The sequence below is a fragment of the Dendropsophus ebraccatus genome, chromosome 1 (genome assembly GCF_027789765.1).
Source record: "Dendropsophus ebraccatus isolate aDenEbr1 chromosome 1, aDenEbr1.pat, whole genome shotgun sequence".
Lineage (NCBI taxonomy): Eukaryota > Metazoa > Chordata > Amphibia > Anura > Hylidae > Dendropsophus > Dendropsophus ebraccatus.
In genome coordinates, this window is record NC_091454.1 from 227438403 (window position 1) to 227510491 (window position 72089).

General features: G+C 44.1%; 4 protein-coding genes across 4 annotated transcripts in view; 2 read left to right on the forward strand and 2 right to left on the reverse strand.

The window, feature by feature from the left end:
- Nucleotides 1-1873: 1873 nt before the first annotated feature.
- Nucleotides 1874-2824, forward strand: LOC138785970 (olfactory receptor 5V1-like). The gene has a single exon (XM_069962507.1). The coding sequence runs from the start codon at nt 1874-1876 to the stop codon at nt 2822-2824; it is 951 nt and encodes a 316-aa protein (XP_069818608.1).
- A 14790-nt stretch (nt 2825-17614) lies between these two features.
- On the reverse strand, nt 17615-22540 carry LOC138785975 (olfactory receptor 10A7-like). Its single transcript, XM_069962521.1, has 2 exons — nt 22453-22540; nt 17615-18537 (listed from the first exon to the last, which is right to left on the reverse strand). Exons 1-2 carry the CDS (start codon nt 22538-22540, stop codon nt 17615-17617), a joined length of 1011 nt encoding a protein of 336 aa, XP_069818622.1.
- Nucleotides 22541-29188: 6648 nt separating this feature from the next.
- Nucleotides 29189-36724, reverse strand: LOC138785983 (putative protein FAM47C). Its single transcript, XM_069962536.1, has 4 exons — nt 36573-36724; nt 36086-36185; nt 35864-36005; nt 29189-30408 (listed from the first exon to the last, which is right to left on the reverse strand). Exons 1-4 carry the CDS (start codon nt 36722-36724, stop codon nt 29189-29191), a joined length of 1614 nt encoding a protein of 537 aa, XP_069818637.1.
- A 24891-nt stretch (nt 36725-61615) lies between these two features.
- The window catches only part of LOC138785986 (olfactory receptor 10C1-like), a 17260-nt gene continuing 6786 nt past the window's right edge, over nt 61616-72089 (forward strand). The window contains exon 1 of the mRNA XM_069962551.1: nt 61616-61684. Coding sequence (XP_069818652.1) covers nt 61616-61684 — 69 coding nt within the window. The remainder of the gene's footprint in view (nt 61685-72089) is intronic.

The window sequence follows — 72089 nt, forward strand, 5'->3', positions numbered from 1 at the left end:
ACGCTCAGCAGCGTGCGTGTGACGTCATCACGCCGCTGCCAAACAGGAGAGAGGTTCGGGCATCGCTGGGCTGCACTGTGAGCTTCCGGCCTGCATGTACTGGAAGCTCACGCCGGCCCTGCATGGGGGAGACCTTTTCAGCCTGCCTCTGTACCTGCCTGATCCCCCGGCCGACCCATCACTCCCCTGAGCCCCCCCCCCAAAAAAAAACCGTTACCGCCGGGGCGGCAGAGAGGTTTAACAAAAAATAAAATAAAAATTGCTCCGGAACTCCCCTTCCGGGTTCCAGCTGGTGGGGGCCCCCTAGTGGTGGAGGCCCAGGGGCACGTGCCCCTTGTGCCCCCTCTTTAATCCGGCCCTGTCTGTACATGACTAATATGCACCTATATATGACCCAATGTGTAAAGGTCCTACTGCAAGCCCTATACACCAAACCAAAAGAAAGAGGGGATAACCCACCAAATATTAAGAAATATATATTGTTTTTCTTTTATTAGAATATATGTAGAGAAAATTGTTTACAAAAACACTTAAAAATAGACATTATAGGAGCTGACATGTAACCAGATCCCCAGAAGATTGGAGGTGGTAAATCATATTACACTATCAATATCCAACTATACAAATGTAGACAGAGTGTATATTATTGTTGATTTACACAGACAAAGCACTGGGCATTGGGCATATACTAAACACAATATGCACAATAGTGTGTACAGCATGTACATGTACTGTACATAGCCCATAGACATTGTCCTTAGTGCAGCGACCACCATACCACTCAACCGGGTGAGTGGTATGGTGGTCGCTGCACTAAGGACAAGATCTAGTTAACCCTGGCTACAACTCATGTTAAGCCTGGCTACATCTGTGTACATATACAGCCAAGCATACCTATATGTACATTATATATATATATATATATATATATATATATATATATATATATATATGTATATATATATATATATATATATATATATATATATATACAGATCAGCATATCATTATACATACAGCCATATATATATAACAGACCAAAAGTTTGGACACACCACCTCATTGAAAGTTTTCTGTATTTTCATGTAGTGCCATGCTATTCCATCCAGTTTTCATCATATATTTTTCAACAGGACAATGACCCCAAACCCACCTCCAGGCTGTGTAAGGGCTATGGGACCAAGAAGGAGAGTGATGGGGCGCTACACCAGATGACCTGGCCTCCACAGTCACCAGACCTGAACCCAATCCAGATGGTTTGGGGGGAGCTGGACCGCAGAGTGACGGCAAAAGGGGCCAACAAGTGCCAAGCATCTCTGGGAACTCCTTCCAGACTGTTGGAAGACCATTTCAGGTGACTATAGGCTCATCATGAGAATGCCAAGAGTGTGCAAAGCAGTAATCAAAGCAAAAGGCGGCTACTTTGAAGAACCTAGAAGACATATTGTATTTTCAGTTTTTTCACACTTTTTTGTTAAATATATACCGTAATTCCACATGTGTAATTCATAGTTTTGATGCCTTCAGTGTGAATCTACTAACTATATATATATATATATATATATATATATATATATATATATATATATCCAGCATATGTTTCGCTTTCCCCACTGCCTGGTTGCACTGGTGACTCATTTTAAGGCTGTTAGAAATCACTACCACCCTAAATCCTTCTCTTCTGAAGCCTTTGCCAACACGGACCTGCCGGTATGATACTCGTATAGAGGTTTTTTTCTTCCTATGTACATTATTTTAAATTTGGAAACATCTGATTTAAAATAATTTTCCATATTACAGACACGGCCAGGAATACAGGAATATAAACCTTTTGCACACAACAGGCAGATATTTTTGTTTTTTTACACACACTATGACAACTGCCTTTATTCAAGTACAGAATAACAAGACGGAGGTCACAGAGTTCTTTCTGTTAGGGTTTCAGTTCAGGCGAGAGTTAAGGCTTTTCCTGTTCTGTTTATTCCTGGTGGTTTATTGGCTGATAATATGTGGGAACCTCCTGATCATCACCCTGGTGTCCACCAGCAAGATCCTCCACACCCCAATGTACTTCTTCATCTCACAACTCTCCATCACTGACATCTTATTGACGACTAATATTGTCCCCAACATGCTCCACGTCCTACTGAATAATGGGGCCACCATTACTTTTATTAGTTGTATGACCCAGCTTTGTTTTTTTGGTACCCCAGAAGCATCTGAATGTCTTCTCCTGGCTGTGATGTCCTATGATAGATATGTGGCCATCTGTAATCCCCTCCGGTACTCCTCCATCATGACAAGTACATATTGTGTGATATTGGCCGCCATCTGTTGGCTTCTTGGATTTTTTAGTTCTTTGTCCTGCACAATAGCAACAGCAAAGCTAAACTTCTGTGGACCAAACACCATTGACCATTTATACTGTGACATTGCCCCTTTAATAGAACTTTCTTGTTCTGAAACCTCAGTTGTACAGTTGTTGACTGTTGTTGTAGGAGTTCCAATTTTATTGATCCCAACTACAATTATTATAGGGTCTTATACTTATATTATTTCAGCAATCCTAAGGATCCCGTCCAGTACTGGTAGACAGAAAGCCTTCTCCACCTGTAGCTCCCACCTCATTGTGGTCTTCATATTCTACGGGACTATATTCAGTGTTTATATTGACCCGACAAAAATAAAAAAGTTCACCATTAGTAAAATTCTCTCCCTGCTATATACTGTGTTTACTTCTCTGATAAACCCCATTATATACAGTCTGAGGAATAAAGACATAAAAAAAGCTGCACAGGGAACTCTTCATAAATGGGTCATCTAGTAAAGCATCTACTTGACATATTGTGCATGGAAACTGCTCATAGTGGAACTATAAAAGTGTACAAATTTCTTTTTAGGCTATGTTCACTCTACGTAAGTCTCCGTACGTAGCACGTTCCGTGAATGAGCGGCCGGAGACTTACGTAGTTTGCGTACAATGGAAAGTATACGATGTACGGCTGCACAGTTCACACTATGTACGAACTTATGCCCGGATCGTACGCGGCGCCGTAAAAAAATGAACCAGACCATTGTTTGAGGACGAAAATGCCGTAACTTACGGCCATAGCGTAACATGCGGTCCCGTACGTAGTGGTGATTTCTACATTTTTACACCTTTTTGTGCCGATCCAAAAGGTTCTGTGGGGTGTCCGGGGCTAGGCGAAGATTTCCAAGTAAAAGACCGCTGTCAGATCGCTACGTAGGGCGCTCGGGAAGAGTAAGTAGACTACGGGCGTAAGTTTGCGGTCCGTACGTAGCCGGCCGCAAGTAGCGTATGTCCCCGGCCGGACATATACGCAGTGTGAACATAGCCTTATAGTGTAATTATAGTGTATAGTGTAAGTAATAAAAATTTCAAATCATTTATATAAAAATGAATATATTTGGTATCACTGAATGTGGAATCAGCTACACTATTGAGTTCTTACATATGCAGTAACCTGGGGTTTGCTAGGTTAGCAGTGGGCTAGGGTGGGCTAGGGTGTACTTGTCACAGTGCCCATCCCCCGGTTTTACTGACACACAACTTTGAAAAATAGAAAAGGAGTAGGTGTGAGAATGGAGTCCAGTTCTTGAACAATTGAACCGTTTACTTAAAGCTTCAGTGCAAGACAGAAACATATATATATATATATATATATATATATATAAAACAGCTTGGCAATAATAGTAGTGATGACCTTTCTCCTTGTGGGCAACACAAATTAATTGAGTTGGGTACTTGAGGTATATAGGTTTAGATAAGGCAGTCTCTGTGTACTTTAGCTACTTGGAAGTTAGGGTTAAATTAGACTTGACTTGAGAAAAAGGCTACAGGGCTACCAAAGGGACTTATTAGTGGCAGAAAGCTGTCAGGGCGACTTGGTTTGTGGAAATCTTGATAAAAGATACCCGTACTTAAGGTTTGGATGAAATAGCACCTTCTGCCAGGAAGATCACCGAGTGTCGGTTCTTGTAGCACGTTCCCTGGGCTTGCACAATCAGGTATAGCCAGCCACTCAAGGTTCCCCAAGATGGAGTACTTTGGCTTTAGCTGCACTTTGCGCTCCTCCAGAGGAACCTCTGTTTATTGGAACATCCTGACTTGAACACAAATAGTCACCTTAGACATAGGTAAGGTTGTATCCCTGTATGGTAGTTTCCACACCTTTGGGTTAAGAGTTAAATAGTAGATTTGTAGGGATTCCTACAAGCCTACTTTTCCTAGAAATTCTCCAATATTGTATTTCCTTTTTTTGCTGGGCAGGTTGACCATTGTTAAAGAAATCTAAAGTAAAAACAACAACAACAACAACAATAATAATAATCATAATAATAATAATAATTCATTTTTTTATATTACCCTTTGTAAATGCAGAAGTGGATCAAGGGAAAAGTATAAATTGTTCCTTCTTATCTCTCATTCCTTGAGGTCTACTCCTGGCCTTGGCTCAAAAAAATAAATAACAATAACATGTATCTTAAAAACTAATTCTCCTGGACATAGTGAGGCCAAATATGTGACCATATGATGTCGCTATAGTGCTCCTCCTGGGTTGCCACACTTTTACCCATTCATGACCATGGGAGTAACTGTACATCCAATGCAGACCAGCATTGCAATGTAATGTAGCTGCCATCAGGCAATCACATAGTGAAATCCCCATGGTGGGGAAGTAAAATAAAGTATTAAAAAAAAACTCAAGTAAACCCACCCAAATAAAAATATTAATAAAGTACAAAACACACATAATCCTCATAATTCCCAGTGAAAAAATGAATGTAGAAAAAAAAAAAAGAAAAGAGTACACAAATTTAGTATCACCTCAGGCGTAAGAACACTGGCAATAAAATTACCATCTTTAAAACTCAGAACTGCATAGAGAAGTGATACACACAGAGCTAGAACTCCATAGTGAGACAGGTCAGATTTAAAAAATGGGCTCTGAGCCTTAAAGCGTACCGTACATTTGGAAAAACTTTTGGCATGTCAAGATTTGTATTGATAGAGATAACGAGCAGGGAGATGACTGAGCTGCAGTGCAGTCTTCTTCCGCTTAGTGTCAGTAAAAGAATCGGGCTCCATAGACTTACATTAGGAGCCCGACTTATCATGTGACACAGAGTCGGGAGAGGGCCACGCTTTTGCTTTTTGTGTTATATGTCTCTATGACATGTCAAAGTGTTTCCAAACCCCAGTGACACTTGTGGCACTTTTTGGACCAGTTCTGAGGAGGTTAATTTAAGTACAGCCCCAACCCATCATGCGGCATGGCTTGCATCATGACAGAGCACAGGACTAATGTCAGCCGTCCTCCTTGCTCTTCCTATCCCCACCACAATGTAATCCTTCCCCCACCATGCCTTACTGTAAGGACAGTACTGAGCCAGTGAATAGAAGTTGGTGAAGGTTGCACTGATGCCTGACTTTTTCAAAGTTTCTCTTACGTGTGCACAGGATCTTTGGAGCTCATTGGGTTGACCATTGGGTTCTTCTTCCCTTTTCTTAGGTAGGACAGCCAGATCTAGGAAAAGGCCTGGTTATCCAAAACTTATTCCATGTAAGAATTATGGAGCTTTGTTGTGTTATTGGAAACTTATAACTGGTTCCGGGATGGCGCTTGTAATCCAAATCCACTCTTGAACCGAAGCAAATTTTCCCATAAGAAATCATTGAAATACAGACAATTGGTTCCACACCCCAAATATAATGAATATTTATTCTGAATAACATGTAGAACAGATGAAACAAACAATGAGAAGCAGCAGAATGTGTGATATTATAAGTTTCTGTACAGTATAGCAATCAGCATGTGGTATATAATGTAAAATAACTGTATAACCCTGATAACACAGCAGCTGGATATGTGATATTTATGTAAGTTACTGTACAGTATAGCAGCATGTGGTGTATAATGTATAGTAACTGTATAACCCTGATAACACAGCAGCTGGATATGTGATATATAAGTTACTGTACAGTATAGCAGCATGTGGTGTATAATGTATAGTAACTGTATAACCCTGATAACACAGCAGCTGGATATGTGATATATGTTACTGTACAGTATAGCAGCATGTGGTGTATAATGTATAGTAACTGTATAACCCTGATAACACAGCAGCAGCTGGATATGTGATATATAAGTTACTGTACAGTATAGCAATCAGCATGTGGTGTATAATGTATAGTAACTGTATAACCCTGATAACACAGTAGCAGCTGGATATGTGATATAAGTTACTGTACAGTATAGCAGCATGTGGTATATAATGTATAGTAACTGTATAACCCTGATAACACAGCTGCTGGATATGTGATATATAAGTTGCTGTACAGTATAGCAATCAGCATGTGGTGTATAATGTATAGTAACTGTATAACCCTGATAACACAGCGGCAGCTGGATATGTGATATATAAGTTACTGTACAGTATAGCAGCATGTGGTGTATAATGTATAGTAACTGTATAACCCTGATAACACAGCAGCTGGATATGTGATATATAAGTTACTGTACAGTATAGCAGCATGTGGTGTATAATGTATAGTAACTGTATAACCCTGATAACACAGCAGCAGCTGGATATGTGATATATAAGTTACTGTACAGTATAGCAATCAGCATGTGGTATATAATGTAAAGTAACTGTAAAACCCTGATAACACAGCAGCAGCAGCTGGATATGTGATATATATGTAAGTTACTGTACAGTATAGCAGCATGTGGTGTATAATGTATAGTAACTGTATAACCCTGATAACACAGCAGCTTAATATGTGATATATAAGTTACTGTACAGTATAGCAGCATGTGGTGTATAATGTATAGTAACTGTATAACCCTGATAACACAGCTGCTGGATATGTGATATATAAGTTGCTGTACAGTATAGCAATCAGCATGTGGTGTATAATGTATAGTAACTGTATAACCCTGATAACACAGCGGCAGCTGGATATGTGATATATAAGTTACTGTACAGTATAGCAATCAGCATGTGGTGTATAATGTATAGTAACTGTATAACCCTGATATCACAGTAGCTGGATATGTGATATAAAAGTTATTGTACAGTATAGCAGCATGTGGTGTATAATGTATAGTAACTGTATAACCTTGATAACACAGTAGCTGGATATGTGATATATAAGTTACTGTACAGTATAGCAATCAGCATGTGGTGTATAATGTATAGTAACTGTATAACCCTGATAACACAGCAGCAGCTGGATGTTATATGTCTCTATGACATGTCAAAGTGTTTCCAAACCCCAGTGACACTTGTGGCACTTTTTGGACCAGTTCTGAGGGGGTTAATTTAAGTACAGCCCCAACCCATCATGCGGCATGGCTTGCATCATGACAGAGCACAGGACTAATGTCAGCCGTCCTCCTTGCTCTTCCTATCCCCACCACAATGTAATCCTTCCCCCACCATGCCTTACTGTAAGGACAGTACTGAGCCAGTGAATAGAAGTTGGTGAAGGTTGCACTGATGCCTGACTTTTTCAAAGTTTCTCTTACGTGTGCACAGGATCTTTGGAGCTCATTGGGTTGACCATTGGGTTCTTCTTCCCTTTTCTTAGGTAGGACAGCCAGATCTAGGAAAAGGCCTGGTTATCCAAAACTTATTCCATGTAAGAATTATGGAGCTTTGTTGTGTTATTGGAAACTTATAACTGGTTCCGGGATGGCGCTTGTAATCCAAATCCACTCTTGAACCGAAGCAAATTTTCCCATAAGAAATCATTGAAATACAGACAATTGGTTCCACACCCCAAATATAATGAATATTTATTCTGAATAACATGTAGAACAGATGAAACAAACAATGAGAAGCAGCAGAATGTGTGATATTATAAGTTTCTGTACAGTATAGCAATCAGCATGTGGTATATAATGTAAAATAATTGTATAACCCTGATAACACAGCAGCTGGATATGTGATATTTATGTAAGTTACTGTACAGTATAGCAGCATGTGGTGTATAATGTATAGTAACTGTATAACCCTGATAACACAGCAGCTGGATATGTGATATATAAGTTACTGTACAGTATAGCAGCATGTGGTGTATAATGTATAGTAACTGTATAACCCTGATAACACAGCAGCTGGATATGTGATATATGTTACTGTACAGTATAGCAGCATGTGGTGTATAATGTATAGTAACTGTATAACCCTGATAACACAGCAGCAGCTGGATATGTGATATATAAGTTACTGTACAGTATAGCAATCAGCATGTGGTGTATAATGTATAGTAACTGTATAACCCTGATAACACAGTAGCAGCTGGATATGTGATATAAGTTACTGTACAGTATAGCAGCATGTGGTATATAATGTATAGTAACTGTATAACCCTGATAACACAGCTGCTGGATATGTGATATATAAGTTGCTGTACAGTATAGCAATCAGCATGTGGTGTATAATGTATAGTAACTGTATAACCCTGATAACACAGCGGCAGCTGGATATGTGATATATAAGTTACTGTACAGTATAGCAGCATGTGGTGTATAATGTATAGTAACTGTATAACCCTGATAACACAGCAGCTGGATATGTGATATATAAGTTACTGTACAGTATAGCAGCATGTGGTGTATAATGTATAGTAACTGTATAACCCTGATAACACAGCAGCTTAATATGTGATATATAAGTTACTGTACAGTATAGCAGCATGTGGTGTATAATGTATAGTAACTGTATAACCCTGATAACACAGCTGCTGGATATGTGATATATAAGTTGCTGTACAGTATAGCAATCAGCATGTGGTGTATAATGTATAGTAACTGTATAACCCTGATAACACAGCGGCAGCTGGATATGTGATATATAAGTTACTGTACAGTATAGCAATCAGCATGTGGTGTATAATGTATAGTAACTGTATAACCCTGATATCACAGTAGCTGGATATGTGATATAAAAGTTATTGTACAGTATAGCAGCATGTGGTGCATAATGTATAGTAACTGTATAACCTTGATAACACAGTAGCTGGATATGTGATACATAAGTTACTGTACAGTATAGCAATCAGCATGTGGTGTATAATGTATAGTAACTGTATAACCCTGATAACACAGCAGCAGCTGGATGTTATATGTCTCTATGACATGTCAAAGTGTTTCCAAACCCCAGTGACACTTGTGGCACTTTTTGGACCAGTTCTGAGGGGGTTAATTTAAGTACAGCCCCAACCCATCATGCGGCATGGCTTGCATCATGACAGAGCACAGGACTAATGTCAGCCGTCCTCCTTGCTCTTCCTATCCCCACCACAATGTAATCCTTCCCCCACCATGCCTTACTGTAAGGACAGTACTGAGCCAGTGAATAGAAGTTGGTGAAGGTTGCACTGATGCCTGACTTTTTCAAAGTTTCTCTTACGTGTGCACAGGATCTTTGGAGCTCATTGGGTTGACCATTGGGTTCTTCTTCCCTTTTCTTAGGTAGGACAGCCAGATCTAGGAAAAGGCCTGGTTATCCAAAACTTATTCCATGTAAGAATTATGGAGCTTTGTTGTGTTATTGGAAACTTATAACTGGTTCCGGGATGGCGCTTGTAATCCAAATCCACTCTTGAACCGAAGCAAATTTTCCCATAAGAAATCATTGAAATACAGACAATTGGTTCCACACCCCAAATATAATGAATATTTATTCTGAATAACATGTAGAACAGATGAAACAAACAATGAGAAGCAGCAGAATGTGTGATATTATAAGTTTCTGTACAGTATAGCAATCAGCATGTGGTATATAATGTAAAATAACTGTATAACCCTGATAACACAGCAGCTGGATATGTGATATTTATGTAAGTTACTGTACAGTATAGCAGCATGTGGTGTATAATGTATAGTAACTGTATAACCCTGATAACACAGCAGCTGGATATGTGATATATAAGTTACTGTACAGTATAGCAGCATGTGGTGTATAATGTATAGTAACTGTATAACCCTGATAACACAGCAGCTGGATATGTGATATATGTTACTGTACAGTATAGCAGCATGTGGTGTATAATGTATAGTAACTGTATAACCCTGATAACACAGCAGCAGCTGGATATGTGATATATAAGTTACTGTACAGTATAGCAATCAGCATGTGGTGTATAATGTATAGTAACTGTATAACCCTGATAACACAGTAGCAGCTGGATATGTGATATAAGTTACTGTACAGTATAGCAGCATGTGGTATATAATGTATAGTAACTGTATAACCCTGATAACACAGCTGCTGGATATGTGATATATAAGTTGCTGTACAGTATAGCAATCAGCATGTGGTGTATAATGTATAGTAACTGTATAACCCTGATAACACAGCGGCAGCTGGATATGTGATATATAAGTTACTGTACAGTATAGCAGCATGTGGTGTATAATGTATAGTAACTGTATAACCCTGATAACACAGCAGCTGGATATGTGATATATAAGTTACTGTACAGTATAGCAGCATGTGGTGTATAATGTATAGTAACTGTATAACCCTGATAACACAGCAGCAGCTGGATATGTGATATATAAGTTACTGTACAGTATAGCAATCAGCATGTGGTATATAATGTAAAGTAACTGTAAAACCCTGATAACACAGCAGCAGCAGCTGGATATGTGATATATATGTAAGTTACTGTACAGTATAGCAGCATGTGGTGTATAATGTATAGTAACTGTATAACCCTGATAACACAGCAGCAGCTGGATATGTGATATATAAGTTACTGTACAGTATAGCAATCAGCATGTGGTGTATAATGTATAGTAACTGTATAACCCTGATAACACAGCAGCAGCTGGATATGTGATATATAAGTTACTGTACAGTATAGCAATCAGCATGTGGTATATAATGTAAAGTAACTGTAAAACCCTGATAACACAGCAGCAGCAGCTGGATATGTGATATATATGTAAGTTACTGTACAGTATAGCAGCATGTGGTGTATAATGTATAGTAACTGTATAACCCTGATAACACAGCAGCAGCTGGATATGTGATATATAAGTTACTGTACAGTATAGCAATCAGCATGTGGTATATAATGTAAAGTAACTGTAAAACCCTGATAACACAGCAGCAGCAGCTGGATATGTGATATATATGTAAGTTACTGTACAGTATAGCAGCATGTGGTGTATAATGTATAGTAACTGTATAACCCTGATAACACAGCAGCTTAATATGTGATATATAAGTTACTGTACAGTATAGCAGCATGTGGTGTATAATGTATAGTAACTGTATAACCCTGATAACACAGCTGCTGGATATGTGATATATAAGTTGCTGTACAGTATAGCAATCAGCATGTGGTGTATAATGTATAGTAACTGTATAACCCTGATAACACAGCGGCAGCTGGATATGTGATATATAAGTTACTGTACAGTATAGCAATCAGCATGTGGTGTATAATGTATAGTAACTGTATAACCCTGATATCACAGTAGCTGGATATGTGATATAAAAGTTATTGTACAGTATAGCAGCATGTGGTGTATAATGTATAGTAACTGTATAACCTTGATAACACAGTAGCTGGATATGTGATATATAAGTTACTGTACAGTATAGCAATCAGCATGTGGTGTATAATGTATAGTAACTGTATAACCCTGATAACACAGCAGCAGCTGGATGTTATATGTCTCTATGACATGTCAAAGTGTTTCCAAACCCCAGTGACACTTGTGGCACTTTTTGGACCAGTTCTGAGGGGGTTAATTTAAGTACAGCCCCAACCCATCATGCGGCATGGCTTGCATCATGACAGAGCACAGGACTAATGTCAGCCGTCCTCCTTGCTCTTCCTATCCCCACCACAATGTAATCCTTCCCCCACCATGCCTTACTGTAAGGACAGTACTGAGCCAGTGAATAGAAGTTGGTGAAGGTTGCACTGATGCCTGACTTTTTCAAAGTTTCTCTTACGTGTGCACAGGATCTTTGGAGCTCATTGGGTTGACCATTGGGTTCTTCTTCCCTTTTCTTAGGTAGGACAGCCAGATCTAGGAAAAGGCCTGGTTATCCAAAACTTATTCCATGTAAGAATTATGGAGCTTTGTTGTGTTATTGGAAACTTATAACTGGTTCCGGGATGGCGCTTGTAATCCAAATCCACTCTTGAACCGAAGCAAATTTTCCCATAAGAAATCATTGAAATACAGACAATTGGTTCCACACCCCAAATATAATGAATATTTATTCTGAATAACATGTAGAACAGATGAAACAAACAATGAGAAGCAGCAGAATGTGTGATATTATAAGTTTCTGTACAGTATAGCAATCAGCATGTGGTATATAATGTAAAATAACTGTATAACCCTGATAACACAGCAGCTGGATATGTGATATTTATGTAAGTTACTGTACAGTATAGCAGCATGTGGTGTATAATGTATAGTAACTGTATAACCCTGATAACACAGCAGCTGGATATGTGATATATAAGTTACTGTACAGTATAGCAGCATGTGGTGTATAATGTATAGTAACTGTATAACCCTGATAACACAGCAGCTGGATATGTGATATATGTTACTGTACAGTATAGCAGCATGTGGTGTATAATGTATAGTAACTGTATAACCCTGATAACACAGCAGCAGCTGGATATGTGATATATAAGTTACTGTACAGTATAGCAATCAGCATGTGGTGTATAATGTATAGTAACTGTATAACCCTGATAACACAGTAGCAGCTGGATATGTGATATAAGTTACTGTACAGTATAGCAGCATGTGGTATATAATGTATAGTAACTGTATAACCCTGATAACACAGCTGCTGGATATGTGATATATAAGTTGCTGTACAGTATAGCAATCAGCATGTGGTGTATAATGTATAGTAACTGTATAACCCTGATAACACAGCGGCAGCTGGATATGTGATATATAAGTTACTGTACAGTATAGCAGCATGTGGTGTATAATGTATAGTAACTGTATAACCCTGATAACACAGCAGCTGGATATGTGATATATAAGTTACTGTACAGTATAGCAGCATGTGGTGTATAATGTATAGTAACTGTATAACCCTGATAACACAGCAGCAGCTGGATATGTGATATATAAGTTACTGTACAGTATAGCAATCAGCATGTGGTATATAATGTAAAGTAACTGTAAAACCCTGATAACACAGCAGCAGCAGCTGGATATGTGATATATATGTAAGTTACTGTACAGTATAGCAGCATGTGGTGTATAATGTATAGTAACTGTATAACCCTGATAACACAGCAGCTTAATATGTGATATATAAGTTACTGTACAGTATAGCAGCATGTGGTGTATAATGTATAGTAACTGTATAACCCTGATAACACAGCTGCTGGATATGTGATATATAAGTTGCTGTACAGTATAGCAATCAGCATGTGGTGTATAATGTATAGTAACTGTATAACCCTGATAACACAGCGGCAGCTGGATATGTGATATATAAGTTACTGTACAGTATAGCAATCAGCATGTGGTGTATAATGTATAGTAACTGTATAACCCTGATATCACAGTAGCTGGATATGTGATATAAAAGTTATTGTACAGTATAGCAGCATGTGGTGTATAATGTATAGTAACTGTATAACCTTGATAACACAGTAGCTGGATATGTGATATATAAGTTACTGTACAGTATAGCAATCAGCATGTGGTGTATAATCTATAGTAACTGTATAACCCTGATAACACAGCAGCAGCTGGATATGTGATATATAAGTTACTGTACAGTATAGCAGCATGTGGTGTATAATGTATAGTAACTGTATAACCCTGATAACACAGCTGCTGGATATGTGATATATAAGTTACTGTACAGTATAGCAATCAGCATGTGGTATATAATGTATAGTAACTGTATAACCCTGATAACACAGCAGCTGGATATGTGATACAGTATTTATGTTACTGTACAGTATAGCAGCATGTGGTGTATAATGTATAGTAACTGTTTAACCCTGATAACACAGCAGCAGCTGCATATGTGATATACTGTATAAGATACTGTACAGTATAGCAATCAGCATGTGGTATATAATGTATAGTAACTGCATAACCCTGATATTACTGCAGCTGGATATGTGATATATAAGTTACTGTACAGTATAGCAGCATGTGGTGTATAATGTATAGTAACTGTATAACCCTGATAACACAGCAGCTGGATATGTGATACAGTATATACGTTACTGTACAGTATAGCAGCATGTGGTATATAATGTATAGTAACTTTATAACCCTGATAACACTGCAGCTGGATATGTGATATATAAGTTACTGTACAGTATAGCAGCATGTGGTGTATAATGTATAGTAACTGTATAACCCTGATAACACAGCAGCTGGATATGTGATATATAAGTTACTGTACAGTATAGAAATCAGCAGGTGGTGTATAATGTATAGTAACTGTATAACCCTGATAACACAGCAGCTGGATATGTGATACAGTATATACGTTACTATACAGTATAGCAGCATGTGGTGTATAATGTATAGTAACTGTATAACCCTGATAACACAGCAGCAGCTGGATATGTGATATATAAGTTATTGTATAGTATAGCAATCAGCATGTGGTATATAATGTATAGTAACTGCATAACCCTGATAACACAGCAGCTGGATATGTGATATATAAGTTAATGTACAGTATAGCAGCATGTTGTATATAATGTATAGTAACTGTATAACCCTGATAACACAGCAGCTGGATATGTGATATATAAGTTACTGTACAGTATAGCAATCAGCATGTGGTGTATAATGTATAGTAACTGTATAACCCTGATAACACAGCAGCTGGATATGTGATATATAAGTTACTGTACAGTATAGCAGCATGTGGTATATAATGTATAGTAACTGTATAACCCTGATAACACAGCAGCAGCTGGATATGTGATATATAAGTTACTGTACAGTATAGCAGCATTTGGTGTATAATGTATAGTAACTGTATAACCCTGATAACACAACAGCTGGATATGTGATATATAAGTTACTGTACAGTATAGCAGCATGTGGTGTATAATGTATAGTAAACCTAAAAAGAACAGCAGCTGGAGATGCAGGTTCCCAAATTGCAGTAGTGTAGTACAACAGACTAGAATAAAGAAGCAGGTGGGGAAGGGGTGTGTGATCAGTATGGACCAGTAAGAGAGAATCACAGAGCTGTGCCGCAGGACAGACACAGAAACTTTATATACAGCAGTTTGAATGCAGGCACATTATAGCAGCAGTGTGTATAGCTGAGTGTGAGTGCAGGCACATTATAGTAACAGTGTGTATAGCTGAGTGTGAGTGAAGGCACATTATAGCAGGAATGTAGAGGATATGAAAACAGAGCTGACAGAGACTGCAAGGAGCATGAAGGAATGAGCAGGGCATATGTGGGCACATAAATGCAGTGTTCTCTGTCCAGGAGGGTTACAGCCCAAGAGGGGTTACAGCTATGGAGAGATTAACTCCACAGTCCTGTCCCCTGATGCAAGCCCCAGCCTTAAGTGGATCTGCTCTGATTTGGAAGGTGAGGGAGACTTCCTGGGTCAGAGTACAGAGCTGTAGACAGGCCATGCCCCTCCTCCACTCCCCCTCCCACCCAGTACAGGGAGCTCTTAAACCAAAGCAATGCTCTTACACCAAGTCACAATTTTGAAAACCTGTGATGTGTTCTTGCACTGACGCGTGAGGGATCATGTTGACCCTGGCTACATCTATATGTCTAATTCTTCTCAGTAGGATATCATTTTGTGTAAATCAGCAGGGTCTTACCATGCGTGCTGTATTCGCAGACTCTACCAAAGTGAACTTTCAAGGGCTCCAGTTTGTACAGAGCCAATTTTTTTTTTATTTTGTTGTTTCTTGTAAATTTTGGAACCTTCATGTTTGCCTGATTTAATTTGCTCAACATTCCTATTACATTTATCACAAGCTAATGAACTATAACTATCAAGCTTCTGTGCCTCATGAAATTTGTTATCATCTAGTGTTATCTCATAATTATTTCAATAAAAAAAACTGCTATGGTCTCTGATTTTTTTTTTTTTTTTTTAGGGGAACACACTATACTCACCAATTTAAAGGAGTATTCCGATGATGTCATAAAAAATATAATAAAATGCACAAAGAAGTATATATTTGCACTCACCGACCACCCACTGATCACTTGACACCTTTCAAGCTTGTCAAAGTTGTTCCTAGCCCAAGATTTAAACTTTTGCATGTGGTCGCAATTTTACATCATTACTTGGCTTGGAAACTACATCACCCAGCATGCATTGCACCTCAGAGACAACTACTGAGCCCCTGCTCCATCTGCTTTGCACAGTAAACACTGATATCTGTGAGTCAGGGGTGGGTGGGGTTACAGAAGATGTGTTACAGCTTGCCTTGCCTACAGAAGAGACATAGATCATGTGACCTCTGTCTCAGAAGGGAGGGGGAGAACAGAGGAGTGGAGACAGAGTGGAGCAGTCAGTTAGGATTTTCAGTAGCTTCAAGGTGTGAGTCAGGATGTGATACAGACAAACCGTCCAATTTATGTAATACAAACCTACAGTATAACAAACAAGCTTAGAATATGATTTGGGAATTAACACTTTCCTAACTGAAGTACCCCTTTAACTTCATCCATAACTTGACTCTTCCACCCCAACTTTCTTTTAGTTCCATCACTACTTCACCTCTCTTTCTGATAACCGTTTGCCTACTACGCACCTAGTAAATGATCAAACTTCTGAATGATGTCTGAAGAGTCTGTATGGCTGTTTGGCTGTTGAGTTGCAAAATGTTTTCTTTTTTCTTATTAATATTTTTAACTTCAGTTTTAAACTTGGAAATGCTTTTTTTTATGTTTCCAGTTACATCCATTTTTTTTTTATATCTTGTTTAAATAGAAGAATTCTAACAAGGCCACTACATGCGGCGGCAGCGATCTGGTAAGTGCAGGGGAGGCCGTGGGGAGCTGCGATCACCCGGGCAGTCCATAGAGGAAAGTGGCCTGCTCTATTAGGATATTCCATAGAGCAACGGCAGCAGATCGCTGCTATCACAGTCAATCGTCTTTCAACATGTTGTAAGACAAACGACAGCAGCGATCAGCCGACATCGTTCATGTCGACTGATTGTTCCTTCTATAATATAGGACAATTATCGGCCGAATACGGACGATAACCGTTCCGTGCATTAGGGCCTTATTACTTTGCTTCCTCACACCCTATATAATGGCATGAGGAACATTTGAAGATTTCACATATTCCCCCATTGATTTTGTTCATTAATAAAATTAAACAAAAATATTCTTTCCAAAAGTGAAAGCATTCAGACTTTACATGAGATGATTCGAGGAACTTCTCATTGATAAGTAAATTCGTGACAAGGTTGTCTTAAAATTTCACATTCATAATATGTTAATTAATTAGGCCAATACTCTACAGAAATAAAAAAATATATTGATATATTAAAATAAAAAGAAATGTAAAACTATCCTGTTCACTAGAATAAATCCATTAGACATCTAGATCCATTTAAGTCATATGTGTAGGAAAAGTATCCCGTATGGCTTTCCTGATGTCCTTATTCCGCAGACTGTAGATGATGGGATTAAGCAGAGGAATAAACATGGTGTACAGCAGGCAAGTGATTTTATTGATGGTCGAGGATTGTCCTCTTGTTGGGAAAACATAAATACTGAAGAGAGTGCAGTAGAATATGGAGACCACAATGAGGTGGGAGCTACAGGTGGAGAAGGCTTTCTGTCTACCGGTATTGGATGGGATCCTTAATATATTAACTATAATATTAACATACGAATAAACAATCATTAGGATAGGGAAAAAAATTAAAGGAATGCTTAGTAAAAACATCTCAAGCTGAACAATGGAGGTATCTGAACAAACATTTCCCAGTACTGGAACAAGGTCGCAGAATAAATGGTCAATGAGATTTGGTCCACAGAAGATCAGCAGTGCTGGGGTGATGGTGTCAACCGATGCAAACAAAAAGCCTAATAACCAGCATATAAAGGCTAACTTCATACAATAGGTGTTTGTCATAATAGTAACATAACGGAGAGGATTACAGATGGCCACATATCTGTCATAGGACATCACAGTAAGAAGAAGACAGTCAAAACCCATCGGAACTAAGGAAAAATAAAGTTGAGTGATACAACCAACAAAACTGATGGCTCTTCCATTCATCAGTACAGTGAGGAGCAGGTTGGGGACAATATCTGTGGTCAGCAGGAGGTCACTGATAGCCAGCTGGGAGATGAAGAAGTACATCGGGGTGTGGAGGATCTTGCTTATAGACGTCAATAATATGATCAGCAGATTAATACATATAGTTGCACCAAAAACAAGAAGGAACAGAAAGAATAGAACATTCCTTAAAAGTTGACTTCCCTGAAATCCTAACAGGAAAAACTCTGTGACCACTGTAAGATTTTCTGCAAGTAGAATAAGAAGAAAATTACCCCAAGGGATAATGCCCCCGCTGTTTGCATGATTGATGATCATTGCAGCAGCTGCACATTGCAAAATTACCTTTGTAAGCAATGTCCGGAGCTTCTTTTATCTGTAAGAAAACTTTTAACCATTGGTTGACAATGTCACTGAAGTGGAGCTATTGGCCGTTCAGTTGCCAATTCAGTACATTGCTTGTTTCATTAGAATCCCCAGCACTGTCATAAAGGAGGGGTGTCAGCCCTGTATTTAGAAGAAACATGACTGGAGCAAAGAGCTAAAATCCATGGCATGGGGATCTATGAGAAGGAACATGTCTGGGGTCCATGGCATGGGGATCTATGAGAAGGAACATGTCTGGGGTCCATGGCATGGGGATCTATGAGAAGAAACAGGTCTGGGGTCCATGGCATAAGGATCTGAACATGTCTGGGGTCCATGGCATGGGCTTCTATGAGCAGGAACATGTCTGGGTTCCATGGCATAAGGATCTATGAGAAGGAACATGTCTGGGGTCCATGGCATAAGGATCTATGAGAAGGAACAGGTCTGGGGTCCATGGCATAAGGATCTATGAGAAGGAACAGGTCTGGGGTCCATGGCATGGGGATCTATGAGAAGGAACATGTCTGGGGACCTTGGCATAAGGATCTATGAGAAGGAACATGTCTGGGGTCCATGGCATGGGGATCTATGAGAAGGAACATGTCTGGGATCCTTGGCATAAGGATCTATGAGAAGGAACAGGTCTGGGGTCCATGGCATGGGGATCTATGAGAAGGAACATGTCTGGGGACCTTGGCATAAGGATCTATGAGAAGGAACATGTCTGGGGTCCATGGCATGGGGATCTATGAGAAGGAACATGTCTGGGATCCTTGGCATAAGGATCTATGAGAAGGAACATGTCTGGGGTCCATGGCATAAGGATCTATGAGAAGGAACATGTCTGTAGTCCATGGCATAAGGATCTATGAGAAGGAACATGTCTGGGGTCCATGGTATAAGGATCTATGAGAAGGAACATGTCTGGGGTCCATGGCATAAGGATCTATGAGAAGGAACATGTCTGGGGTCCATGGCATGGGGATCTATGAGAAGGAACATGTCTGGGGTCCATGGCATAAGGATCTACAAGAAGAAACATGTCTGGGGTCCATGGCATGGGGATCTATGAGAAGGAATATGTCTGGGGTCCATGGCTTAAGGATCTACAAGAAGAAACATGACTAGGGCATAAATCCAGGCTCCATGGCAAAAGGATCTATCAGAAGAAACATAACTAGGATATAGAGCCAGGCTTCATGGCATAAGGATCTACGAGAAGTATGAATGAAATAGGAATTGAGATGATCTCCTGACTTTCCATTACATACACCACACATCTCACAGTGATCCTATGACTGCACGGCATAGAGACTTGTCATACATAAAAATCCATGGTTATGAGCTTTGGTTTGTTGATGTAATAAAAACATCAACATCAGATTATAGCAAAAAGCTTAAGTAGTACATTAGTAAACAATATATTCTGTCATGCCATAATAACATGGTGTATAGAATTGCCACATAACCAACAAAGCCCTCTAAAAAACAAACAAAAACTGACAGGGAAATCAATAAAACATATTTTAACCAAAGGCCACTGCAGCAGGAAAATTGGAAAAACTTAAAAAAAAAAAAAAAACACTTTTCAGAATTCAATTTGCAGCTGGATAGGAGTGGTATAACGTTAGTGGCGGTGTCCTACCTCTGTGGTTACTGCCGCTATCAGGTGTTTCCATGTTCTTCTCGGTCCTCAGCTTAGAAGATGTAACTCAGCACTGAAAACCGTCACTGGTTCCTGTAAGATGATGGGACGGAAGCGGAGACCTTCCCTCACAAAGCACAATATATAGTCTGACTGCCTGCCCCTATATATACTATATCCTGTGCTATTATTTCTATGGAGATCTTGTTGATTTGTCTATAATGTCTCCTGTGTTTAGGCCCAAAGAGGGATCAAAATTATCCATAATGACTGAGATGATACAGATCATAAGAAAAAACTAGATTTGCATTTCCAGGGAAATACATAGTGCTTGAAAAGAGCACCCCTTTACCAGTGACTTCCAGAGCGCCCCTTTACCAGTGACTTCCAGAGCGCCCCTTTACCAGTGACTTCCAGAGCGCCCCTTTACCAGTGACTTCCATAGCGCCCCTTTACCAGTGACTTCCAGAGCGCTCCTTTACCAGTGACTTCCAGAGCGCCCCTTTACCAGTGACTTCCAGAGCGCCCCTTTACCAGTGACTTCCAGAGCGCCCCTTTACCAGTGACTTCCTTTTAAGAGAAACTTTAATCCTGGGTGCCGTCTCTTTAAGAGCGACTTGGATCGCATCCCTTTAAGAGCAACTTGGCTCCCGTCCCTTTAAGAGCAACATAGGTCCCTTTAGGAGCGACCGGGGTCGCTTTAAGAGCGACATGGGTCCCTTCGCTCTTAAAGGGACCCAGGTCACTCTTAAAGGGACCAAGGTCGCTCTTAAAGGGACCCAGGTCGCTCTTAAAGGGACCCAGGTCGCTCTTAAAGGGACCTAGGTCGCTCTTAAAAGGACCATGGTCGCTCTTAAAGAGACCGATTTTGCTCTTAAAGGGACCCATTTCGCTCTTAAAGGGACCCATTTCGCTCTTAAAGGGACCCATTTCACTCTTAAAGGGAGCCAGGTCGCTCTTAAAGGGACCCAGGTAGCTCTAAAAAGGGACCCAGGTCGCTCTAAAAAGGGACCCAGGTCGCTCTTAAAGGGACCCAGGTTGCTCTTAAAGAGACCGATTTTGCTCTTAAAGGGACCCATTTCGATCTTAAAGGGACCCATTTTGCTCTTAAAGGGAGCCAGGTCGCTCGTAAAGGGAACCAGGTCACTCTTAAAGGGCCATATTTCACTCTTAAAGGGACCCAGGTAACTCTTTAAGGTACCCAGGTCGCTCTTAAAGGGACCCAGGTCGCTCTTAAAGGGACCCAGGTCACTCATAAAGGGACCCATTTTGCTCTTAAAGGGACATATTTCGCTCTTAAAGGGACCAAGGTCGCTCTTAAAAGGACCCATTTTGCTCTTAAAGGGACACATTTTGCTCTTAAAATGGACATATTTTGTTCTTAAAGGGACCCAGGTCGCTCTTAAAGGGACCCATTTTGCTCTTAAAGGGACCCATTTTGCTCTTAAAGGGACATATTTCGCTCTTAAAGGGACCCAGGTCGCTCTTAAAAGGACCCATTTTGCTCTTAAAGGGACACATTTTGCTCTTAAAAGGGACATATTTCGTTCTTAAAGGGACCCAGGTCGCTCTTAAAGGGACCCATTTTGCTCTTAAAGGGACATATTTCGCTCTTAAAGGGACCCAAGTCGCTCTTAACCCCTTAACATCATCGGGCGTAAACTTACGCCCTCGCGCCCTGATACTTAGCGCATTAGGGCGTAAATTTACGCCCGATGTTTCCCCGATCGCTGCGTGTTCGCACACAGCGATCGGGGAAGATGGCCTGCTATAAATCATAGCAGGCCATCTTAGCTTCTCGGCATGGGGGGTGGTTGACATCCCCCGTGCTTACGATCGCCGCTATAGGCTGATCAATTCAGATCAGCCAATAGCGGCGATCGGAATCTTTCCGGGTCATCGGTGACCCGATGACCGGGAAAAAAATGGCGGTCGGTGCTGTCCGAGGATGGCACCGACCGCCATTACTGTAAAAAGTAATGGTGGTCACTGTGCCACCGGCCCGATCGCCGTGAACGGCCGGCCAGCCGTTCTCGGCGATCGGGCCGGTGGCACGGCGATCAGAGTCCAGCAAAATAGTAAATACCTGCCCTGGACCCCTCAGCTAGGTAGCTGAGGGGTCCAGAGCAGGTATTTGTACATTACTCACCTGTCCCGGGGTCCTGATCGGCGTCTTCCGGGTTTGCGGCGTCCTCCGTCTTTCGGGCGCGTCTTCGGCTCTTTACGGCGGTCCCCATCGTTTTTTTCCGGCTATTTTCGGCTCCAGCCTCGTCATTTTCCGGATTTTGCGCTCTGCTGCCCTCTAGCGGCTGATATGTGTAATACACTTATCAGCAGCTACAGGGATGTTCAGAATGTAGAAAAAGTTTTTTTTTCCAATTTTTTTTTTTCTATTTTCCGCACCCTATCGCCGCTGAGTGTTGATCAGTGCGCTGCTAATCAGCAACTCCTCCTTTTTGGCGTAGGGTGTTTTTTTTTCTATATTCTACTGCCACGGTCTGCTGATAAGTGCCGCACATAAGTGCGGCATTTATCAGCAACTCCTTTGTTGGCGTAGGGTTTTTTTTATACTTATTGTAAAAAAAAAAACACGTAAAAAACACTACATTGAATAAAGTTTGACACTACACCACTACATACCCCATATACCAATCCCCGTATAAAGATGACCCCCAGGGTGTTTTCGGCGTCAGAGGGATACGTTATTATTGCCTCCGACACCGAAACAGCCAGTGAGGATGAATGGGGGGGATCCTTCTTTCCTCCATTCATCCTCATCATCCTCATCATCCAGTGACGTGTCTGGGGGTAGCGTAGCGTACGCTGCCCCCTAGACACGTCTTTTCCGCCAGTACCGTCCCAATAAGAGATGACGGTATGGTGTGAAATTCTACAAACTGTGTGAGCGTACCTCAGGGAACACTTACAGATTTAGGGTATGTGCACACTGCGGAATGGCGAAGGATAACCCTTTGTGCATTCCGCAGCTGGCACACGCCGGTGGACTGATGGAGGCGAGCGTCTCTACCCGTGTCATAGACTCCATTCTATGCACGGGCGGATTCCGTCGTCTATCCAAAGAATGAATACGTTGGACGGAGAGCGGAATCCGCCCGTGCATAGAATGGAGTCTATGACACGTGTGGAGACGTGCGCCTGCATCAGTAAGCCAGTGGGTGACAACTGCGGAATGCACGAAGGGTTATCTGTGCATGTACCCTTAGAGTGTATGTAGGAAGGGACACCCGAATGCAGCCCCCAGATGCCCCCTCCCCCCCCATCCTCGGAACAAGTGGGAAGATCGTCCGGGAACTGATCTTCCCACTGCTGGATAAAGGTTACCACCACCTGTACGGGGATAACTTTTATACCAGCACCCCCTCTTCTGATCCCTCGCTGCCCGAGCTACTGTAGCTTGCGGCACGATACGAAAATATCAGAAGTAGTAATAGCGCCCTAATATTTAGCAGCCATGGAGCGGACCCAGCGCTTCTGGATATGAGGGACCCCATATCGCACGAGGACAACATTCTCCAGGTGACGTCCCCCACACTGGAGAACGGGAGACCCCAGAAGAAGTGCAGAGTGTGGCGTAACAGGGGGACCAGGAAGGATGCCATTTTCCAGTGTGACACCTGTCCTGATCACCCCGGCCTCTGCATACTGGATCGCTTCAAGGCGTACCACACGTCATTGGGGTTCTACATTATCTAAATTCTGTCCCTTATTCCTATTTCAGGGGTCACGTTGATCCAGGGATTATTCTGATCGCCAATATGTAGTCGGGAAGGAATTTTCCCCCTAGATGAGGCTACTGTCGTCTGCCTCACGAGGGGTTTTTGCCTTCCTCTGGATCAACACAGGTTGCATTTGATGGACACCTGTCATTTTCAACCTTATAAACTAATAATTGGCCTAATACCCCCAAATAAATTAGAATGGTCCCTTTTCCCCAGCTAAATAGGTATGGCCACCATTCCCATTAGAGACTTGCCATGATGCAATTACAAAGCCTCTGTGCGGCCAGGACAGTAGAAACCCCCCACAAGTGACCCCATTCTGGAAACTACACCCGATAAGGAATCTAACAAGGGGGGCAGCGGGGATATGGCCCCCTGGTGACGGCCACATTTGGGACGTGAAAATGAAAAAAATTGTATTTTTTATTTTCTCGGGGCATGTTCTACGTAAGTGCCTGTCACCAGTGGTGTCCATATCCTTAATGCACCCCTTGTTAGGTTCCTTATGGGGTGTAGTTTCTAGAATGGGGTCACTTGTTGGGGGTTTCTACTGACTTGGCAGCACAGGAGCTTTGTAATTGCGACATGGCCTCCATCCTCCATTCCAGCCTCTAAATGGCGCTCTGTCCCTTTGGTGGCGTGCCCTGTGCCCATATGGCACATTATATCCACATGTGGGGTATTTTCGTACTCAGGGGACACTACCCTACACGTTTTGTGTTCATTTTCTTTTTTAAGCCCTTGTGGAAATGGAAAAAATCAAGGCTAGACCAACATTTAGTGTAATTTTTGCAAAATTTTTACTCTAAGTCATTAATCTTGTCATGATTTTTTCATTTTTACAAGGGGCTAAAAGATTAAAAAAAAAACACTAAATGTGTAGAGCAATTTCCCCTGAGTACGGAAATACCCCACATGTGGACATAAAGTGCCATGCGGGTGCAGGGTAAGCCTCCGAAGGGAAGGAGCGCCATTTGGTTTTTGAAGGCTGGATTTGGATGGAATGGATTTCGAGGGGCCATGTTGCATTCAAAAGGCCCCTGTGTTGCCAAGACAGTTGAAACCCCCCACAAGTGACCCCATTATGGAAACTACACCCCTCAGGGAATGTAACAAAGGGTGTAGTGAGCATATGGACACCACTGGTGATGGGCACAAATGTGGAACAATGTGGCGTGAAAATGAAATATTACATTTTTTACACTATAATGTTGGTTTAGCCTTGAATTTATCATTTTCACAAGGGGTTAAAAGAGGGGAAAAAAAAACAAAATGTGTAGAGCAATTTCCTCCGAGTCCGTAAATACCCCACATGTGGACATAAAGCGCCATGTGGGTGCAGGGCAAGCCTCCGAAGGGAAGGAGCGCCATTTGGATTTTGGAGGTTGGATTTGGCTAGAATGGATGATGAACGCCATGTCGCATTTACAGAGCCCTTGTGCTGCCAAGAAAGTGAAACCCCCCCACAAGTGCCCCTATTCTGGAAACTGCACCCCTCAAGGAATCTAACAAAGGGTGCACCGAGGATATGGACCCCTTGATGACGGGCACATTTGTGCCATGAAAGTGAAAAAATGAATTTTTTAACTTTTACGTCACATTGTTCCACATTTGTGCCCGTCACCAGTGGGGTCCATGTGCTTACTGCCCCCCTTGTTAGATTCCTTGAGGGGTGTAGTTTCCAGAATGGGGTCACTTGTGGGGGGTTTCCAGTGTCTTGGCAGCACGAGGGCTCTGTAAATGCGACATGGCCCTTGAAATCCTTTCCAGTGAAATTCAGCTTCCAAAAGCCAATTGGCGCTCCTTCCCTTTGGAGGCTCGTCCTGCGCCCCGTTTGGCACTTTATCGCCACATGTGGGGTATTTCCGTGCTCGGGAGAAACTGCGCTACAAGTTTTGTGTCTTTTTTTCCCTCTTATCCCTTTAAGAAAATAAAAAATTGAAGGCTAGAACAACGTTTTAGTGTAAAAAATATTTTTTTCTTTTTTCACGCCATATTGTTCGGAAAATCTGTGAAGCACCTGTGGGGTCCAAATGCTCACCGCACCCCTTGTTACATTCCTTGAGGGGTGTAGTTTTCTAAATGGTGTCCCTTTAGGGGTGTTTTTTAGGTTTTGGCACCCCAGAGCCTCTGCCAACCTGAAGTGGTACAGTCAAAAATGACCAAATATAACGGAGGCGTTGAAATTCACTAGGCGCTCCTTTGTATCTGAGGCTTGTGGTTGCGTCAAATAGCGCAATAGGGCCACATATGGGGTATTTCTATAAACTGCAGGAACGGGGCGATAATTATTGGGGTGCATTTCTCTGGTAATAGGTTTATAATTATGAAAAATATTGGATTACAATAAAATCTCTGCACAGAAAATTAAAATTTTCAAATTTCTTACACACTTAGCTTTTATTTCTGTGACTCCCCTAAAGGGTTAAAACACTTTCTGGATGTGCTTTTGCAGAGTGTGGGGGGTGCAGTTTCTGAAATGGGGTGCTTTATGGGGCTTTATAACATACAGGCCCCTCAAATACACTTTAAACCTGAACAGGTCCCTAAAAATATCTGATTTAGAAATTTAACTGAAAATTTGGAAATTTGCTGCTAATGTTTTAAGCTTCCTATTGTCTAAAAAAAGATGAAAGATAGTTTAATAAATGCCGCCAACATAAAGTAGACATGTTGCTAATGCTATTTAATATATAATTTATGTGATATAACCCTTTTCTGTATATGCAAAAAAGTTTCAAATTTGGAAAAATGCATTTTTTCACATTATTTGGGTTTTTTCATAAAGATTCGTTATGAGTATCGACTCCAATTTACCAGAAATGTAAAGTACAATATGTCACGAGAAAACAATCTCAGAATAAGCCGGATAGGTAAAAGCATCCCGAAGTTATTAATGAATAAAGTGACACTGGTCATATTCATAAAATTTGTCTCTGTCATTAAGGCCATTTCAGGCTCTGTCCTTAAGGGGTTAAAGGGACCCAGATCGCTCTTAAAGGGACCCATTTTGGTCTTAAAGGGACCCAGGTCGCTCTTAAAGGGACTCATTTTTGCTCTTAAAGGGACCCAGGTCGCTCTAAAAGGGACCCAGGTCGCTCTTAAAGGGACAAATTTCACTCTTAAAGGGACCAATTTCACGCTAAAAGGGACTCATTTTGCTCTTAAAGGGACACATTTTGCTCTTAAAAGGGACATATTTCGTTCCTAAAGGGACCAAGGTCGCTCTTAAAGGGACCCATTTTGCTCTTAAAGGGACCAATTTCACTCTTAAAGGGGCCCATTTCGCTCTTAAAGGGACCCAGGTTGCTCTTAAAAGGACCCATTTCGCTCTTAAAGGGACCCACGTCGCTCTTAAAGGGACCCAGGTTACTTTTAACCCCTTGCCTCTAAAGCCTGTTTTGGCCTTAATGACCAGGCTCATTTTTCAAAATCTGACCTGTCTCACTTTATGCGCTTATAGCTCAGTGATGCTTTAACATATGCTAGCAATTCTGAGATTGTTTTTTCGTCACATATGGTACTTTATGTTAGTGGCAAAAATTTGGTCACCATCTTGTGTATTTTTTGTGAAAAACATCAAAATATCAAGAAAAATTTGAAAATGTTGCACTTTATGAACTTCTGAAATTCTCTGCTTCTAAAAAAGGAAGTCATAGCACATAAATTAGTTACTAAGTCACATTACCAATATGTCTTCTTTATTCTGGCATAATTTGGGAAACATATTTTACTTTTTTAGGGTGTTACGGGACTTAGAAATTTATCAGCAAATTATCACATTTTGTGAAAATTTCCAAAACTGATTCTTTTTAGGGACCAGTTCTTTTTTTAAATGGATTTAGAAGCCTTGTGTACTGGAAACCCCCATAAGTGACCCCATTTTGGAAACTAGACACCTTAAAGAATTAATCTAGGGGTATAATGAGCATTTTAACCCTACAGGGGCTGGAGGAAAGTATTCACAATGAGGCCGTAAAAAAAATCGAAAATTTTAATTTTCAAATAATATATACGTTTAGATTAAAGTTTCTCATTTTCAAAAGGAACTTGAGAAAAAAGCATGCCAAAATTTGTAACGCAGGTTCTCCTGAGTACAACGGTACCCCATATGTGGCCGTAAACCACTGTATGGGCACACAGCCTGGCTCAGAAGTAAAGGAGCACCAATTAGCTTTTTTAATGCAGATTTTGCTGAAGAAGTTTCTGAGCGCCAGGTGCATTTGCAGAGCCCCTGTAGTGTCCGCAGAATAGAATCCCCCCAAAAGTCACCCCATTTTCGAAAGTACACCCCTCAAAGAAATCATCTTTGGGTAGGATGAGCATTTTGACCCCACATGCATTAGAGGAAAGTATTCAAAATTAGACAGTAAAAATGAAAAACACAATTTTTTCCAATAATATGTTTGTTAAGTTTGAAATTTCTCAATTTCACGAGGAACAAGAGAAAAAAATTACCCCAAAATTTGTAAAGAAGGTTCTCCTGAATACAACGGTACCCCATATGTGGGCATAAACCACTGTATGGGCACACAGCCGGGCTCAGAAGGAAAGGAGCGCCAATTAGCTTTTTTAATGCAGATTTTGCTGAAGAAGTTTCTGAGCGCCAGGTGCGTTTGCAGAGCCCCTGTAGTGTCAGCGGAGTAAAAAAAAAAACATAAGTCACCCCATTTTAGAAAGTGCACCCTTCAGAGAATTCATCTTGGGGTGTGGTGAACATTTTGACCCCACAGGTATTAGAGGAAAGTATTAAAAATTGGCCATTAAAAATGAAAATAATAATCAAAATAATAATCCTTCTGGTCGCTCTCAGGTCTCTGGGGGGGTTGGGTGACAATGTTACACAGCAGCAGCGGCGTCAGCTTCTATGACCACCAGACCCCTGAATGTGAGACATTACCTGCCCATATTTATCTACAAGATGAAGACAAGGGAGCAGGTAGAAGAACTCCCTGGAGATATCTCTGCTCCTGTCTGATCAGTCTCCAGTGTGACGGTCAGTGGAGGAATATAGAGAGAGATCTGTAATCATTAGGAGATCTTAAGAATATTTACTAAAGGAAATATATATATAATTACATTATACATGACAACATTACAGAGATGTAAAAGTTTAATTTTCTGCCCCATTGAGTTGTGCCTGAGTCAATGAATTTCCTCAGGTGGCTTATTGTTGAGCACATCCTTAGGCGGCTTATTGTTGAGCACATCCTCAGGCAGCTTATTGTTGAGCCCTTCCTCAGGCGGCTTATTGTTGAGCACATACTCAGGCGGCTTATTGTTGAGCCCTTCCTCAGGCGGCTTATTGTTGAGCCCTTCCTCAGGCGGCTTATTGTTGAGCACTTCCTCAGGTGGCTTATTGTTGAGCACTTCCTCAGGCGGCTTATTGTTGAGCCCTTCCTCAAGCGGCTTATTGTTGAGCACATCCTCAGGCGGCTTATTGTTGAGCACATCCTCAGGCGGCTTATTGTTGAGCCCTTCCTCAGGCGGCTTATTGTTGAGCACATCCTCAGGCGGCTTATTGTTGAGCCCTTCCTCAGGCGGCTTATTGTTGAGCACATCCTCAGGCGGCTTAATGTTGAGCCCTTCCTCAGGCAGCTTATTGTTGAGCACTTCCTCAGGTGGCTTATTGTTCAGCCCTTCCTCAGGCGGCTTATTGTTGAGCACTTCCTCAGGCGGCTTATTGTTGAGCACTTCCTCAGGGGGCTTATTGTTGAGCACATCCTCAGGCGGCTTATTGTTGAGCCCTTCCTCAGGCGGCTTATTGTTGAGCACTTCCTCAGGCGGCTTATTGTTGAGCACTTCCTCAGGCAGCTTATTGTTGAGCACATCCTCAGGCGGCTTATTGTTGAGCCCTTCCTCAGGCGGCTTATTGTTAAGAACTTCGTCAGGTGGCTTATTGTTGAGCCCTTCCTCAGGCGGCTTATTGTTGAGCACTTCCTCAGGTGGCTTATTGTTGAGCCCTTCCTCAGGCGGCTTATTGTTGAGCACATCCTCAGGTGGCTTATTGTTGAGCCCTTCCTCAGGCGGCTTATTGTTGAGCACTTCCTCAGGTGGCTTATTGTTGAGCCCTTCCTCAGGCGGCTTATTGTTGAGCACATCCTCAGGCGGCTTATTGTTGAGCACATCCTCAGGCGGCTTATTATTGAGCCCTTCCTCAGGCGGCTTATTGTTGAGCCCTTCCTCAGGCGGCTTATTGTTGAGCACTACTTCAGGCGGCTTATTGTTGAGCACTTCCTCAGGTGGTTCTTTGTTGAGCCCTTCCTCAGGCGGCTTATTGTTGAGCACTTCTTCAGGCGGCTTATTGTTGAGCACTTCCTCAGGTGGTTCTTTGTTGAGCACTGTGGCCCTGCAAGGCTGGGGTCCTGGTGATAAAACCAACTAGGGAGATATCTGCCAGCAGTTTATATGTTTAGTAGATCTTTTCATTGGTTTCATGAGGTTAGCATGTGAGCCCCCGCCTGTTATTTCATACTGTATATGTTAGGCCATTAGATGGGATTGCTGTAAACTGGGCATGCTGTTATATCTCAGGTATGTAAAAGACAACAGGGGCGGTTGCGACTCTCAGAGGCTACTTTTGGGAGGTATACAGTATAGACTTAAGGTTTGGACACACCTTCTCATAGAAAGTGTTTTCTGTATTTTCATGACTATGAAAATTGTAGATGGTAGCGGCATGCTATTCCATCTGATTTGCGTTTAGTTGGACCATTATTTATTTTTTAACAGGACAATGACCCCATACCCACCTCCAGGCTGTGTAATGGCTATGTGACCAAGAAGGAGAGTGATAGGGGGCTACACCAGATGACCTGGCCTCCACAGTCACCAGACCTGAACCCAATCGAGATGGTTTGGGGTGAGCTGGACCACATAGTGACGGCAAAAGGGCCAACAAGTGCTAAGCATCTCTGGGAACTCCTTCCAGACTGTTGGAAGACCATTTCAGGTGACTATAAGCTCATCATGAGAATGCCAAAAGTGTGCAAAGCAGTAATCAAGGCTAAAGGTGGCTGCTTTGAAGAACCTAGAAGAAATATTGTATTTTCTGTTGTTTCACACTTTTTTGGTTAAGTATCTACAGTAATTGCACATGTGTAATTCATAGGTTTGATGCCCTCAGTGTGAATCTACAATTTTCAAAGTCATGAAAATACAGAAAACTCTTTGAATGAGAAGGTGTGTCCAAACTTTTCGTCTGTACTGTACATATTGGTAAGAAATGCTCGACAGCTAGATTACCTCTATGATGCACTAAAAGGTAAATGGCTTTAAGAATAGGATCATCTTAGACGTAGAGAGGCAGCCACCATCTAGGGTGTTCTAAGTTTTTAGGAAGTATTGGGGTCACTGGTTAAGTGAGGGCATGGACATATGGAGAAGGTCCTCGTTCCATGGAATAGGGCCTCAAATGTATGCATCAATCTGCAGAAGATCCTGTAAGTGTGGATGCAGCATTGAATTAAAAAGTATAGACATGTCTGTAATATTTTCCTAGATTCAAAGAGAAACAGATACTGATTTCACGTAGCAAAATAATCTTTATTAAATACACTTTTTAAAATAATTCATATATAAAAAAGAGAGATGACCAAACATTAAAAAAGAGAACGGCGGCCGTCCTGGAGGTATTCCTATTGTAACCACATCACATATGCTGAAATCCCTTGACCTACAACTTGCATCACAAACCAGGGGGATAAATACTAAAATCTCCTGCAATAGGGTATAGTATTGCTAGTATTACAGAATAAAGTGCTAGTGCATCCAATCCATATACAAACCTACAGCTAGTTAACTAGTCTCCTATCCACCCTTCACCTAGATATTACCACCCCATCGTATCCAGGGATCCAGCTGGATACGATGGGGTGGTAATATCTAGGTGAAGGGTGGATAGGAGACTAGTTAACTAGCTGTAGGTTTGTATATGGATTGGATGCACTAGCACTTTATTCTGTAATACTAGCAATACTATACCCTATTGCAGGAGATTTTAGTATTTATCCCCCTGGTTTGTGATGCAAGTTGTAGGTCAAGGGATTTCAGCATATGTGATGTGGTTACAATAGGAATACCTCCAGGACGGCCGCCGTTCTCTTTTTTAATGTTTGGTCATCTCTCTTTTTTATATATGAATTATTTTAAAAAGTGTATTTAATAAAGATTATTTTGCTACGTGAAATCAGTATCTGTTTCTCTTTGAATATAGTTTGTAATAACTGTAGTAGCAGTTCAACGACTTTTCTGCATTAAACCCAGATTGACCGGCACAATCATTGTACTCCATTATAGGTATTGCAGATAGACAAAACCGCGAACTGAATATATTCCTAGAGTAAACAACAGGTCGTCCAAAAAGTTGGGAGGTATGTTACACACTTACTGACTTACACACTTTTTGACTGACACACTTACTGACTGACTGACACACACACACACACACACACACACACATACACACAGCGCTTACAGCTCAGTCTTCTCCCTCTTCCTCTCTGCCCCGCTGATCTCCACACTGTAGTATTGAGGACCTGTGGGTCATGTGATAAGGTCCTTCATCCCTCTCTCTCTTTACAGGATGCTCACAGGCCCTGCTCTTTCTGTCTTCTGATATTCAGTGCTCATCCTGCACTACAGTGAGAGGGCTGCACATCAAAACACTGGGCCCCCTTCCTCTCTGGGCCCCTGGAGGCACTGGGGCCTTGGCATTTGCCCGGGTAAACCCTGTGCCAGCCCTGCACTTAACCCTCCACCCCCAATCTCTTACTTTTCCCCTATCCTATGGATAGGGGAAAAGTTAATTTTTCCCTGACAAACTTTATTATGGCCTGGGACAGTAAGCGCAGAAATATACTGCTTCACTTTGTCTTCATTCGTGACTAAATACGCATTGAGTGCCTGTTTGGATATTCAGAAAGTGAAAGAAAATCACAAAAACTTCAGATTTATTATGATTTAGTTCACTTATTACTAGAAAACAGTCCAGGTGTGTAGCTGAGTTAGAACACGGGAGATGGTGCCGGCAGTAGCATCCTGAATGTATAGCAGGTATTACTAAGAAGTAGTCATGAGCGAGTACTAAAATGCTCGGGTGCTCGTTACTCAAGCCGAGTATTTCCCGATACTCGAGTACTCATTTCGAGTAACGGACCCCATTGAAGTCAATGGGAGACTCAAGCATTTTTTTGAGGGGACTCAAGTTCAGTAGAGAGAAGGTCGTGTGAAAATCTGTCAACCTCAGAAATTAATGGAAACACAATGGAAATGGACAGGAAACAGCAGGGGCAGCATGTATGCATGCCTCTGAGGCTTGCATAATTATGCCTAATTCTGTGCAACAGCCTGGTTAAAACAGAGGTAGGCAGAGGGACCACCCAAAAACTCAGCCTGACACAGCATGGCATTGAGAACACAGGGAACCATTAAAACAGAGGTAGCTTATCATGAACCACCCAAAAATTCAGCCTGACACAGCATAGCGGTGAAGACAGAGTGAACAAGGTAGAAGCGGTAGCCAGTCAGATTTCCAAAAATTATACCAGACCTAGCATGGCAGTGAACTCACAGAGAACCATTAAAGTGAGTGAGGAAGAACGTGAGCCTCCCCAAAATTAGGCCAAACACCGAATGGCATTGATCACACAGAGAACTGCTGGGATCAGCAGTAGCCAACATGGAGGCCAGGCAGGAGCAACAGTAACCAACATGGAGGCAAGGCAGGAGCAACAGTAACCAACATGGAGGCAAGGCAGGAGCAACAGTAGTTAACATGGAGGCCAGGCAGGATCAGCAGTAGCCAACATGGAGGCAAGGGCAGGCACACCAGTAGTCAGTAGTAGTCAACATGGATGCCAGTTAAGGCCCAGCAGTAGCCAACATGGAGGCAAGGGCAGGCACACCAGTAGTCAGCAGTAGTCAACATGGATGCCAGTAAAGGCCCAGCAGTAGTCAACATGGATGCCAGTTAAGGCCCAGCAGTAGTCAACACGGATGCCAGTTAAGGGCCAGCAAAAAGGAGGCAAGGGCAGGCACACCTAGTGAGGCTCCCCAAAACTAGGCCAGACACTGCAGGGCCTTGAACACACAGAGAACCATAACAAGTGAGTGAGGAAGCTAGTGAGCCTCCCAAAAATTAGGCCCAGCAGTAGCCAATATGGAGGCAAGGGCAGCATGGTGGGCTGGTTGGTGGGGGCGCGATCGGCGGGCCCTCTGCAACCAGTCCCGCTCCTCTGCAGACGTAGTGTGACGTCAGGTAGTGAGGACACATAAAACAATATAGTCTTCTTAAGAGGCCCTGGAATTTGAGAACACGGGGAACCATTAAAACAGAGGAAGCATATTATAAACCACCCAAAAATTCAGCCTGACACAACATGGCGGTGAGAACAGAGCGAACAAGGTAGAAGCGGTAGCCAGTTAGCCTTCCAAAAATTATACCAGACCTAGCATGGCATTGAGCTCACAGAGAACCATTACAAGTCAGTGAGGAAGCAAGTGAGCCTCCCAAAAGTTAGGCCAGAAGCAGCATGGCATTGAACACCCAGAGAACCATTACAAGTAAATGAGGAAGCAAGTGAGCCTCTCAAAAATTAGGCCAGAAGCAGCATGGCATTGAGCACCCAGATAACCATTACAAGTGAGTGAGGAAGCAAGTGAGCCCACCCAAAAATTGGAGTGAGTCCAGGGGCTGGGATATGTAGTGGACATAAACCCGGGTGCTGACAACCAACTGGCTAGGCCAGTTGTCAGTCAGCACTCACCATCAGGGTACACTTGATGCCTCTCGACTGGGGGTGGTGAGGCCCTGGCCACGGCTACACAAAAAAAATAAAATAAAACCGCAGGCTGGTTGGAGAGGGCGCGATCGGCGGGCCCCCGTCAACCAGTCCCGCTCCTCCGCAGAAGTAGTGTGACGTCAGAGCATGGCAGTGAGGACACAGAGAACCATTAGGAGTGAGGAAGCAATTGAGCCTCCCAATAATTAGGCCAGACCCTGCATGGCGGAAGAAGACTTGGCAGTTGGTTGAGAATTGTAGGAAGAGGAGGAGGAGGAGGAGAGGAGATACCAAGAATCCTCATGTTCAGCTGCTTTCCCCGGGTGGACAGTTGGATTCAGGTGAAATCCAGGCTTTGTTAATTTTTATAATTGTCAGCATGTCAGTGCTGTTAGTGGACAGGCGGGTGCGCTTATCAGTGATGATGGCACCAGCTGCACTGAAAACCCGCTCTGATAACACGCTAGTGGCAGGGCAGGGCAGGCCAGCACCTCCAAGACGTAAAGCGCCAGTTGGGGCCACGTATCCAGCTTTGAAACCCAGTAGTTGTAGGTAGCAGAGTGATCGGGAAGGACGGTGGTATGGTCAGCAAGATACTCCCTCACCATCTTCCTTAAGGCTTCCCCCCTACTCTGTCTAGACTGGGGACGGTTGACATAGTCTTGCTGGGGTGCCATGAAACTGTCAAAGGCTTAGGAGAGTGTTCCCCTGCCCCTTGACAAGCTGCCTGTTCCACCGCTCCCCTCCCCCGCTCTTTGGCCCACAGAACTACGTCCTCTGGCGCTAGTGGTGTCAGATGGGAAGTACATTTTCAGCTTCTGCACCAGGGCCTGTTGATATTGATTCACTCTCATACTGCGTTCCTCGGCAGGAATGAGAGTGGGAAAGTTCTGTTTGAACCGAGGGTCCAGGAGGGTGAACACCCAGTAATCTGTGTTGTCAAAAAAAAATTTAACCTGAGGGTCACGGGAAAGACAGCCTAACATAAAGTTAGCCATGTGGGACAGGGTCCCAACACGCAAGAACTCCCTCTCCTCACTAGCTACAATTTCCTCCTCCTCCTCCACCAATTCACCCTCTTCAGGCCATACACTCTCAACAAGTAAGGATTGAGCATGGGTACCCTCTTCAGTGGTGGCACCAGTCTGCTTCTCTTCCTCCTCTTCTTCATCTGAAGCAGGCTAAAAGGAAGAGAGAGGCGCCATAGGGTATTAACATCAATACTCGGGTGGGAAGGGGGAGCACATATGGTTATGCTCACCTTTTTGTGTTGTACAAAGAGTACAACACCTTGTAGCGCTATCAACGAAGACAGACGGAGTAACCGCAGCAGCCAGTCCAAGAGTTTGCTGTCGAGGATCCTGAGCCACGAGATCCCGATGCCGGAGAATAGAGATGTGTCACAGCCTCAGAGTTATGCCGGGCTAGAGTAAAAGGACCTTGTTCGGCGCTGAACGGTACTTAGTTCAAACAGGTATATTGAAGAGATGATTTATTGACATACCATCGATACCATCCATACCATCGACATAGATATGTCTCTTTTAACTTGATAAAGAGGTACTACACCTCGAAACGCGTTGTTTCTGAGACAATAAATCATCTCTTCAATATACCTGTTTGAACTAAGTACCGTTCAGTGCCGAACAAGGTCCTTTTACTCTAGCCCGGCATAACTCTAAGGCTGTGACACATCTCTATCCTCTTCTTCATCCTCCTCATCCTCTACTCGGTGTTGAGAAACTGACATCAGGGTGGTCTGGCTATCTAGCAGCGGCTGTTCTTTACTCGTCTCCTGAGACAAAGGCAAAGTGTCAGACTTCAGGCGGAGCAGGGAGGTTTTAAGCAGACACAGCAGCGGGATGGTGAGGCTGATGATGGCGTCATCTCCGCTGACCATCTGTGTTGACTCCTCAAAGGGGCCCAGTACCTGACAGATAGCAGACATCCATGTCCACTCCTCATTGTAGATTTGAGATAGCTGACTGACCTGACTACCGCTTCGTACCGAGGTTGACATCTGGCATTCCACAATGGCTCTGCGTTGCTGGTAAACCTTGGCAACCATCTGGAAGGTGGAATTCCACCTCGTGGGCATGTCGCACAGCAGTCTGTGAGCCGGCAATTGCAAGCGCCTTTGCACTGCCCTAAGGGTGGCAGCATTCGTGGTTGACTTGCGGAAATGCGCACAGATGCGCCGCACCTTGGTGAGCAAGTCAGCCAAATTGGGGTAGGTCTTAAGAAACCGCTGCACCACTAGGTTGAACACGTGGGCCAGGCATGGTACATGTGTGAGGCTGCCGAGTTGAAGAGCCGCCACCAGGTTTCGCCCGTTGTCACACACAACCATAACTGGTTTGAGGCTCCGTGGAGCCAGCCAAAAATCTTACTGCGCCGTGATGCCCTGCAACAGCTCCTGGGCCATGTGCCTCTTGTCGCCTAAGCTCAGCAGTTTCAACACCGCCTGTTGGCGCTTACCCACCGCACTGCTGATGCTTCGAGATGGAGGCGACGTGCTCGTGGAGGGTAATAGAGAGGAGGAGGTAGAAGAGGAGGAGAAAGAGGTGTACAACTCATGACAGACTGCAACCGAGGTAGGCCCCTCAATCCTCGGGGTGGGCAGCACATGAGCGGAACCAGGGTCAGACTCTGTCCCGGCCTCCACCAATTTGACCCAATGTGCCGTCAGGGAGATATAGTGTCTCTGCCCGCCAGCACTTGTCCACATGTCCGTGGTTAGGTGGACTTTGTCGCTGATGATGTTATCCGACACGTGCTGGTGTAGGGCTGGGACGGCACACCGTGAAAAGTAGTGGCGGCTGGGGACAGAGTACCGAGGGACAGCCACCGCCATGAGGTTCCTAAAAGCCTCTGTCTCTACCAGCCGATAGGGCAGCATCTCCAAGCTCAGCAGTTTGCCTATGTGCACATTTAAGGCTTGTGCATGCGGGTGAGTGGCAGTTTACTTGTGCTTCCGTGCAAAGGTCTGCTGCAGGGACAGTTGAACCTGTCAGTAGGATCCCCTACTGATCCTGGCGTGGCACACGTTACACACTACAGTCCGTCGTTCATCAGCAGTTTCTTTAAAAAAACTCCAGACTTCGGAACATCTAGCCCTGGTCACGGGAGCAGTGGCGGAACTACCGCCGTAGCAACCGTTGCTATGGGGCCCACCGCATGAAGGGGCCCGGCCCTGCCAGCTGGTTAGGTAAACCGGGGAGAAACTGTCTGCAGCCTGCATCTAAACCTAGGATGGGGCCCGGCCCGCATCTCTAAGTCGCCGCCTCCAATCTCCTAACAGTGCTTCCTGCTTTCTCCAGGAAGCACTGTTACACGGCACTCCGCCGCACTGTCTCCTCCCCCACGGAAGTGTACACGGGTCCCCTCTGCTCTGCCGTACACTTACGGTGGGGGAGGGGTGGTGTCATAGTCTGACGCCTCCCCCTTTCTGTTTCTTTTATCTTCTGTTACTCCTGTAAATATGTATATATTACCTGTCACTATAAAGTATGCTATTAGGTTGTCATTATAATATGTTGTATATAGTTTAGCCCAAGAATTTAGTCGGTGTCTGTAACAGGCGTTGGGTAACTTTTCCATGTAAATCTCTAGTTGTTAAATCTTGAGAGCGACTGTTTGCATGGTCGCCTAGCAACAGCGATCACATGACTATTGAGCTGACGCCACTCCGGAAGTGACGGCTTGGAGCGCATGTTGCGTTCCATAGGACCGGAAGTAGGAAGTGACGCAGTGGGTGCATGTTGGACCGCGAGGTATTTGAATCTCCATACTGTTGGAAGGTGGACAGGAGCCGCATATTCATCGCCGCCCGTTACCGGAGGCCATTGGGCCACGTGAGTGCAGTGATCCTAACCTATTTGGATCAACTGCTTGAGCCACATTACGTTATATTTTGTTACATTGCCCACCCTGTCCGAAAACTGAAAACCCCCCTGATGAATATCAGTACGAAACACTGGTGTCGGGAGTGTATCTAGGAAGGGATACTGTAGGGTGAGTGGCGTTAGGGGTAGTACGGGGCAGGGGCCGCCCTTTCTAGGGCGATCACCCCGCTACACCCTGAGCGAGCAGGGGTAGTGTGGTGCACCTATAGGGAGCTATAGGGATTGTTACTCCCACCACCTATCCGTATATAAGGATCTGCTCCTGACAATAGATAGCCTATGTATGACGCATGCACTTTAGTAAGATGGTTTACATGACATTGTTTTCTATTTATTTATAGATTGTCTAAGTACTTACTGTATTGTGCTGATCTGCGTGCATATAGGTTACGTTTATATATTTTAGGCGTGTGGACTTCGGGTCCGTTAATATTATGGTGGAGGTTGTTGTTGTGCACACTTGTGGTGTGAGTATCTTTTATCATTATTAAATAATAAAGGTTAAATTTTAATAGGATCCTAACTGTGATTAGTATAGTCTGAGGCAGGCTCCATTATTGAGGAGGACAGATGAACGGGAAGCACCTGACTTTGCCACCGATTTATGCCTGCTGCCTGAATAGCTGGTTTGTCACAGTGCAGTAGCAGCTATAGCAGGTTAGGCTAACTTCTAGTAGCCAGATAAGTTGGTGAGTAAGCTGCTGGTACTGAGGCTGGAGCTGCAGGGGATGATGATGATGATGATGATGATAAGTCTGGCCTGTCAGCTGCTGCACGGAGCATCCTGTGAGGTTGGATGACCTCTGACCCCTAGCCCTCTTCCTGCCGGGACCTCGGAGAGACAGTGACAGCTCCCTCCTCCTCCTGTAAGTGTACACTGTCACTGATAAGAGGGTGTGTGTGTGTGTGTGTGTGTGTGTGTGTGTGTGTGTGGTTTTTATTTGTACAGGAGCTGTGACATTATAGGACTACAACTCCCAATGTGGTCTGTCCGCTGTCTGTGCCCCCCTCTCCCCAAAGACACAGACAGATCACACTGGGAGTTGTAGTCCTACATTGTCTATATAGAAATTGTCCTATTTTACCTTGCAGTGCCAGACTGGATACATATATATGTATACATGCAGTGCTCAGGTATGGTGGTGTTATCAAGTCACAGTATGATGGTATTGGTCAGGTCTGGTGTGGCTGTATGCTTTAAATGTGCATTGTCTGAAGATGTTGCCTGCCAATCCTGTGACGAGAATCGCTATAGACAATATGCAGATCATGTAAACAGTTAAAAACCATGTAGAAAAAAAAATCAATACTGCAGTATTGGTAATGATTGTAAGGAGGGCACCACCCTATGCAAGGTGTATAGGGTGATATAATGCTGAGTAGTCAGATTATGTAGAACGAAAAGAAAGAAAAGCACTATAATAGCACACCTGTATAATGTCACAAAAATATTTGTGACATTATATTTTATTGAAGCACAGAAAAACATAAAAACATTTAGATATACATGATAAACAGCTCCCTCTTCCTATTTGCACAAAGTGGCCAAGTGCATGAAAATGTAAACCGCTATAAGCGCTAAAATATACAACCTGCACCAAGGACTATCACTGGACAGATGGCTTGAACACGCCCAACGAGTTGCGCCGCACAGTGCGACTTCGGCAGGGACCTGACTGATCTACCCGCTCTGCCCCTGACTCTCCCTCTGCCCACCCCTCTTTCTCTTCCAACCGGTCCTGCGGGTGAACTTGCCTCCCCCTCAGAAGCACGGTCTTCACTAGGCTTATCCACCCAGCTCGGGTCAGTCACCTCGTCCTCATCCACCAGCATCTCACTCTCCTCCTCACTTTGAATTACATCCATGACAACAACCTCACTATCTGACAACCGGGTCTCATCATCATCAGACACCTCTTCCAACCCCGCCTGCAAGTCCCCACTCTCATCACCCACTGACTGCCTGAGCTGCATAGTTTGGGCATCAGGACAGATCGACGGCTCCGGTTGCTCTGACTCAGGGAAGGGTCCAGAAAAGAGTTCCTGGGAGCATGGTGGTGGTGGTGGTGGTGGATGGAAGGGCCAGGCTGTGGGGCAGGAGGCTGAGCTAATGGAGCAAGGGTTCCACTCCCTTGGCTAGTGTGGGTGGACTGCGTGGAAGACAGGGTGTTGGATAAGTTACTGGACACATTATCCGCTATCCACGTGATCACCTGTTCACACTGCTGCGGTTTCAATAACGGTCTACCTTGAGACCCCGTAAGTTGGTCAAAGAAGCTAGGGAGTGGACGTCTGCGGTGTGGCACTGCTCCCTCCTCAACAGGTGCTGCTGTGTCACCCTGCCCTGAAACACGGCCTCCAGCAACCACATCACTTGGAAACCCACGTCCTCGACCCTTACCCCTGGGGTTCACCATTTTATGGACACTGCACAGTATGGAACTGAGATAGGCCTTGTGAATGAAATACAGAAATCAGGAAAAATAGTTGTAGTAACCAATGGTTTGGTGGGGCTGTAGAGTGCTATCTGGTATGGGCACCAACTGTACACACTTTCTGTCACCCCAATACAATGAGCAGTGAAGTAAGTTCTATGCAGGATGCACTACAAATCCCAGCTATACAATGCAGTAAACCAGGGCCACCAGCCCCAAAATCAAAAAGGAGTACACTGAGCACTTCTTAGGGGTCTGGAGGGGAGGGGGAGGAGGGAGGAGGAGGAGGGAGGAGGGGGGGAGGAGGAGGAGGGAGGAGGAGGAGGGAGGAGGAGGGAGGAGGAGGAGGAGGGAGGAGGAGGAGGGAGGAGGAGGGGGGAGGAGGAGGGGGGAGGAGGAGGGAGGAGGAGGAGGGAGGAGGAGGGAGGAGGAGGGAGGAGGAGGAGGGAGGAGGAGGGAGGAGGAGGAGGGAGGAGGAGGGGGGAGGAGGAGGGGGGAGGAGGGGGGAGGAGGAGGGGGAAGGAGGAGGGGGGGAGGAGGGGGGAGGAGGGGGGGAGGAGGGGGGAGGAGGGGGGAGGAGGGGGGAGGAGGGAGGAGGAGGGAGGAGGAGGGAGGAGGAGGAGGGAGGAGGAGGAGGAGGGAGGAGGAGGAGGAGGAGGAGGAGGAGTAGGCAGGAGTGGCTGTAGCCAACATAGAGGCCAGGGCAAGAGCGGCAGTAGTCAACATGGAGGCCAGTAAAGTACCAGCAGTAGTCTATATGGAGGGCAGGACCGGCAGTAGCCAACATGGAGGCCAGGGCAGGAGCAACAGTAGCCAACATGGAGGCAAGGGCAGGAGTAGCAGTTGTAATAGGGTGACATGAGCAGCGGAAGCAGAATAATGAGGTCCATGGACAGGCGAGAGGTAGCAGGGCAGCAGCAGGAATGGTGGAATGACCAGTAAGGTCTAGTTCACATATAGGCTATAATAGAAGCAGAAAAGGTCCTACATCTTGGTGACAACAGGATCAAATACAACTCTGTGGTATCAGGAGCAGGTGTCATAAAGTCCTTATCTGGTCATGTGGCATTCATTTTGATGAAAGTCAGACGCTCCACACTATCATAGGACAATCTGGTTCTCCTGGGACTGACAATATGACCTGCTGCGCTGAAAACTCACTCGGATGACACACTGCTGGCCGAACAGGAGAGTATGCCCAAAGCAAATTCAGCGAGTTGTGGCCAGACATCTAATTTTCCCACCCAGTAGTCCAGGGGTTCAGGGACGTTAGGTGGCAACGTTAAACCTGGTGGCTAAGATGGAGGCATTGTCTTGCCTGGTTGGTGACCTTGCTAAACAGGTTCAAGTTTTGTCTGCCAATCAGAATAATGCTGTGGTAGCGCCCCCAGTGGTGGAAAATCCTAGAAAACCGGTCATGTTGCTCCCTGATAGATTTTCTGGTGATATGGAGAAGTTTGAGTCCTTTAGGGGTGCTTGCATGTTGTTTTTTCGGATCAATCACTTCCCCTCTGAGCAGGAGAAGGTTGGTATTGTGGTCTCACTGCTGCAGGGAGATCCTCAGGCTTGGGCTCTCAAAATCCCTCCTGAGGCGGAGGAATGGAGTAGCTTGGAGAAATTCTTTTTGTCCCTGGGTACTGTATATGCTCAACCAGATCACATGGCATTGGCAGAGAATAATCTACTCTCTCTCCGTCAGGGTAAGCGACCAGCAGAGGAATATTGCTCTGAGTTTAGGAAATTTTGTGTGATGACTGCTTGGTGTGAACCAGCTCTAAAGGCTTTCTTTAAGCAAGGATTGGCAGAGGGCATTAAGGATGCCTGGGTAGGTCACCCCGATCCTCCAACCCTTAAAGAGACCATGGCCTTGGCCATTAGTATTGACCGCAGACTACGAGACAGAAAAAGGGAGAAAGCAAACTCTGACCTCTTCAAACCTTCCGCTTCTTTTCCTGCTGAAAAACCTTTATCCTCCCCTGACGTCTCAGAGGAGGAACCTATGCAGCTGGGAGTATTGAATGTCAGGACCAGACAAGAATTCCGGAGACATAATGGCCTGTGCTTTTACTGCGGGAACAGTGGTCACTACATCAGCCATTGCCCCATCCGTCCCCAGCGATCAGAACATCATCAGCGTCCAGATGGCTACCAGGAAGGTCATCTGGGCGCACAGGTAATCATTGGTGAAATGGGCATACACTGTTCCTCTGATAAACCTGCTATACCTGTGCCTGATGTAAATGAAAATTGTGGTGATGATAACTCTGTCTGTAGCTCATCTGTCTCTATCTCAGCGTCCTCCGCTGACGAGTGGGAGACGGATAATGACATTGATAGTGACATTCAAACCTGTGTGGTGAGAGGTAATTTTCCACCTACACCTGATTTATCAAGTGAGGGTCCGGAGGCCCCTCATAAAAGGGGGGGGTACTGTCATGAATGTGCCTGTGCGGAACTCCGTGCGCCCCTTGGCTCGTGCTTGACATGGCGCTGATATTCAGTGTTTTTGTATGTTTGTGCGGTGTCCTGGGCCTTGTCTGAACACTACTCTATTTCTTCTGTGTTTTCTTCAGCCACACCCGCTTTGCCTGAGATACTCCTGGCCACTCTGGAGTTAACTCTGATGCTGGTTAGCTAGTCTGATTGACTGTTCTCTCTGCCAGTCAGGTTGCTCTTGCCCCAGGTGTTCTGTGGAGATTAGGGGTCTGGTCCAATCAGCTCCTGCACTGGACCTCTGGTCTCCTATATAGTGTCTGCCAGCCGGCCTCTCACTGCCTGTTATTGAGCTTGTCTCAGCCTGCTTCTGCCTCTGTTTAGTGCTCTGTGTTTATTCTGACCCCTTTGCCTGTGTTTCTGACCATTCCTGCTAGCTGCCTGCCCCTGACCATATTGCCTGTTTATTGACCTTGCTTTTGGATTGTGATTCTGTACTGCGCTGCCCGATTGTTGTGACCCGGACTGTGGACTATTCTTTATTGTGTTTTGTCTGTCTGTCTTGTCTTTGTGTCCCACCTAGCCAGTGCAGGGACCGCCGCCCAGTTGCTCGCTGCCATCTTAGGGCGGATTGTGGCAAATAGGTAGAGGACAGTGGGCGGGGCTAAGCTTAGGGCTCACTATCTTGTATTGTCCTGCTGTCCGGTTCCTGACAGCGACAGTGGCAAGACCTGTTTTCCCTCGCCACTGAGTCGCATCAGCTCCAGTACATGAAGCATGTCTTTCCCACTGACCAGAAAGGTGGCCTCCTCAAAGGGTCGTAGCAGGCGGAAGTTGTCACACATGAGCTGCCACTGCCCGAGCTCCAGGTTACACAGGGGGGGTCACCGTGTCCGCCTGCATCAAGAGGAAATCAGTCAAGGCCTCCCTCTGCTCTTAGAGCCGGTCCAGCATGTGGAGGGTGGAGTTCCACCGCGTGGCTACATCGCAAATGAGACGATGGTTGGGAAGACCATTCCTCCGCTGCAGGTCAAGGAGGATGTGGTGAGAGCGACTTGAATGGCTGAAATGGTTACACACCTTTCAAGCCATTGACAGCACAGTCTGTAAATGGGATGAAGACTAAAGTGTGTAACTATTAGGTTTAAAACATGTACCATACACGGGGCGTGCCTCATACCTCCTCGACCCAGCGCGGAGAGAATGTTGCCGTCCACCGTCCCAACTTTAAGATGGCGTGGAGTCAGCCACGAGAGGATTTCTGTCTCGAGCAGGCGGTGCAGCTCAGCGTGACACCTCCGTGCTACACCCAAGTGGTACAAGGGAGGAACAGTGGAGGTTGAGGAGGCTTTGGACTTACTGGAGGAGGACCGCGACACAAGAACCCTGCTGTGACAACGGGGTAGTGTCATAGCGCTTCCCTGACCAAGTTGCTAGGGTCTGCCGGAAAAATTACATTTACCCACTGAGCAGTAATAGACATATACTGCCCTTGCCCATAATTACAGCTCCAGATGTCTGTGGTTAAATGTACATGTCTGCTCACTGAATGGCTCAGCGAGTCAGCAACTTTTTCCCAAATATAGCTATACATGGCCGATATAGCTGGGTTGGAAAAGTAGTGCCGAGTTGACAACTTTAAACGACAGAGCCCGGAGCACCAGCAACTAGCAACTTGGCCAGGTGGGCATTCAGCTTGACTGCTGCGGGATTGTTGGGTGCATATGTCTGCCTCCGGTATAGGGACTCCATGATGCCAGGCTGCCTACTGATAGCAACACAGGGGCCACCAGCTTAAGAAGGGAGTGAAGCCACACTCCCTTCCACAGAGGAGATCTGACTCTGTGAAAGGCCTCCCTGACTACTGCTGCTTCCTGCTGCTGATGTCCGCGGTTCTGCCTGGGCCTGCTGTGACCCACTATTACCCCGTTTCTCCCAGGCGGAAAGGTGGTGGCGCTTCATATGGGCAGCCATGGCGCTGGAGCCAGGATGGCAACTGTTGCCTCTTTTAATGCGCCTGTCGCACAGACGACAGATGACCACATAGGTGTCCTCCTGGCACTTTTTAAAAAAACTGCCACACAGGCGAGGTGTAGAGTGTAGTACCGACAGTCTGCGAGGATGGGCGGGCGCTGCCGATACTAGGACCTGCAGTGGAGGAGGTTTCCCCTGTGGTAATCGTCTTGTCCCGGCCACGCTTCCCACTTGTTAGTTGACTACTGCTACCTGTTTGCTTCTTAGTTGTGGCGGGTCTGCTGGAGGACGGATTCCCGGTTGACGAATCCGTCGAATAAGCCAACTCCTGCCGTGGATCCCATGTAACATCCGATGTAGCATCGTCCGGTTCCAGAATGATGCTATCATCCTCATCAGGCTCCTGCCCAGCCCTCTCTCGTCTACTGCCTACTGCTCTCCGGCCAGGCCTATCATGGGCCTGCTCTGATATCGCCTCCGACACAGCCATGCCCTGTACTTGATTGGCCCCTGTCTCTTCCTCCACGTGCTCATCGTCATCAAAGAGTAGTTGGCTTCTCATAGATGGCAACAGTTCCCTTGCAGACGGCGGGTCAAAAGTTAGCGGGATGTTGTTGATGATGTCAGATGGAGGACGTGGGGGAATTGCTGCATGCCCATGGCAAGTCAGGGTCGTATCCGGGGTACCAACAGATACCTGGATGGCTGTCACACTACTCATTCTTGTGGATGTCGAAGTGTGAGCCAGCCACTCCAGGACTGTGGAATTAGACGTGTGGACACGACCCTGGTGTGACAAAGAAAGCTCAGGCCTGCCACTGCACCCTCTTCCTGCGCTACTTCCTCTTCTGCCCCTTGAGCCAGACTCTCTGCCCTGCTCTCTGCCTAAAACGCTTTGTAAGGTTTCCTGCTTTATATAGACTTTATATTCGAATTATTTGTGTCTTAGGAGAACACGTATGTCATATACATTCTCACAAGGAGCCAACTATTCTACTTGGAATATCTGTAGAGCACTTTTTTTTAGACTTTTATTGTCCACAAATGCACGAGATATATTTGTGTCTTAGAAGAACACGTATGTCATATACACTCTCACAAGGGAGACAGTATAGTACTTGTATATCTGTAGAGACCTTTTTTTAGAGTTTTATTCTCCACAAATGCATGAGGTATATTTGTGCCTCAGGATAACACCTATGTCATATACACTCTGACAAGGGAGACAGTATATTACTTGTGTATCTGTAGAGCACCTTTTTCTTCTGTGCACCCTTTGCTCTCCTATGCCAAATCTATCTTTCACCCTCTTTATTTTTCTCTCTCAATCAGTATATGTTTCTCCTGTCCGCTTTCCTAAAATTCTTGTGGTCTTTGCTTTTGTAAATATCTTCTGAGCAGCAGGAGCAGCAGCAGCGTTTTATCACAGACTCCTTTGTCTTTCTCTCTCTCTCTCCGTGCAGACTGCGTTGTGCAGTCATGTGACCGCTACTTTTAAAGCAATACCACGTCACAGAGGGAATGGGCTAGTGCAAGATCCCTGCTGATTGGATGTGTTCCTATATAGTTTTAGGCCCCTCTGTCCAGCCATTATATTTTTTTAGGCCCTTCTATACTGTTCCTATTTAGTGTTTTGCCTCTCTGTGCTGCTCACAGATAGTACCTGGCTCCTCTGTTCAGTTCCCATATAGCAGTATGTACCTACAGTATGTGAAGCCCCATATAGTAAAAGGCTCCTCTCTGCAACACCCATATAGAAACAGGCCCCTCTGTGAAGCCCAATATAGTAATAAGCCTCTTCTCTGCACTAGGCCTCTTAAAAATGCTCCCATATAGCTTTGGGCCCCTCTTTGCAGTCCTCTCTGTGCCACTTTCATATAGTTTTAGACACCTCTATGCAATATTATACTATTCTGTGTAGCCCTCAAAAAGTACTGGACCTTTCTGTTCAATTTTCATATAGTTTTAGGTCCCTATCCAGTGTTCATATACTGTAGTTTAAGACCCTTTTGTGTAGTCCCCATATAGTATAAGGTTGTTCTGTACAGATCCAATACAGTTTCTCTCTGTGCTTTCCCCAGATAAGTTCAGGTCTCTCTATGGAGAACCCATATAATATTTGACCCCTCTGAACAGCCCTCATATAATATTAGGCCCGTCTGTGCAGAAACCATATAGTACTATGCACCTCTGTGCAGTTCCCATATAGTTTTAGGCCCTCTATGTGCAGCTTTCATATAGTATGAGGACACATCTGTGCTTCTCCTATACAGTTAGAGCCGCTCTGTGCAGCTTCCATATAAATTAGGCCTCTCTGTGCAGTTCCCATTTAGAAGCAGACCCCTCTGTGCAGCCTCACATATCATTGTATGCCCCTGTATGTTGCCCTTAGTGCTAGGTCTCATGGTGAATACATTTCAGACTGTGGTGTTCCCCTCTTTGCAGATCCCATATAATACTAGGCACCTCTATGCAGTCTTAGGCCTCTCTGTGCAGCTGCCATATAGTTTTAGCCCCTTCTGTGCAGCTCCCACATAGTATAATGCTGCGTTTATACGTAATGATTATCGTGCGAATTTGTGCGATAACGGTCGAATTCGAACGATAATCATATGTGTAAACGCAGAGAACGATCGAACGACGCACGATAAATCGTACATTTTGATCTTTCATCAGGTCATCAAATCATCGTTCATCGTACGCAAAAAATTCGCAAATCGTTCCGTGTGAACAGTCGTTCGCCGATTTAAACAATGTGTGAGATAGGCTTAAACGATCGCAAAACAATCGCAGTGCGAATTTTCGTACAATATATCGTACCATCTAAATGCTGATCGTTATAAAAAAAAAATCGTAAATCCGACATCGCTAATCGTACGATCGGGCCAATAATCGTTACGTGTGAACGCAGCATTAGGCTCTGACCAGTTTGCTAGTACAGCTGGTCCATATTTTCTGCCCAGAACAAAAAGGTCTAGCAAAACAGATGTTTCCTTTCTTAACTTCTCTATACTCAATGTATACTAAAGCCAAATGTATATTCAGAATGGCTTAACTGTATAGGACGCTGTTTTCTGGAGACAGTTAGATGGTCTCACAGAAGGCTCTGGGGTTCTGCTAACCTTTTAAGTGCATGCACCGTATTTGTTTTTGTGTGATCATCCAGTAATATAAAGACCTCTGATAGCATGCTGTGATAGTGGGGGGAAGAATTGGATAAATTGAAATCCTTAGCTATAAGAAGGGTAAGGTGGTGGTGGTGATGGTGGTGGTGTGTGTATGTGTGTGTGTGTGGGGGGGGTGTACATTTGCAGTCGTAAGGAAGTGTACATGGTCCTAACAGAAAGGCCCATGGGATTGCTGAGGTCTGTAATAACTATGATGGTTATCATTGATGGTCTCAGCCACAGGCAGGGCCGTATTTACCACTAGGCACCCGTGGTCTGGTGCCTAGGGCAGCACCTTGCAGGGGGGCAGCCAGGGCAGTTTCTAGGCCATTTTGGTAACAGGGCGACTCTGAAAAAAGCGCCCCCCCCCCCTTACAGAAGGAACCAGTGAGAAGAGACACCACAGCTTCCATGAATAACAACTACAACTCTCAGAATGCCCTACACTTATGAAGCTCTCAGGGTATGCTGGGAGTTGTAGTTTGTGAGGGGACAACACCTTGAGGTGTCTGTTCATTTGTACTTCAACTCCCAGTATATTCTGAGGGCTGTGGACTGTCAGTACATGCTGGGAGTTGTAGTGTTTGCAGCTGTTGTGGTTGGAGGGTCCCGGGTGCATTGGTTTATCATGATTTATGCCTGCAAGCAGGTGTAAATCATGGCAGAAATCTACACCTCCTCCGGAGCAGACGCAGGTCCCACTGAATTTACTAAGGTCGGGTTCACGCTACATTTTTGCAATCTATTTTTCCAAATAAAAAAATGTATGGAATAACAGATGCACTTATGTGCATTCATTTTGATAATTTTTTCTTCTTTTTTAACGTACACAAAAACGTGGTAGACTGAATTTTTGTGTACGTTAAAAAAAAAGGTTGTGTTCTGAGATGATTGACGGGAAAAGAGGCTTCTAAGTGACCTCTTTTCCTGTCAGTCATCCTGCAGAGCTCGCGGACAGGCAGAGAGCCGTGACTAGTCACAGCCCAGATGACTAGTTCCCGGCTCTCTGCTTGTTTCATGCGCCAAAATAATAGACTTCATTTCAGCAGCTAAACAATCTGCAGAAGACACAGAACACAAGGTAAGGAAGCGTTTTGGCATCTTCTGGGCACCGCTAGTAGCACTACCGACACAATCTAAGTTAATGGTTTGCTTTATCTTTTACAAGTCTATGGCACTATATATTCTTCCAGCAGAATGAAAATCCGCCTCAAGAATGGAGCTGTAATAGAAATCAGTAGAGATGAGTGAACCTGGAGCATGCTGGAGTCCATCCGAACCCGAACTTTCGGCATTTGATTAGCGGTCGCTGCTGAACTTGGATAAAGCCCTAAGGCTACGTGGAAATCATGGATATAGTCATTGGCTGTATCCATGTTTTCCAGACAACCTTAGAGCTTTATCCAAGTTCAGCAGCCCCCGCTAATCAAATGCCGATCGTTCGGGTTCGGATGGACTCAAACCCGAACCCGGTTCGCTCATCTCTAGAAATTAGTATCACAGCAGATTTTACTGTGAAACTTGCAGTGTGAAATCTACTGCACATGTGGTGAGTGTGTATGTACCCTTATAAACCCATGGTAAGTTTGAACCAGAGCCGGATGTTGTAACTTGTAGCTGTATCGTTTTTTTTTTTTACCAGGCTGCATTATCAACAGCTGAACCATCCGGGTCTGGTTCTGGAACTTACTGTAACAGTAGCTGCACCCTTACCGCATTCACAGTGGATTTCACGAGTTTGCAGCGAAATCTGCGGCGAATCCTGGTAGTATGATTTTTTGTGGGTTACATATCTGCAGCAGAATTTACATCCCGCTGCAAGTATGTAATCCGGCCCCTTTAACCCCCGCAGCATACATAACCTGCTCAGTGCAGCGGCTGCATGTGAGGTTCCCGTCGGTCCTGCTCAGCAAATCAATGACTGCAGAGGGGCCGTGCACTGATTGGCTGAGCGGGACCGACCGAGGTAATGTATGCTGCGGGCAGTATGGGCATCACACATACATAGAACACAAACAGCACACTATACATAACATAGGACATCACACATACATAGAGCATAGCAGCACACTATACATACTATAGGACATCACACATACATGGAGCATAGCAGCACACTATACATACCATAGAGCATAGACACACACTATACATACCATAGGACATCACACATACATAGAGCATAGCAGCACACTATACATACCATAGAGCATAGACGCACACTATACATACCATAGGACATCACACATACATAGAGCATAGCGGCACACTATACATACCATAGGACATCACACATACATAGAGCATTAGCAGCACACTATACATAACATAGGAAATCACACATACATAGAGCATTAGCAGCACACTATACATACCATAGGACATCACACATACATAGAGCATAGCGGCACACTATACATACCATAGGACATCACACATACATAGAGCATTAGCAGCACACTATACATAACATAGGAAATCATACATAGAGCATTAGCAGCACACTATATATAACATAGGAAATCACACATACATAGAGCATTAGCAGCACACTATACATAACATAGGACATCACACATACATAGAGCATAGCAGCACTCTATACATAACATAGGACATCACACATACATAGAGCATAGGGGCACACTATACATAACATAGGACATCACACATACATAAATCATAGCAAGACACTATACATAACATGGGACATCACACAAACCTTTCACATTGAACTCTTTCCACACAAATATAGTGGAGTAACTTTTTGTAGCTGGGTTGAGGAAGGGTTAAATCATCAGGCAGAGGTCCTATGCTATTAACCCTCTTCCACCCCCTCCTCCCAACTGAAGCTGCAGAGTCTGGTGAGCTAAGGGGAAAGGATGATGAGAAGTTAAAGTATAGACTGTGGGGTATGAAGCTTCCCATCACCCTCCACCCCACAATCACAAACAACCCCAACACTACACTGCTGATCCCCCACAGTGACCCCCCTCTCCCCCTGCAGACTTACTGAGATGCTCTCCTCAGCTGTGTGCAGGCCGGGTCGGGGGAGGAGACGCCTCACACAGGAGCTGCTGCCTGTGCTGGATGCTCTGCAGAGCTGAGAGGGAACCTAGGGAAGTCCCTGCTGCCTCCTCTATCCTCTTCCCTGTACACAGGCCACAAAGGAGCCCCCGGGAGCCAGGTGCTGTGTGTGGGGGCGCTCTGAAGTCCGAGCCTGCTGCCCTGTGCAGAACATCACTGCTGCTGAGTGAGGTAGGGAGGGCGCCCCCTAGCTGTCAGCGCCCCGTGCATTGGCCGGCCTGCACGGTGCTAGAAACGATCGTGGGGGCAGCACCAGGGAGCAGGGGGAAAGAAACAACTTTTTTTTTTTTTTTTTTCAGACTTGACAGTAAATCTGGTGTCTTTTCAAAGGGGGTATGGCGGTATTGGACAGTCTGGTATGGCGGTATTGGACAGTCTGGTATGGCGGTATTGTTCAGGTCTGGTATGGCGGTATTGGACAGTCTGGTATGGCGGTATTGGTCAGGTCTGGTATGGCAGTATTGGACAGTCTGGTATGGCGGTATTGTTCAGGTCTGGTATGGCAGTATTGGACAGTCTGGTATGGCGGTATTGGACAGTCTGGTATGGCGGTATTGGTCAGGTCTGGTATGGCAGTATTGGACAGTCTGGTATGGCGGTATTGGACAGTCTGGTATGGCGGTATTGGTCAGGTCTGGTATGGCAGTATTGGACAGTCTGGTATGGCGGTATTGTTCAGGTCTGGTATGGCAGTATTGGACAGTCTGGTATGGCGGTATTGGACAGTCTGGTATGGCGGTATTGGTCAGGTCTGGTATGGCAGTATTGGACAGTCTGGTATGGCGGTATTGTTCAGGTCTGGTGTGGCGGTGTTGGACAGGTCTGGTATGGCAGTATTGGACAGTCTGGTATGGCGGTATTGGACAGTCTGGTATGGCGGTATTGGTCAGGTCTGGTATGGCAGTATTGGACAGTCTGGTATGGCGGTATTGTTCAGGTCTGGTGTGGCGGTGGTAAATGTTACACCTGGAGTTATTACCTACGAATCCACCAATCCTGTGGTGAGAATTCCCTCAGACAATATGCAGACGTCTCTAATCATTGATTCAATGTGGAATTTGTTTATGTTTTTTTTAGGCTGTTAGAAGCGCGATTCAGACAATGTTTCTACATGTAGAGAAATGCAAGTGGCCGAAACCACTCTCCCCCGCGCTCCCTAAGATGGGACGTCTTCAGGTTTAGTGCCTGGGGCAGCAGCAGCTGGTAATACGGCCCTGGCCACAGGGATTCCTTATACATTGTAGGCTGGTATAGTGACAGTAGGACTGTACACATAATGGTGGTATTCATAGTGTTGTTATACTACTGAGCCATACAGAGCACCATATGGCAGCGCATGATCTATCTACAGAACATTACATCATGTATGCAGTTCTTACATGTTTCTCCATTATCCCTTTTATTGGAATCATATCAGTAGTGCGATAGAGGGATAATACATATTATACTGAGCTGGTGGAGGGGTCACTGACTACATGAGGGGCCTGTATAACACTATATGGGACATGGACATATACAGGAGCCAATGATCAGGAACTATAAGTTATGAATTGGAATGACAGAACATTGTATCATTGTAATAATAGGAAACATTGACCTCGAGTTACATCATGACTATTGTGCTTATTAGAATCGGTAAATGAGACAAATTCTATGGAGACGATAATCATTTCTATTAACATCAGAGATAAGTAATTCCATCAGGACGTCCCCGGTACAATGTCTATAGCCAGAATGTAATGATTTCCTGCCATTCCTCCCCAATGAGCCCATTACATGATGTGTAGATGGGAGGAAACCACAGGAGGAATGGAGAGAAGAAGCCGAGAAGGATGTGTGGTTAACCGTGAGATGGCGGCCAGATACACATCACACTGACTATAGATGGATAATATTACAGGATATATCAGTCTGTAGTGATTATAAGCGGACCTGATCAATCCATAGATATAATGATCAGCAGCAGCAGATATCACATATAATACACCCACAATAATCCAGTCATAATAAAGAGACCAGTGTTCTACCAGCCACATATCCCTCCCTCATCCCTCCTGTACTATTCTCATCACCAAGCTCTAAGTGTTATTAGGCTAATGTTACACTTGTCCCTTCTGTCAAGTACCCCAGGACCTTTCCCTTACTGTATAGGACATTGATAATTTTAACCTGTTCAGTTCCCTACTCCATCATCCACCTTGTAGACCTGGCAGTTATATGGGTATGACATAAACTGCTTATCTCTAGGACTTTCCATCTCTTATCCAACCCCGGGGGTCACTATTTGGCCTTTGGTGATCTAGTCAGAGGGTGTCAGACGTAAGCCATATCAAGAAAGACTTAAGGATTTGAATCTGTATAGTCTGGAGGAAAGAAGGGAAAGGGGGGACATGATGGAAACCTTTAAGTATGTAAAAGGACTAAATAAGGTTCTGGAGGGAAGTGTTTTTAATAAAAAAAAAAAAAAAAAACTGAGCTCAAGAACAAGAGGACACAGTGAGAAGTTAGTTGGGGGAAAGTTTAGAAGCAACGTACTACTGAAAGAGTAGTAGATACTTCCGGCAGTTGTGGTTGATAAATCTAAAATAACAGAATGTAAACATGCCTGGTGTATACATATATCTATGCTAAAATAATAAGAAGGGAAATACTAAAAGGGCCGACTAGATGGACCCAGTGGTTTTTTTTGCCAACAATCTTCTATGTTTCAATGTTTCAATCAAAATATGGTGTAGAGAGTTGGACTTGTGTGGGGATATTGTCGCACATACAGCTTTCTATCACTATCACCTCAATCCTGGGTGACACTGCTCTTATGGCCGCCACCATTCCTCTCCTCACTTTTTGCTTCTTCTGGCAAATCACTCAGCATTCTGCTAAGCAGTTCTTATTCTGGGTTTTCTGTTCGGTTCTCCTTCGGGGTCTTTTGTTCGGTTCTCCTTCGAGGTCTTCTCTTTTGTTCTCATTTCGGGTCTTCTGTTCGGTTCAGGTTCTGGTCTTCTGCTCAGTTCTCTCTCTGGGTCTTCTGTCCGTTTCTCATTCTGGGTCTTCTTTATTCAGTTTTCATTCTGGGTCTTCTGTTCTGTTCTGGTCTTTCGTTTGTTTCTCCCTCTGAATCTTCTGTTTGGTTCTCCCCCTGAGTTTTCTGTTCGGTTCTCCTTTGGGGTCTTCTGTTCGGTTCTCCTTCCGGATCTTCTGTTTTGTTCTCATTTTGGGTCTTCTGTTTGGTTCTCCCTCTGGGTCTTCTGTTCGGTTCTCCTTCCGGGTTTTCTGTTCAGTTCTCCTTACGGGTCTTCTGTTCTATAGGGCACTTGCACACTGGCTCTCAGCCTCTGCTTTCCCATCTAATGACCTTTCACTTTTGACTAGTTCGTGTCCACCATTCTTGCCTAAGTGAAAATGTTCCCCTGATTGTGGCTTTTCCAGCATCTGAACCTTTTCCCTCTTCCATCGCGATATGTCTCCTGCAGTCCAGGCTTGCACACGTCTCTTCACTATGACTGCAAACTCAAATTCTGGATAGGATTTTTGAACCAGGTCTTGGCACATTGGTTTCCATTACATGGCCCATAGGTATTTTTTTTTTCTGTCCAAAGAAGAATAAAATATAGGAACAAAGCCTAACGCAGGCCGAAACGTGTCTAGCACTCTAATCTCTGGAGATGATGCAACTTTTCTGCAACATGTATTATATGGGCTGAATTTAATAAAGCTTTTAGATTTCATTGGTGGCCTGCTGGATAATCCTTCTTCTTGCATCTAAGAAAAATAAGGGGTTGAAGAGGTCTGAAGATATCTAACCAGAAAGACTTCCCAACTTCCTTGCAGGAAGGCCTTATCTAGAGATGCTTACTTTATAACCTTATACCTGGGCACCATCTCCCTTGGCCAGTATACTATAAACATAAAAATATCAGACGGCTCCTGTTACTTATCTCCAATGCCGGATCTCGGTCTCTGCCATTTTAGCAAGGAGCCTAAAATGTTTCTATGGTACATTTAGAATACTGTGTGGGGGCACATCTCTGCCGCTTTAATATAATCCTAGCCATCTCTTTGTGGTTTATATAATAGTACTAGGTCCCTCTGTGCAGGCACATACAACACTAAACTCCTTCTGTGTAGCTCCCGTATAGTTTTAGGCCCCTCTTGGCAGTCCCTATTTTATATTAGGCCCCTCTTTGTAGCCCTCAAATAGTACTGGGCCTCTCTATGCAATTATCATATAGTGTTGTACCCCTCTGTGACACCCCTCATATAGTTTTGGGCCTTTCTCTCAAGCCCCTATATAGTATTAGATCCTTTTGTGCAGCCCTAATATAGTATTAGCTCCAATAGAGTATAAGGCCTAACAATGCTTCCCTATAAAACCAGGTTTCTCTGTGAACCTCCCATATACAGCCCTCATATAATAATCTTCCCTTCTGAGCTGAACCTATATAGAACTAGGCCAGCTGTGTGGCTTCAATTTAGTACTATCCCCCTTTTGTAAAGCTCTCATATCCTGTACAGTTTCTATACAGCTTTAGGCCCCTTTGTCTATCCTCCTTATAGTATAAGGTAATTCTGTGCAGCCCTCATAAGGCATTAGGCACCTGTGTGCAACCCACACACAGTAGTATTATGTCCCTCTCTTCAGTCTAGTGTAATACTAGGCACCTCTGTGCAGTTTCTGTATAGTTTTAGGCCCATCTGTCCAGCCATCATTTCTTTTTTGGCCCTTCTATCCTGTCCCCATACAGTAAAAGGCTTGTCTCTGCATCACTCATATAGAAACAGGCCCCTCTGTGAAGCCCAATATAGTAATAAACCTCTTCTCTGCACTAGGTCTCACAACACAGCTCCCATATACTGTAGCTTTGGGCCCTTCTTTTCAGTTCCCTCTGTGCCACTCCCATATAGTTTTAGACACCTATATGCAATCTTATACAGCTCTGTGTAGCCCTCAAACAGTATTGGACCTCTCTGTTCAATCCTCATATAGTTTTAGGTCCCTATCCAGTGCTCATATAGGTTAAGGTCCTCTTGTGTAGTCCCCATATAGTATAAGGTTGTTCTGTACAGCTCCAATACAGTTTCTCTCTGTGCTTTCCCCAGATAAGTTCAGGTCCCTCTATGGAGAACCCATATAATATTTTTCCCCTCTGAACAGCCCTCACATAATATTAGGATCTTCTGTGCAGAAACCATATAGTACTTTGCACCTCTGTGCAGTTTCAGTATAGTTTTAGGCCCTCTGTGCAGTTTTCATCTGTGCTGCTCCTATACAGTTAGAGCCGCTCTGTGCAGCCACCATATTAGTTAGGCCTTTCTGTGCAGTTCCCATTTAGAAGCAGACCCCTCTGTGCAGCCTCATATATCATTGTATGCCCCTGTATGTAGCCCCTAGTGCTAGGCCTCATGGTGAATCCATTATTGTATTAGGCCCCCACTGTTCAGCTTTCAGACTGTGGTGTTCCCCTCTTTGCAGATCCCATATAATACTAGGCAGCCTCTCTGTGCAGCTGCCACATAGTATTTGGCTCTAACCAGTTTGCTAGTATAGCTGGTCCATATTCAATGCCCAGAACAAAAAGGTCTAGAAAAAAAAAGATGTGTCCTTTTTTAACTTCTCTATGCTCAATCTATACTAAAGCCAAATGTATATTCAGAATGGCCTAACTGTATATTCAAAGAGGGCCTAATACTATAATGGATTCACAATTAGGCTAAGCACTATCTAGGGGCTGCATAAAGTGGCATGAAATCATAAAGGCTTCACAGAGGGGCCTATTTCTAAATGGGAACTGCAGAGATGGGCCTAATTTATATGGGGGCTGCACAGAGCAGCTTGTGCATGTGCTCGCCATGGAGATAGATAGGTAAACCACTACCTGACTGTCAGGAATGTGCAGTAGCCTGGTGTGAACTAGGTCTGGTGTTTGCTTTTGTGTACAACACTCGATTGCTTCTCAGCTTCCGTTAATGCAGAAGTTAAGCTGAGAAGCTTCTGGACTTGATTGTGCAGCTGTGTTACCTGTGTGATTGACGGGTTTCTCTGCCTGTCTTTAACCTGAAAGATCAGAGCGCCGGTCCAATGGGGATCCGGACCAGGCTCTTGATCAGCATGAAACAAAGCTAAAGCAGTGTCCCCACGCTGGCTATTTAGGTTCATACCCTGATCCCAGCTCCCCCTGTCTATTCCTGCAATCCCCGTCCTAACTCCCTCTGCTTGCTCGATTGTGTTACCTGACCTCTGGCTTTGACTTTTGACTATCCGACTGTTACTTGTTTTTGTACTGCGCTGCCCCTTTGGTTTTGACCCTGCTGTTTGACTATCCCATATTGTGTTTGTTTGTCTGTCTTGTTCAGTGTGCACATATCCAGCACAGGGCACGTCATCGTGGTTGTCCACGGCCGCCTAGGGCCGTTTGAGGCAAGTAGGTAGGGACAGTTGGTGGGTTCAGCGTCAGGGCTTACTGTTATGTCTGGTCCCTACCTGCCCCATCCTTACACAGACAACTCAGGAAATTTCCGATCTTTCCAAGAACATAATGGTCAGGCAACTGAGATCCAAACGGCCCAACCCTACTTTTTTTCTTCCATCATCTTTTGGGCTTAAGAGGACACTGTTTTCTGGAGACAGTTAGATGGTCTCAAAAAAGGCTCTGGAGCTCTGCTAACCTTTTACGTGCATGCACCATATTTGTTTTTGTGTGATCACCCAGTAATATAAAGACTTTTGAGTACTCTGATAGCATGCTGTGATAGTGGGGGGGGGGGGGGGAATTAGAGAAATTGAAATCCTAAGCTACAAGAAAGGTAAAGTGGTGGTGTATGTGTGTGTGTGTGGGGGGGGGGGGGGGGGGAGAGCATGTTTGTACATGATCAGAACAGGAAAACCCATGGTATTGCTGAGGTTTGTTATAACTATGTTGGTCATGACTGATGGTCTCAGTGGTCACAAAGGCTTGAGGGCAGCAACAAGGATTCCTTATACATTGTAGGCTGGTATAGTGACAGTAGGACTGTACACATAATGGTGGTATTCATAGTGTTGTTATACTACTGAGCCATACAGAGCACCATATGGCAGCGCATGATCTATCTACAGAACATTACATCATGTATGCAGTTCTTACATGTTTCTCCATTATCCCTTTTATTGGAATCATATCAGTAGTGCGATAGAGGGATAATACAGATTATACTGAGCTGGTGGAGGGGGTCACTGACTACATGAGGGGCCTGTATAACACTATATGGGACATGGACATATACAGGAGCCAATGATCAGTAACTATAAGTTATCAATCAGATAGACAGACCATTGTATCATTGTAATAATAGGAAACATTGACCTCGAGTTACATCATGACTATTGTGCTTATTAGAATCGGTAAATGAGACAAATTCTATGGAGACGATAATTATTTCTATTAACATCAGAGATAAGTAATTCCATCAGGACGTCCCCGGTACAATGTCTATAGCCAGAATGTAATGATTTCCTGCCATTCCTCCCCAATGAGCCCATTACATGATGTGTAGATGGGAGGAAACCACAGGAGGAATGGAGAGAAGAAGCCGAGAAGGATGTGTGGTTAACCGTGAGATGGCGGCCAGATACACATCACACTGACTATAGATGGATAATATTACAGGATATCCTATCAGTCTGTAGTGATTATAAGCGGACCTGATCAATCCATAGGTATAATGATCAGCAGCAGCAGATATCACATATAATACACTGACATTAATCCAGTCATAATAAAGAGACCAGTGTTCTACCAGCCACATATCCCTCCCTCATCCCTCCTGTACTATTCTCATCACCAAGCTATAGAATTATGATGGGTTTTGCTATTAGAATACGGTCAGACTCTTCCCATACATTGTCCTGGCATCATGGACACACGGGGGTGAACTATAGAGAGGGGAAACAGAGCAAGTACCCCAGGGCTTTCCCCACCTCCAGGACAGATCTGGAGCCTTATCTACCCCATCATCCACCCTGTAAACCTGGCATTAGATGTGTAGGGAATAAGCTTCTCACCTCTCGGACTTTCATCTCTTATCTATATCGTGGTCACCAGATGACCAATGGGGATCCAGCCCAAAAAATGGTCTAGGTGGGGACTATTGAGGCGCTAATGTCACACTCATAATGGCTGTATCTTTATAGAACATACGTAATGGACAAGTGTCTATTTATGTTCTTCTTCCCTATTTCAGGCCTTTCACCCCGGATTGTTAGGGGATCTGTCTCCTATTATCTTTGCCCAATAAATACGTTTCCAGGGTTCCTATTTTGTATAAATTTGCTCTACAGTTCACTTCATTGAATTTCCAGCCTGACTGTCTCCCATTGTCTTCCACCAATACAGACACCTTACATTTTGAAAGAACTCTAATCGATGTTTGTCCATAGTATTTGACTGTTGTGCACCTACCAGGACCTGGACCATTACATTTACTATCTAGTACTGTGCTCAGATGGTCCTGTATATTGGCACTGTTGCTTATGAAGACCACTCTGAGGATAGAGACATGGGGATACCCTGCATGCGTCACCCCATTGTTTGTCAGAGTTTGTGCAGGAGCTCCTAGGAGAGAAAGATATAAGTCTTGTTACTAACAAGTGACTGAACTCTACAGTGTTCTCATGGCCTAGAAGAATGGCCCATGGACTATTAAGAGTCATGTGCATATCAATTACAGGCTAGATAGCTAAGGGCTCCATTATCACATCAAAGGTATGGACAGGTTCAAGGTCGAAAGACCTATAGACCCATAGGCTTAGTTTATACACAAAAAGTTGCTGACTAGTCCACTTTAAAATGCGGCCAGAGTACATTATCCTCACCTATAGGAGAGGGCACTTGGTTGGCTTAACTTTGAGCTCATGCTTGATCAGTACATAGCAGATCTCAGCCACGCTTTGTAAGTGGTTGCCAAACAACTTGGAATACACAATAGTCCTCCAAGTACCGTTCTTTTGGCCTACACGTCTTCTATAGCGGCCTTTAGAAGGTGACAGGTGCCTTACAGCCCAAGCTGCATACTGAACAAACGTGTTGACAACAGAGGCTGGCAAAGTCAATGAGGTGAGGACATTTAATGCGACATAAAAATGATAATAAACTACCACAGGGCCCTCATGGTCAATATAAATACAATGTATATACAGTGGTATATAAAAGTAGTCACTACCACAACCACTGTATATACTGTATGTTCTATACATTTTGACCATGACCACCCTGTGGTAGTTTATTATCATTTATATATGTTTTTATGTCGCAATAACTGTCCTAACCTTATTAGATTTGCCAACCTCTGTTGCTAACACATTGAGGGACAATTATAAAGACTGATGTACTTGTACACCCGCAAAAGCACTACTGGTTACAGGACCCCCGAACTATACAGTACAGGTATACAGGACCTTCACCAACTGTACACTGCAGGTATACAGGACCTCCCTCAACTATACACTACAGGTATACAGCCCCCCCAACTATACACTATAGGTATACAGCCCCCCCAACTATGCACTACAGATATGCGAGACCCCTAAATACTATACATTGTGGGTATACAGAACCCCTCCAACTATGCACTACAGGTATACACTAATTCCACTGATTAACTCACATGAAACAATACCTTTAGCTTGGCCTCCTGGGCAACTTAGAACAAATCTAATTTACACACTGACACTTTATACCCGGACAGCGCCGGGTACATTTTCTAGTCTATATAATAAAAATGAAAGTCTGTCTGTCTGTCCCAAATAGACTTCCAAATGCCTGAACCGTTTGACCCCAAATTTGGCCCACAGATACATTGGGTGCCCGGAAAGGTTTTAGCGAAGGTACAGTCCCCGAAAGATGTACAGGAGAGGAGGGAGAGGGGAAAGAGCGGCGCCCCATAGAGAGGAATGGGAAAATCTCCACACTGCACACACATAATTAGCTGCAGCTACCCAGAGAAAATGGCAGTTGGTAGCCTTAGCAACCAATAGGATTACTGCTTTCATTTTCACAGGGAGCTGTGGTTGCTAGGGCAGCTGCCTCACAATAGATCCACAGAAATAACTGGTAGACCCCCTACTCCATCTATACAGGTATACAGGAACCCCTACTCCATCTATACAGTACATGTATACAGGACCCCCTACTCCATCTATACAGTACATGTATACAGGACCCCCTACTCCATCTATACAGTACATGTATACAGGACCCCCTACTTCATCTATACAGTACATGTATACAGGAACCCCTACTCCATCTATACAGTACATGTAAATACAGGGAACTACAGGAATACCAAACTGTGACTGGGTAACACAGCCACACCAGACCTGACCAATACCACCATACTGTGAATGGATAACACTGCCATACCACACCTGACCAATACCGCCATACTGTGACTGGGTAACACTGTCATACCAGACCTGACCAATACCACCATACTGTGACTGGATAACACCACCATACCAGACCTGACCATTACAGCCAAACTGTGACTGGGTAACACTGTCATAACACAGCTGACCAATACCACCATACTATGACTGGAAAAAATGCTATACCAGACCTGACCAATACCGCCATACTGTAACTGGATAACACTGTCATACCAGACCTGACCAATACCGCCATACTATAACTGGAAAACACTGCCATACCAGACCTGACCAATACCACCATACTGTGACTGGATAACACCACTATACCAGACCTGACCAATACCGCCATAATGTGACTGGATAACACCGCCACACCAGACCTGACCAATACCGACACACTGTGACTGAATAACACTTCCATACCAGACCTGACCAATACCGCCATAGTGTGACAGGATAACACCGATATACCAGACCTGACCAATACCGCCATAACCCCTCGAAAAGACACCAGATTTTCTGGCAAGTCTAAACAGGAGGGTACTGCCCCTCTGCATGGTGCTACCCTACGCACCAGACCATGGGTGCCTAATGGTAAATACGACCCTGCAGGTATACAGGACACTACAGGTATACAGGACCCCAAAACTATACACTACAGGAGCACGGGACCTCCACCAACTATATACTACAGGTATACAGGACCCCAAACCTTACACTACAGGTATACAGGACCCCAAAACTATACACTACAGGTATACAGGACCTCCACCAACTATATACTACAGGTATACAGCACCCCAAACTATACACTACAAGTAAACAGGACCCCAAAACTATACACTACAGGTATACAGGAACTCCACCAACTCTATACTACAGGTATATAGCACCTTCACCAACTCTATACTACAGGTATACAGGACCCCCAATCTTTACACTACAGGTATACAGGACCTTCACCAACTATACTACAGGTATACATGACCCCAAACTATATACTACAGGTATACATGACCCCAAACTATACACTACAGGTTTACAGGAACCCAAAACTATACACTACAGGTATACAGGACCTCCACCAACTATATAATACAGGTATACAGCACCCCCACCAACTATATAATACAGGTATACAGCACCCTCACCAACTCTATACTACAGGTATACAGGACCCCAAAGCTATATACTACAGGTATACAGGAACTCCACCAGCTATATACTACAGGTATATATGACCCCAAACTATACACTACAGGTATACAGGACCTCCACCAACTCTATACTACAGTTATACAGGACCCTCAAACTATGCACTACAGGTATACAGGACCCCCGAACTATATACTACAGGTATACAAGACCTCCACCAACTATACATTACAGGTATAGAGCACCAACTATATACTACAGGTATACAGGACCCCCGAACTATACAGTACAGGTATACAGGACCTTTACCAACTGTACACTGCAGGTATACAAGACCTCCCTCAACTATACACTACAGGTATACAGCCTCCTTCAACTACACACTACAGGTATACAGGACCCCCCCAACTATACACTATAGGTATACAGCCCCCCCAACTATGCATTACAGATATGCAAGACCCCTAAAAACTATACATTGGGGGTATACAGAACCCTGACCCCCTGGGCACCTTAGAACAGACCTATTTAACATACTGACACTTTATACCCGGGCAGCGCCGGGTACATTTTCTAGTCTATATAATAAAAATGAAAGTCTGTCTGTCTGTCCCAAATAGACTTCAAAACGCCTGAACCGTTTGACCCCAAATTTGTCACACACATACATTGGGTGCCCAGGAAAGTTATTGCAAAGGTCCCTTCCCGGCCAGATGTACAGGAGAGGAGGGGGAGGGGGGGGTGAGCGGCACCCCATAGAAATGAATGGGAAAATCTCCACACTGCAAACACAGGTGATATAATTAGCTGCATGTCTCATGTCTCCAGCAGACACGACAGTTGGGAGCCTTAGCAACCATTAGAATTACTGCTTTCATTTTCACAGGGAGCTGGAATGTGAATGGTTTCTAGGAAAGCTGCCTCACAACAGATCCACAGAAATAACTGGTAGACACCCTACTCCATCTATACAGTACATGTATACAGGACCCCCCTACTCCATCTATACAGTACATGTATATACAGGACCCCCTACTCCATCTATACAGCACATGTATACAGGACCCACCCACTCCATCTATACAGTACATGTATACAGGACCCACACTCCATCTATACAGTACATGTATATAGGACCCCCTACTCCATCTATACAGTACATGTATACAGGGCCCCCTACTCCAAATATACAGTACATGTATATAGGGCCCCCTACTCCATCTATACAGTACATGTATAAAGGACCCCCTACTCCATCTATACAGTATATGTATATACAGGGCACTACAGGTATACAGGACCCCCTACTCCATCTATACAGTACATGTATACAGGGTTGCTGCTCTATTTATACAGTACATGTATATACAAGGCACTACAGGTATACAGGACCCCCTACTCCACCTATACAGTACATGTATACAGGCCCCCCTACTCAATCTATACAGTACATGTATACAGGACCCATTACTCCATCTATACAGTACATGTATACAGGACCCCCTACTCCATCTATACAGTACATGTATACAGGGCCCCCTACTCATCTATACAGTACATGTATAGAGGGCCCCCTACTCCATTTATACAGTACATGTATACAGGGCCCCCTACTCTATCTATACAGTACATGTATAAAGGACCCCCTACTCCATCTATACAGTACATGTATAAAGGACCCCCTACTCCATCTATACAGTACATGTATAAAGGACCCCCTACTCCATCTATACAGTAAATGTATATACAAGGCACTACAGGTATACAGGACCTCCTACTCCACCTATACAGTACATGTATACAGGCCCCCCTACTCAATCTATACAGTACATGTATACAGGACCCCCTACTCCATCTATACAGTACATGTATACAGGACCCCCTACTCCATCTATACAGTACATGTATACAGGGCAGTATTACCAGCTTCTGCTGCCCTAAGCCCTAAACCTGAAGACGCCCAATCCTCATTCACCAATTAGCATCAGGATAGGTAGGTTATAGCTCCAGACATCACATTTAACACCCCCATACCACACCTGACCAATACCGCCATACTGTGACTGGATAACACTGTCATACCAGACCTGACCAATACCGCCATACTGTGACTGGATAACACTGTCATACCAGACCTGACCAATACTGCCATACTGTGACTGGATAACACTGCCATACCAGACCTTACTAATACCGCCATACTGTGACTGGATAACTCTGCCATACCATACCAGACCTGACCAATACCACCAAACTGTGACTGGGTAACACTGTCATAACACACCTGACCAATACCACCATACTATGACTGGAAAAAACTGCTATACCAGACCTGACCAATACCGCCATAATATGACTGGATAACACTGCCATACCAGACCTGACCAATACCGCCATACTGTGACTGGATAACATTGCCATACCAGACCTGACCAATACCGCCATACTGTGACTGGATAACACTGCCAGACCTGACCAATACCCCCATACTGTGACTGGATAACACCACTATACCAGACCTGACCAATACATCCATACTGTGACTGGATAACACCGCCATACCAGACCTGACCAATACCGACACACTGACTGAATAACACTGCCATACCAGACCTGACCAATACCGCCATACTGTGCCTGGATAACACCACTATACCAGACCTGACCAATACCGCCATACCCCCCTCGAAAAGACACCAGATTTTCTGGCAAGTCTGTACGGGAGGGTACTGCTCCTCTGCAAGGTGCTACCCTACGCACCAGACTATGGGTGCTTAATGGTAAATACGACCCTGCAGGTATACAGGACACTACAGGTATACAGGACCTCCACCAACTCTATACTACAGTTATACAGGACCCTCAAACTATGCACTACAGGTATACAGGACCCCAAACTATATACTACAGGTATACAAGACCTCCACCAATTATACACTACAGGTATACAGGACCTCCACCCACTATATACTACAGGTATACAGGACCCCAATCTATACACTACAGGTATACAGGACCTTCTCCAACTATATAACACACCCCCAACAACTCTATACTACAGGTATACAGTACCCCAAAGCTATACACTACTGGTATACAGGACCTCCACCAACTATATACTACAGGTAAATAGGACCCCAAACTATACACTACAGGTATACAGGACCTCCACCAACTCTATACTACAATTATACAGGACCCTCAAACTATGCACTACAGGTATACAGGACCACCGAACTATATACTACAGGTATACAAGACCACCACCAATTATACACTACAGGTATCCAGGACCCTCAAACTATAAACTACAGGTATACAAGACCTCCACCAACTATACATTACAGGTATACAGCACCAACTATATACTACAGGTATACAGGACCCCTGAACTATACAGTACAGGTATACAGGACCTTCACCAACTGTACACTGCAGGTATAAAGGACCTCCCTCAACTATACACTACAGGTATACAGCCCCCCAACTACACACTACAGGTATACAGGACCCCCCCAACTATGCACTACAGTTATGCGAGACCCTTAAAAACTATACATTGCTGGTATACAGAACCCCTCCATGTATGCACTACATGTATACGCTAATTCCACTGATTAACTCAAATGAAACAATACCTTTAGCTTGGCCTCCTGGGTACCTTAGAACAAATCGAATTAAAACACTTACACTTTATACTCGGGCAGAGCCGGGTACATTTTCTAGTTATCCATATATGAGGAGTGAGGGCACAGCTTACAAGAGCTTACTGACTTTGAGAAGAGTGGAGACTAAAGGCAGAGGTGCTCTGCTGTTACTATGGTCCGGCCATCTTTCTAAATAGGATAGTGCAGGTATAGGTGGGTGATCTAATCACCAACCAATGCCTACATGCTACAGGTCTAAGTTCTTGATGGGAAGGGGGAAGGGGTGTTGACCAGATTAGAGAACCTTATAGGCCTGTTTGAAAAGATGATTTTTAAGAGCACATTTAAAGCTTTGTCAATAGAAACGTAGGATGTTGTCTAAATGACCGTGGTACTCACTGGTGGAAGCCCATAATCTATAGATCTCTGTGGTTGGTGTGGCAACATCATGTCACAATATTGTAGGATTGATGCCCATCAACCTTTAATTTTAGCGCAAAACCACCAAATGTGAAGGAACTAGCCTTGTTCTTTACCGCATCTCCAGCATACATCTGACATGTTATTGTAATTAAGCACAATTTCTGACAAATAGGGGTTTTGCCTACGGATGTGGTAGGCTAAAAGAATGTGTTCATCTGTGAGACTACCTTGCTCAGCGGGGAGGACCTAGAAAAAAACTCTTCTATCCAAGACAGGTGCCTGTCTGAGCTTAGCTGCTTAGGGATATTAAAGATTTGGTTCTTAACCTCTTAAGGACATAGGACGTATGCGTACGTCATATGTCCTCACTTGCACTTCAAAGCGGGGCCGCGCGGCGGCCCCGCTTTGAAGTGCCGCGATCCCGGGTGCCGCGAGTAGCCCGGGACCGCTGCTATTAGTGGGCACGGTCTGATCGCCGTGCCCGCTAATTAGCTAATCGGAGGCAGCTGTCAAAGTTGACAGCTGCCTCCGATTACCGGAGGCAACGTTTCCCTGGGGTCTAGTGGGGGAGATCGCTCCTCCGGGACCTTGTCCCGGAGGAGCGATCTCCGTTACTGATGCCGGCCGGGGACGCGTCCAAGATGGCGCCGTCCTCGGCTCGGCACTCGTTCGTTTTCGGCTGCAGCAGCCGAAAGCAAACGAGTGCCGATCTCATGGATCTCTGCAGCATATCTATGCTGCAGAGATCTCAATGAGAGATCCAAGTGTATATACTAGAAGTCCCCCAGGGGGGAATAACCCTAACCCCAGGGGGAATAACCCTAACCCCAGGGGGGCTTCTAGTATATGTGTAAAAAAAAAAAAAAAAGTGTTGTTAATAGTAAAAAGCCCCCTCCCCTAATAAAAGTCTGAATCACCCCCCTTTTCCCAGGTTTTAAATAAAAGTAAACAAATAAATAAATAAATAAACATGTTTGCTATCGCCGCGTGCGTAATCGCCCGAACTATTAATTAATCACATTCCTGATCTCGTACGGTAAACGGCGTCAGCGCAAAAAAATCCCAAAGTGCAAAATTGCGCATTTTTGGTTGCATCAAATCCAGAAAAAATGTAATATAAAGCGATCAAAAAGTCGTATATGCGCAATCAAGGTACCGATAGAAAGATCACATCATGGCGCAAAAAATGACACCTCGCACAGCCCCATAGACCAAAGGATAAAAGCGCTATAAGCCTGGGAATGGAGCGATTTTAAGGAACGTATATTGGTTAACAACGGTTTGAATTTTTTACAGGCCATCAGATACAATATAAGTTATACATGTTATATATCGTTTTAATCGTAACGACTTGAGGAACATGCATAACAAGTCAGTTTTACCCCAGGGCGAATGGCGTAAAAACACATTTCCCCCAAATAAAAGAAATGCGTTTTTTTTTTCAATTTCACCACACTTTGAATTTTTTTCTGGTTTCGCAGTGTACTTTATGCAAAAATTCAGCCTGTCATTGCAAAGTACAATTAGTGACGCAAAAAATAAGGGGTCATGTGGGTTTCTAGGTGGAAAAATGCAAGTGCTATGGCCTTTTAAACACAAGGAGGAAAAACCGAAAACGTAAAAACGAAAATGGGCCATGTCCTTAAAGGGTTAAAGAATTGTAAGAGAGAAACATGTTGCGGGGGAGATTTAGCTTTGAGGAGAAAGCATGCGGGCCTATGGGGCAATCTGCATCATCCAGGAGGTCTGAGGTGGTTAGAGTGGAGTTTTTCCTCTGAGCTGGGCATACTGTCTTGGGATTAAACCGCAACTAATTTAAGTGAGAAGTTTGGTAAGACCCATTTTTTTTAGCAAGTGCTTGGTAGAGAGAGGATAAAAGAAATAGTATGCTCTTACCTCACCCACTCCATCGCTGTTGGCTCCATACTGCCACTCTGCTCGTTTATAGGCAGCAAAGTAGGAGATGAAGGAAGGGGCAGTCTATGGCCTCATACACACGTTCAATAATTTTTTCTGGTCCTGATTCAACCCGCTAAAAATTACGGGTTGGACATCCGTATTGCATCCGTTGCTGGACCAGACTTCAGAAGGGTGAGAGGTGTCTAATATGCATGCTGCTTAGTGAATCCCTGTGGAAATCGCTGACGATCTCACAGCACAGAGAGCTACAGCGTTACATGCACTGTATCGACCATCGAGATATAAAGAAAGAATACAGCGCTGTCACAAACTAAACTGTTATCTAAACACAAATTAATCTGTTATCTAAACATAATTCATCACCAAACGCTGCCAATTACCAAACAGTATCCAAAGCTGCCAATCATCTATTATTGTTAAGTATCTAATGCCGATCATCACCAAATGCTGCGGATTATCCAACCATGCTAATCATCTATTGCTGCTAATTGTCCAATGATGTTAATAATCTAATGCTGCTAATGATCTTATAAATACACAATTATGCATATCGGATGAATGTGATAAAAACCTATGAACTGCTATTAACTGATATGAACTATTTTTAACCTTTTTTAACCTTCCTTACTATTTATTTTCGGACCTATTACATATCCATGAACATGGCAGAGAGAGAGAGCGGTACAGGAGGATGGCACAGGACAAGAAGGAGATCGCATTAGAGGGCCATAGGGCTGTGTTAGTAGGAAATCTCTGCATCTTTTCCTACACAATGTTAGGACAAGGCTCAGTAGTAAGATAAGACAATAGTTTGGGAGAAAAATTAAGGTGTTTTTTTTTTTTTGTGAACAGATTTACTTATCAGGTGATCTTCAGAAGTAGCAAATAGCAATGATCACCTGAATATGTTAAGATCTGTTCCCACACACACAAAACAAAAAAAACACCTTAATTTTTCTCCCAAACTATTGTCTTATCTTACCACTGAGCCTTGTCCTAACATTGTGTAGGAAAAGATGCAGAGATTTCCTACTAATACAGCCCTATGGCCCTCCTATGCGATCTCCTTCTTGTCCTGTACCGCTCTCTCTCTCTCTGCCATTCATTCAGTGCTCAGTAACTCTTAATTGATTCATTCCTAACCACATTGTAAACACCAATTTATTGTGCTAATTGGTAATGATGATTGACAGCTGGACTACTCTATCTGTCCTAATGGTTTTCTATGGGGTTATGTCTTTAACCCCTTAAGGTCAAAGCCAATTTTCGTTTTTGCACTTATGCTTTTTCCACTTTATGTTTAAAAGGCCATAGCACTTGCACTTTTTCACCTAGAGACCCACATGAGCCCTTATTTTTTGCAAAACCAATTGTTATTTGCAATGACAGGCATTATTTTTCCATAACATATGCTGCGAAACTGGAAAAAAAATCATTTGCGCTGTCAAATTGGAAAAAAAAGGAATTTGTTTTGATTTTGGGGAGTTTTGCATTTACGCCGTTCGCTCTATGGTAAAACTGACTTGTTATTCATGTTCCTCAAGTCGTTACGATTACTATGATATATAACATGTATAACTTTTATTGTATCTGATGGCTTGTAAAAAATTCAAACCATTGTTAACAAATATACAGTATGTTCCTTAAAATGGCTCCATTCCCAGGCTTATAGCGCTTTTATCCTTTGGTCTATGGGGCTGTGTCAGGTGTCATTTTTTGCGCCATGACATGTACATTCTATCGGTACCTTGATTGCGCATATACGACTTTTTGATCACTTTTTATTACATTTATTCTGGATTTGATGCGACCAAAAATGCGCAATTTTGCACTTTGGAATTTTTTTGCGCTGACGCCGTTTACCGTGCGAGATCCGGAATGTGATTAATTAATAGGTTGGGGCGATTACGCGCGCGGCGATACTAAATATGTTTATTTATTTGTTTATTTATTTATATTTATAAAATGGGAAAAGGGGGGTGATTTGGACTTTTAATGGGGGAGGGGATTTTTTATTAATAAAATAACATTTTTATTTTATTTTTACTTTAACTAGAAGTTAAAGAAGAACTTGTATATAGACAGCACTGATCTCTCATAGAGATCAATGCTGTGTATATACACAGCAAAGATCCATTAGATCGGTCATAGATTACTATGGCCTGCTGCAGGCCATAGCAATCTATTGCCGAGCCGGGATCAGTATCATTGCGACGCTGATGCCCGGCACGGGCAGAAGAACGGATCTCCCCCCCCCTACGATCGCATCGCGGTAGGGAGATCCGTCCCACTAGACACCAGGGATGTTGTGCATAAAGCACTTCAATGCAGCTGTCAGGTTTGACAGCTGCATTGAAGTGCTTAATTAGCCGACGCGGCAACGGGGACCGCGCCGGATAATAGAGGCACTGCCCGGCTGCACATGTCAGCCGGGATCAGCGCCGTTCAGAGCGGGGTCCCGTCGGGACCGTATCAGATACGTCACGGGTCGCTAAGGGGTTAATGTTAAAGTGACACTGTCACCTCCTTTTTGCATTCTGACATCTCTACACAGGTGTAAAGGGTAAATTTAGCGTTTTTCATACCTTATTTTATATCATACGTCATGGTGCTTGTTCAAGTAAAAAGTCATCTTTTATTAACTGCAGATTGTGTTAAGTGGGCGGGGCCTCACGACATTAGCGCCACTTAGCCCCGTGTTTCATGCAAATAAGCTA

What these genes read in the sequence shown, in the direction of transcription:
- LOC138785970 (XM_069962507.1), top strand. Translation starts at nt 1,874, where the DNA reads ATGACAACTGCCTTTATTCAAGTACAGAATAACAAGACGGAGGTCACA.
- LOC138785975 (XM_069962521.1), bottom strand. Translation starts at nt 22,540, where the DNA reads ATGGGGACCGCCGTAAAGAGCCGAAGACGCGCCCGAAAGACGGAGGAC. An exon ending in CGATCAGGACCCCGGGACAG is followed by an intron (nt 18,538 to 22,452) that starts GTGAGTAATGTA and finishes TTCTACTTGCAG; the next exon opens with AAAATCTTACAGTGGTCACA.
- LOC138785983 (XM_069962536.1), bottom strand. Translation starts at nt 36,724, where the DNA reads ATGGTCAGCGGAGATGACGCCATCATCAGCCTCACCATCCCGCTGCTG. An exon ending in GATAGCCAGACCACCCTGAT is followed by an intron (nt 36,186 to 36,572) that starts GTCAGTTTCTCA and finishes CTCGTGGCTCAG; the next exon opens with GATCCTCGACAGCAAACTCT. An exon ending in GGAGGAGGAAATTGTAGCTA is followed by an intron (nt 30,409 to 35,863) that starts GTGAGGAGAGGG and finishes TTTTATCACCAG; the next exon opens with GACCCCAGCCTTGCAGGGCC.